General features: G+C 38.6%; 1 protein-coding gene across 1 annotated transcript; it reads left to right on the top strand.

Annotated features, from left to right (window-relative positions):
• The first annotated feature begins 41,949 nt into the window (after positions 1–41,949).
• On the top strand, positions 41,950–49,160 carry LOC109237532 (5'-adenylylsulfate reductase-like 5). The gene is made up of 4 exons (XM_019403847.1): positions 41,950–42,361; positions 47,307–47,488; positions 47,799–47,923; positions 48,295–49,160. The coding sequence occupies exons 1-4, from the start codon at positions 42,203–42,205 to the stop codon at positions 48,708–48,710; spliced, it is 882 nt and encodes a 293-aa protein (XP_019259392.1). The 5' UTR covers positions 41,950–42,202; the 3' UTR covers positions 48,711–49,160.
• Positions 49,161–61,129: the final 11,969 nt, after the last annotated feature.

The following is a 61,129-nucleotide window of genomic DNA, read 5'->3' as shown; positions in this document are numbered from 1 at the left end:
ACGCAGAATATTATTATATTAAATTGAAGATTGGTATATTAATATGGTATACTAAATTTATATATTAATAAAATCAATAATTATCCTCAATATCTAGTTTGATAAAGTGATAGAAATTAATTTAAAAATTCGCTATATATTACAATTATTAGTAAAATTCCATATATACTGAATATAACATCGCAAACACTAATATGCAAATACTAAAAGTATAAAATTTTTTCTTTCGCACATTTTACAAAACTTATTTACATATTTTTTAAAGCTAGAATTGCATATAATTGCCAATGTTAGCCTATCTTTAAGAATTAAATTACGTTTATATAATAAAATTGATTCCCAAGTATTTTTAATTTGATATTCTTATGTACTGTTAACTTATTTAAGTGCTTTAATTTGTTTTTGCAGAACATATTTTACTATTTTATAATAAAAAAAAGGGAAAAATGGCTATTTAATAGCTTAGCCCCTATTTCCATTTCAATTTAGCCCAAATTAACCTTCCTCTAATTAACACCAATTTCAATCTTCAATCGGACCAGGCCCAATTTCTAATTTACCCGACCCCTACCCGTTAATAAACCCGCCCGACTCCCTTTTTGATATCCAGGCCACTTGATTCATTTTGATGCATACGGGCCATAAATTACCCCTTTCCTTTTTAATGTCCCAAACACCCTAACCCTAATCAACTTTTCACCTTATCAGCCGACCTTATGAACTCACTTTCCTCTCTCAACTCTCTCGAACATCCTGGAACCCTAATCGTCTCCGCACCATCTTCCAACCTGGAAACCCACCGGAAACCCATGGCTTTTCCGCCATGAGAGATCTTATATTCACCTCTATAGCTCCTATTCGTGCTCGATACTTTAGAGATTCGAGGCCAGACCTCGAAGGGTCTTCACTCAGACCTCGCCGACTCGAGGTTTTCACGCCATCTTCGGCTTTGCTCCGGCGTTATCTGGTCTTCTGAGCCTGATCTAAACTTCTCGTGACTCAGATCAGTGACTTTCCAAAAGCCTTCTCATTCTAGGGTTCTTCTGAAACCCCTAAACCTTTCGAGGTTTTTCTTTCACGATTCTTTTTAGATCGTTTGTGTATCTTATGCACTTTGAGTTTCAAATGGATTTCCCCTAATTTTTTCTTTTGAAAATTATCTCAAAACCATCTTTTTTCGATTTAAGGGATGTTCTAGAAAAAGTGATTTAAGTGTTTTATGATTTTTCTTCTTTAGTTATTTCGTATTGTTCTCTTACTGTGTTTATCCTAATCATGTTCTCGCATGCATTTATTGTGTTCTTCGTTCTTTCTTTTACATGTCTCTTGTATGTTCTATACTTGAGTTTTACACTCCGATCTTGAAATGTTCTTTTTACTGTGTTCTATATGCTCCACGCTTTGTGTTTCTTTCTTACCATGTTTTTCCATATTTATGTTCTCATGTGCTTTCTACTATTGTTTCTGGTATTTCTATCTACTATGTCCTGCTTTTATACTACACCTTTCACTGTGTTCTTGATATTTTCCTTCTTACTGAATCCTTGTTTAGGTCTCTTGTGAGAAAAAAAAAACTTTTCTTTAAGCATGTTCTTCTACTCTTTCTACTTGTGTTTACATGTTTCTTATAGTTTCTTGAAGAAACTTCCTGACTGGGTTTCGACTACTTGCCTCCTCATCCCGTTATTGATTCTAGGTGGGAAAAACCCTAGAATTGGGGATTCGGCCGAGGTTTGATTATGTGAAGTAGGGTTTTGTTTTAGAACCCTGTAACTCTTCAGATGACTTTGATCTCTGAGCTGAGTTTGGACATCTTTTGTACAATTCTGAACTTTTTGCTCAAACCTCCTACATCTGAGTTTCTACTGATTATTACAATGGCTCGACAAGTTTCTTTCGATGTTTGAACGTGTCGTGCTTGATTTATTGATGAATCCTTTCTCAAAAAGGTTTTTCAAATAGTGATTGACTCAGGAATTAACGTTTTAATAGGTCTAATTGATTATTTGCTGATTTTCCTAGTTAAAACCTTTTCCATCTTTCTGACTTGGTTCATCATACCCCAAATTCTCAGGGCCTTGTGTGATTTCTATGGCTGTTTGATTGATCTTCTTTCCTTAAATTGTACAACAGTGTATTCAGAGACTTGTCCTTAAATAACCTTATATGTATTTACCTCAATTGCACTGCTTTACACAAGTGTTTGATTAATTTCTTTCCTTAATTGTTTATACCCGTTTGAATTTGAATCCCTTAATTAAAGGAGTCTTAGTGAATTGATTTACAATCGATTCTTCAATTTTTTTCTTCCTTATTTTCTCATGACTTCCACACTATAAATACACGACCCTCTTTTTCACAAAACACACGATTGATAACACACCTCAAACTACACAATTTTCACCAATCTCTTCTGAACTCTCACTTAAAAGTATTCGTCTTCCTGTTTGCACTTGTGGCTTTTACAAGACTACTGCTTTTCTACTTGTTTTCTTTGAAACTGTATGTTCTAATTTAAGTTTCAGCATACCCCAATGTGTTTACGTTACAGTTTTCTTTTTATCCTATGTCTTACTTTATTTTTTCTTCTGTGGAGTTTTGATATTTAGTTTAGTATATGCCTATTTTACTGCTGTTCTGTTCTTTCTGAATTCTTTGCTCCCATACACCGCATTACCCCTATGTGTTTGTTGAGTGGTGAGCTTAGGCATGGCAATATGAGTTGTTGTCCTGAACTGAGTTCTAAACCTTAACCTCTAAACAAGGCTGGAGGGTGTGCTAGCATCTCCCATTACTGAGTATGCCCATCAGCCTGTTCTCCTTATGTTCTTGCAAATTCCCACTCCTCTATACCTTTATGTGTGCTGATTTTAAGATTATTCCCTTTTTCCTCTCCCCTTTCAGATTTCCCCTTCTGCACTTACACTCTCTCCTAGTTCCTAAGTTCTGCCCCTCTCTTGTGAGCCTTGCCTTGGGACCTTGAGTTCCCTCTGAATTTGGACACCTGAGGGCTGGCCCTTCCACACTGCATTATTGTCCTGGTTTGGTAATGTATTTGGGGTGTAACCACTGCCCGGAGTCCATGAGGCTCTTAGGGAACTCTGACACACCCCAAATGAGAGAAAGGCTTTTGAAATCTGATCTTTGGAGATGGTTTACTTCATACTTCAGACAGGAAGTCTGAATCAGGCTCTCCTTGGTTGTAATTTTCAATTTCTGATGTATTTTTCTTTATTCTCTTTGGGCTGTAGTAAACTTTGTAATCAACTTTCGGGGATGTTTAGTGAAAAGGGAAGGGTAACTATGCATGAAAAGGGTAGATAACTTGCCTATAGGAATCTCTAATGTCAGTATTTCTCATGTAGTTACCATGCCTATAAGACTTATGCACTTTCATATAGTTACCATGCCTATAAGACTTCTGCACTTTCATATAGTTACCATGCCTATAAGACTTATGCACTTTCATATAGTTACCATGCCTATAAGACATGCATTTTCATGTAGTTACCATGCCTATAAGATTTCTGCATCTCATTTAGCTATCATGTCTGTAGGAAACTCTGCATTCTCATTTAGATACCATGACTATAGGGATTATGCACTTTCATGTAGATATTATGTCTATAGCTTCTGCACATGCACGTAGAGAATATGCCTATAGGTCTTTTCTGATTCTTGCATACCCGCTTTTCACTAGGCAAACTTATCTATAGGACCTAATAACCAAAAATGTAATCAGATACGCAACGCTTAGATATCATGTGTAGAATTTATGCATTCTTCTATGTCTATAACAATGTTTTGAGTTGGCAAACACATAGAAAGCATGCCTATAGGGGTTCTAATTCAAATCTAAACCGCCTCATTCGTTTATAAGTTTAAAACTGGCATTACCAATGGCAGAACCTATGCTCGTTTTTTTACTGGCAACTTTCTTTTTACCTAAATCAATCTGCAATCAGTTTTTCTTCTTTTGTTTCTGAAATCAGTAGATATTATGCCTATGGGTTTCGTCTATCACTTCGGCAAGCCTTAGGATAAACTTGTAAACTGAACCAGATTTTATTAACTACAACCAGCAGGCGGGCCTGATTCGTGCCTCTTATCTAAACTATGTAATAACTCAGTCTGCCACCAATTCCTTTTAAGTTTTATTTAGAACTTAAACAGTACGTGTAAGACATGCTAAACTATGTGTTTTCTCTGGTTTAAGGAGGTTTGTCTGAGCCTTATTATTTGCTTATATGCTCTCCCCCAAACTTGCTATATGTGTTTTGATTGTTGCCTTTTTATTTTAACCTTTTGAAACCACAAATAAGCCAATGTCCCCTCCCTTTAGGATTAGGAATCCCAAATACCTCCGCGATTGATAGATTTGGGGCGGGTAATAGCATGCAATAAGTAAACGAGACTATTCCGCGCTTCAGTACCTTAACGGGGTGGGAAAGGGTAGATATGGATATGATGACCACGCGATAACACCACGTGTATAAGTGATTACCGGGTGTTGTGTGGGGTGATCCATATTATTTATAAACCTAGGACCCCCCTCTCTTTTACCTGTTTATTTCATTATTTATTTTCAAATTTCTCAAACTAATTTTTTCTCAAAAATCAACTTTTCTTTCGTTTCTTTTCACTCCATCTATTTGCAACCTTTATGTGAAAATCCCCTCTTATTTGAAGCCTTATTTGTCTATATGTTATGTGTACCTTAACCCAATTCAGGAGGTAGAAGTGTTTGATGTATGAGTAATCGACTTCATATGGCCTTTCGTCAGCTCATATGGCAACAAGTACATACTCGTCGTTGTGGATTACGTGTCCAAATGGGTGGAGGCTGCAGCGCTCCCTACAATTGATGCAAAAGGGGTAATTGGGTTTTTGAGAAAGAACATATTCACCCGATTTGGCACTCCATGAGAAATAATCAGTGACTGGGGCACTCACTTTTGTAATCGAGCCTTCGCGAAGTTGTTGGAGAAGAATGATGTACGCCACAAGGTGGCCACCCCATATCATCCACAAATGAGTGGGCAAGTGGAAGTTTCCAACAGAGAGATAAAGAATGTGTTGACTAAGACTGTGAATGCTACTAGAACGGATTGGGCGAGAAAGTTAGATGATGCACTTTGGGCTTATCGAATCGCCTTCAAAACCCCAATCGGTATGTCGCCATACAAGTTGGTGTTTAGGAAGGCGTGTCACTTACTGGTGGAGTTGGAGCATAGAGCTTTGTGGGCGTTGAGGCAGTTGAATCTCGATATTGAAGCTGCGGGAACAAGTAGAGTCACAGAGTTGCACGAGCTTGATGAATTCAGATATCACGCTTTTGAGAGCACCAGATTATACAAGGAGTGAATGAAGATGATACATGATAAAAATATTATTGAGCGGAGTTTTAAACCTGGAGATAAGGTATTGCTATACAACTCAAGATCGAGGTTATTTCTGGGCAAATTAAAGTCAAGATGGTCAGGGCCATTTCGTGTAGTTGAAATTCATCCCACTGGTGCCGTAGAGATAGTTGTAGAAAATGACTCTCGCACGTTCAGAGTCAATGGACACAGATTAAAATATTATGTGGGCATGGATGAAATAAAGGTAGTGTCAGTAATTCATTTGATCGAGCCTCTGATGTTGCGTACCTTAAATGCGCTTACCTGCATCGTGCCATGACGCTAAATCAGGCGCTTCATAGGAGGCAATCCATTGAACTGTTGTATTCGTCGAGCCATGACATTAACTAAGGCTCTCGTTGGGAGGCAACCCAATTAGTAGTTGATTTTAGTGTAGTTAGGATTTTTTCTTTTGTTTTTAGGTACTAACAAGTTTGCAGGCGAGTTTGGGCGAGTTATAAGAACACCAGGCGTTGAACGGATCAACCCGGAGATAGGTAAAATGTGGAACAAGAAAAAATTCTGAGGCCAGGTCCGCGGCCGCGCTCAAACCGCGGTTGGACCGTGCAAATTGAATCCCACATTGCCTCGCGATTGTTGCAGCGTGCGCGGCCACGGTTGGACCGCGCAAATATCCACTTGTACTGCCTCACGTGCGCGGCCGTGCTTCGATCGCGGACCGACCGCACACTGGGCGTTGTCGTTAGGCGTAGTTATAGTTAATGTTTTATTTTATTTTATTTATTTTTCTTCTTTTCTTATATGCTAATTATTAATAATTCCCCCCCCCCCTTCCTCTTATCCCTAACCCTTTAACCCAAAGACCCGTTTCTCTTATCTCCCCCGCACCCCCCTTCTTTTACAAATCCAAGCAACCAAAATAAAAAAAAGGCTCTAGAACTAAACAAACCCCAACCCCACCGTCCCCCATTCTCTTCTCTTCTCTCTTCTAACTTCACTTCCTCTCACACACCATACTCACAAGATCTTCAGGTATGTACCATGGCTTCTATTTTCCTTTTTAGTGTGCCAATTTTTTTGTTTTTCTTGTATTCTTCTCTTTTCAATTGTATGGTAGTAGAAGTCATTGTGGCTCTTGTCATTGTTTTGTGTTGCTAGTGTAGTTGTTGGCATGTGAGGTTAGTGGATTTTGTTGGGTAGGAATGGACATTTCTAAGTGTGTGGTAGAATTGAAGTATAATTGGGTGTTTGGGAACTTTTGGGTGAATTGTGCACATCACGTGTTTTTTTAATTGCCACAGTCAGTCGTGAATGTAGTATGTGACCAATTGTGCGGATGAAGTCTGAGTAATCGCCTCTGGGTTGCTTCTCTTGTTTTTTGCTGCTGATGATCTTTATTTCAGGTAGTATGACGCCCTCTAAGAAACGCAGAACAGTCGGTGCTTCCTCCAGTGGTCAAGCTGGAACATCCAGGCCACGCGCTTCAACTAATGTTCACCAGTATGATAGTACCAAGTTCGTCTCCAGTGCGGCTCAGGACCGTTTTGGTCATAAAGCATCAAAGAAGCCCATACCGGAGAGGGGAGTTGATCTAGGGTCCCTCCAATATGACTGTCCCAACATGTACAATGAATTGGTCCGGCGCAGGCTGGATATTTTCTTTGAAGAACCGGACGAAGCTAATTTTATGGTCGTGCGGGAGTTTTACGCGAACCTTCCGGAACATGTGAATGATGTTTGCACGGTGCGAAAGAAACATGTGGACGCCTTTATCAAGGCCATTCAGAGAGCTTACCGGTTGCCAATGTTCGGAGAAGACCCTGAGGTAGAGGATTACTATGAAGCACATGGCAGACGATTCGCCGCGTGGGATTTGTTCTTTGAGGCAATATGTGTGCCCAACAAGGAAGTCGTGTGGATTATACCAGGGAAGAAGTTTCATTCGGATGCACTCACCTTTGAAGGGAAGTGTTGGTTGTATATCATCAATAGCCGCCTGCTCCCTTCATCCAACACCACTGAAGTGAATGGTCCCAGAGCTGCATTGATCTGGTGCTTCATAAATGGCCACGATTTTGATGTGGCCAAGGTTATTCACAAAAAGATGTTCATAGGCGGTCCAGTGCGGCGGTGTGGGTTCTTCTTTCCTTCCCTGGTCACTCGATTATGTTGGGCAGCACGGGTGCCGGAGAACTTGAGCGTCAATGGAAGAGGGAAGAAAGAAACAAAGTTTTGGGCGGATAAAGTGACCATTGGGAAGGACCCTGTGTTGATACCCAATTTTTCCCTCACATATTTCAAATACGCATATATACTTTCAAAATAGTGTATGAGCATCATCAAGTATTTTTCCTAATTTTTCTATAATTTTAAAAGATTTTTTAATCAATTTATTCCCATATTTTATTGTATAATTAATCATTAATTGCATCAAAAATTATCTTTATAATGATCTTATCATCTAATCTCATCATTTATACCCGGATTAGGTTTCAAATATTTTAACATATTTATCATAAATATATTTGCATGTTAAAGGCTAAAATTGCACATTTTGCAATAATAGCCCACATATACTTATAATTACTTTATTTATGCAAAAAATAACTTTTTATATTTTTAAAGCGTTGAATAATTGTTACTAGCCATTTTTATGCACAAATGATATTTTTGTTATTCAATTATTATTTTTATAAATTATTTGTTTAATAAATTGGGTATTTAAAATCTGGCCCCAATTTTAATTGAATTTTCATACCTAACCCAATTACCCCAGCCCAACCACTCAAAATCCTAGCCCTGTCCGCCCCAACTCAAACCAAATAACCCCCCTAACCCAATACCCGTTCTATACTCGACCCAAACCCCTTCCTTCAATCCCGACCGTTGATCTCTTAAGATCAACAGCCCACATTCATCACACCCCTTTTAATTTACCTACCCTAACCCTAACTCCACATTCCCTCCAAACCGCCATCCTCAAATTCTCTCCTCTCCTCCTCTTCTGAAATCCTAGCGCCGTCACTCCTAATCTCTTTCGATTCCTACTAGGTATGGAATCAATCGGGGATTTCCTTACCTTATTGGCTATCTCCTACTACTGGCTACTCGACTATGGTATTGTTTAGTAGCTTGCCTAACATGGCAAGCTAATCTCTCTATTTTCGAACCAAATCTAGTTCGAACATTCCCCTTCTCTCATCTGTGTTCATTTTTCCTCTCTCTATGTATGAATCTCTGAGATTTCTATATTCCTTATTTACCCTAAAGTTAGGGTTTAGATCTTTCTAAAGATGTATTTAATTTTTTTCTTATTTTTTGTTAAAAATCTTGTTTATGTTTCCGCAAGTCTATCTATGAATATTCTTTGAGATTTTTAGTTAACAGTTTTCTTCCTAATTTACTTTGCCCTAAAATTAGGGCACAAATCTTTTAAGATCTGTTCTGGTTCTATTTTGGTTGAATATCTTCTTTAATGTTCCATATACCTGTCTATGTGCATTCTATTGTGATTCTCGTGAATTCCCTGACTAATTTTGCTCGCCCAAAATTAGGGCTCAGATCTTTTCAGATCTGTAATGGTTCCTTAATTTTGAGTATTCTCTCTTTAAGGTTTTCGTGTATCTATGTGCATCTGTGTTATTCCTTTAGTTGTTTCTGACTGATTTACTTACCCTACAAATTAGGATTTCTTATTTCGCTTCTCTTACTGATTCTATCTATGGATACTTGCCTTAGTTGTTCCCAGACCTGTTTGATTACTGTTATTTCTGACTTGCCATAATAATATTATGAGTTTTCCTTAAATGATTTGATTGATTATTTCCATGTTTGCGTACCCTAGTCTAAGGCTATATAAACCACTCTCCTTTCCCCTTCAAGACTGACTGGATATCAATATACTCTCACTGAAAACTAAGGTTTTGGCTCTGTATTCACTTTGCTCTTTCGTTTTATTCTGGTCTTGGCCGGCTGATAGCCAAGGCCATGTAATTCTGGGCTCTCGACTATTGTGGTGTTATTCTTGTTTTCTTGCCTAATTGGTTAGTGACTATCCTTTTGTCATTTCATTCCTATGTACCATGAACTATGTTTATGATCCAACATGTTTAAAGTTTACCTTTTGAGCATGATTCTGCTAATTTCATGTTTATATGAGTCTCCTTAGTCCTCTAATTATTACTGTTAGCTCTAAGACTGGTTGTTTTGAATAATATGAATCCTCTTAGGTGATTAGCTTAATACCTTCTAACTTGTTTCATGTATGCTGCTTGGCTAGTTCTGAAATTGTGATGAACTTAGCATCTTTAGGATAATGCTAGTATGTTCATCAGTTAATCAGTCCTGAGTCTTTACAAACTTGTATTGTTATTAAACCTTTCTCTGTCATTCATGTGCCCCGATAACTTGCCTTCTAATGTGTTTTTCATTCATTTGGGTTCATATGATTATCTAACTGTTTGCCTTAATACATTGTCTAAATGGTTTCTGTGATTGAACAAAGCTGTGCTAAAATGTTAGCATGTATGCTTATCCTAATTAGGCCTTTCAGACTTCAACTCAATAGATACTATGCATGAACAACTTTGCAAATCTGCCAATTTGTCTTTAATGCAATTCTGCCTATATATTCTGTGTTTTAAACTCTGTCATGATGGCTTTTCTAAAATCAAACATGTCTTAAAATTTATCTTTTACCATTGTCTCCTTTTATATGCTGCTACTTTTAAACTCCTTTCGTTGGTCCTTTAGGTTCTATCCTTCATCTCTCCAGTGTGAGCACTGCTCGGGGTCCATGTGAGGCTCTTGTGAACTCTGACACACTAGGGTTTGCTTCCTAACCTCCTTTGAATTATTTCTGCGCATTTGGTCCTCTAGTGTGAGCATTGCCCTGGGTCCTTGAAGACCTTGGGAACTTTGACACACTACAGATCTGGGTACTATGTGTGATCATTCTGTACCTGTGAAAGTGAGCCTTGGAGCTGCTGTGGTTTGAAGGCCTGGGTTGCCCCAGTGTATTTGGGCTTCTTATAGGCTCTATATAAGTCATGCCTATAGGATTATATTAACTGATCCGGAGTTCGATTATCATTGTCAATCACTTAGACAACATGCCTATATGATTGAACAATAATTCTGGACTTATGATTGTGATTTACTGTTATTCATTAATGCATGAAACGCCCAAATATTGCACTGAATTAAAATTAGTAGGCAAATATGTGTAGGCCCTAACACTCGTATTAAGAACTGACTCTACATATTACTGCTCGCCTGTTCATCCCATAGATATCCTGCTCGTAGGACTCCAAGATTAATAAAGCCTGCTAGATCAGTTGCGTGCATTTGCTGTTTACATGCGGAGGTTAACGTGAGCCCATATCTGTCTTTATTTGAAAAGTCCTTGTTTTGTTTGTTGCCTAGTATTTTACAATTTTGAGAACCTTAGGCCTAGTCTAGGACCTTCCTAAATAGAGCTCCCAATGCCTCCATGACCTTAGATAAGGGACGGGTAGTGCACGCATAGGACACGAGTTAGAATCAACTAGAGCGCTTTAGGTAAAACAAACTCAAAGATAGTAATCGGGTAGCAAGAGATGATAGTCTGTGCTCGCTGGATAATATGAGTAACACCCTCCTCTTGGGGGAGTTACGAAGTATTATTTATGTTGCACGGGGTGATCCTATAGGCTAAAAAATTTAGGACCCCCCCCTCCCCCCGTCTTTGTTAAAAAGTTTACTTGCTTCCTTAGACTAATTCGCATAATTTAAGTTCAGCCGAGACCCATTGTTGTGGACCTCGAGGGGTGCCTAACACCTTCCTCTCAAGGTAATTTGAGCCCTTACCCGATCTCTGGTGATGCAAACTGGTATAATCTGAGTTATTCTCTATAGGTGCCCTAACGCACCTTAATCCGTTAGGTGGAGACTCTAACAACCGATTCCTTTCCCTACTCTCTCAAAAGGAGTTTTTAAAATGTCGAAACCCGATTTTGCGAGAAAAAGAGAGCCCGACAGCATGGCGACTCTACTGGGGATTATCTTTAGGCTCTTACCATAAACGAACTTCATTTTTGTGAATTAGTCTTCCCTGATAAGCATATCTTTGTTATTATTTTCCCGCTCCCATTACTTCCCTTTTTATTGCTACATGTACATCCATTTCCCCTATTTCCCTCTTATATGAATCCATATACAACTCTTGTCTAATGTGATTACAACGTGTGTTTCCCCTTATTTCCTAATCATTTTCATTCGTTCCAAACTTTTTTTATACCATGCCTTTCCCCAATCCTTATCCCGTTATTTGCTTTATTCTCTCATTACGCAAACTAACTTCTTCCTTGTTTTCCTTTCTTTTATGTCTTTACGTTCCATTCAATACTGCATTTACTGCTTCCAATGTGAACATACTTGACAATGTGTTATTTTGTCTTTGCATAAAGCATGCCCAGCATCATATTCCACTCGTGCGTATTAATATCATAGCGGCACTTGATGAGTGTCCGCACTCTTCCTAAAATCACCCTTTAAATTTGGAATGGCTTATTTGCGGTAAAACTAGTCGATCAGCGGTGCAATCGACGGTTCCGTGCCTTTCCCTCTCAAGTTGTTCGCTTGAGGGTACCCATCTAGATTCTTCTAGAAACCCCGTTCTAAAATAAGTTGTATGCATCATGTCTAAACCTAGTATGAGTTAGAACGTTGTCCGCGCAATAACTCATTAAGACAAACCTTGTCCAAAGTCAGCCGAGTTTTTCATAATCCCAAGGGACGTAATCACAATCTGTGCATCATTTGGAGAAAAACATGCCAATATGTTGATCATTAGCATGAAATTAGCTGAATCTGGAAGGAGAAAGGGCTAACTTTATCTATTTTGCAGAAATGAGGCACGAGGTCCCCAGGTTCGGCATGGTTCAAAATATCCCGCCTTTGTTACTGGATTGGTGGGAAAATCTCACACCAAGTGACAAAACCACGTGAAAAGAGTTCTTGGTAATTTACCTTCTCTGCTAGACATTCAACCGAAAAATATACTGATCGAGGCCGCTTATGTTCTGGGATGAAAAGAGGGCAGTTTTCCATTTTGGGGATATAGAGATGACTCCCCTCCTAGAGGAAATAGGGGGCTTTGCTGAACTTCCTTGGGATAGCCCTGGTCTATTGGTACTTGAGAATTGCACTTCCCGAGGGTTTCTAAAAATGATGGGTTTTAGAAAGAATGATGAGTTAGCCTGCTTAAAGAAGTCTTACGTATCATTCGACTTCCTCTACGCACGTTACGAACATAGCAAATCCTACCGCCTTTACCATGATGAGTTCGCTATTACTTCGTTGGGTTGGACCTACCTTCGGGTTTTCGTGTTCATTGTCTATTTTCTTGGGATGTTGGTATTCCCAATGCAAGGAGAAAGGATTTATACCTGTTTAGCTATGTTTACTAAGGCTCTAATGGAAGGAATTGAGGGACAGACTTACAGAATGATCATGGTAGATATATACCGAGCTTTGGACCGCTGTAAGAAGGGATTCAGACATTTCGAGGGTTCTAACTTGTTACTACAAATATGGTTGTTGGAACATTTTCAAAGAGGACAATACTATTAGGAATTTCCGCGGCGACCATGGAATGACCACATAGCTTTTCACCATCCAAAAAGAATGACTTTCATCCTAGATAAATTTGCACAACAGGAAAATGCTGTGGATTGGGTGAACTTCTTTAGCAATTTGACCGACGACAAGATTCATTGGATGTTTGAATGGTTCCCTACTAGCGAATTTATCATCAGGTCAAGAGATGTTCCTCATTTAGTGCTGATCGGGTTGAGGGGTATCTATCCTTATGCTCCTATTAGGGTCATGAGACAGGCTGGAAGGAAACAAGTCATACCCCGAGTCTCCAAGATGGTTTAATACAAAGCAGATTTCCAAGGTGATGCTATTCCATTCAAGCACGAGGCGCAGCACATGTGGCATCTAAAGGTCATGGTGAAGAAGGATACTATCGAGCCAGATTTATACCATGCTGGCCATGTGTATTTTTACCCGTCATGGTTGGTCAATGACATAGAAGGAGAAGTCAAACCAGGGGTTGATTTGGGAAATAGGGTCATAGGCGACGCTGCCGAGGCCCAAGTCAAATATAGGAGGTTACGCAAAAAGATTCTTGAATCTGAGGCCAGACATTTGGAACAGCACAAAGCGGACATGGAAGCAATCAATGAATGGAGAGAAGTCACCACCAAATCAACGGAGAGGTTGGAGTATTTATAGCAGGGATTATGGAGCTGGAAGTAAGGTTGTTTGGTGGGCCGGTCTGGGACCGGGACCGGACCGGGCCCGCGGTCCTAACGGGCTAAACGGTCCCGGCGGGCCGGTCCTGGTGGGCCGGTCCCTGAATGGGTAGGAAGCCCGTGACGGACCGGTCTCGTACACGAGGCCCACGAGACCGTGACCGCTAAGCCCGGACCGGCAGGCGGTCCTGGGCCGGTTCAACCGGGCCTAACGGTCCTAACGGGCTCCAACGGCTATTTTTTTAAAAATTTTTTTTTTTTTTAAAAAATAGCCAACGGTCAGATTTTAAAATCTAGCCGTTGGCCTTTAATTTTCAACCGTTTGGAACTTTAAAAAATAGCCATTTGGCCCCCAAACTTTATTTTAACCCCAAACTTTATATAATTACACTTTTCCCCAATTCTCAACTATAAATACCCCCTCATTGGTGGTAAGGGAAAAGCAAAAATTGATGAAAGTAGTCTCCAACCTACTACCCTTCCCCCGGCTCCCCGACCCAGACCTGTTATCCGTCCTGCTGCTCCTATTATTCTTGATAGTGATAACCCTTGTTTTCAATTTTCCGATAGTGAATTTTGCCATAATATTGCACAAGGTGAACAATTAAATGAAGAAGTTATGAATGCTCTTTATCCTAATCAAACTATCTTAGAAAATGATGAGGAAAATGAGGATGTAGATGAAACCCAACCGGATTTAGATGATTCACCTACTAGTCCTGTTAATAACCCAACTGATGCCCCGCCCGACCCACCTGTACAAACCCCTACTTTTAATAGACAACCTTCTAAACGCCTAGAAACATCAATAGTTTGGAATTTTTTTACTCAAGTAAGAGAACAAAATAAGGCTAGGTGTAAAACTTGTGGGAAATTGCTGGCGCATAAATATACTGGAGACCGTAGCGGTACGGGTAGTTTGGCTAGGCACATACAAACACACCCTAGAGATAAAGTTAAATATTTACAAATGAAAGCGCAGCAAGAGGGGACAAGTGTAGATACTGCGGTTAACCCTAGTACAGGTTCAAATCTAGTTCAACCAGGAATTAACACTGTGACCGGTGGTATTTTATATTACGATCCTAATAAAGATCGTGAAGAATTAGCAAAGATGGTTACCGTTATGTGCTTACCATATACTTTTCCTTCTAACCCTAATTTTGTGCATTATATTAGAAAAGTTTTTAATCCTACTTATAAAGGCTGGCCTCGCGCAACAGTTAAGAGCGATATTTATAAATATAAACATGAATATGAACAATATTTGCGGTATTTATTTACTCATATAACTAATCGGATTTCTATTACTACTGATATTGGTAGAAGTAATAATGACTGTGATTATCTAACTGTTACAAGTCATTGGATAGACGAGGAGTGGATAATGCAAAAACGCATTATTGCGTATAGAATAATTAATTCACGTCACACAGGTAAGTTTATTGCTAACACTGTTGCAGATATTTGTAGATATTTTTGCATTAGAGATAAAATAATGGCAATTTCTATGGATAATGCTTCTAGTAACACTAGTGCTATAGGCATACTTACAACAACACTAAATCCTGCATTTAGTAATTGTTTCCATGTGAGATGTATTTGTCATATTTACCATTTAATCGTCGGTGATGGTATGAGAATTTTAAATTTAGAAATTGAAAAGGTTTAGAATGGGGCTTCTTAATTTGGCTTTTTTATTCAAAACCGTAGAAGTAGACTTAGAGAGTAATTTTTAAAAATGTTGATGAATTTGGCCTTAGAAAAGAAAGGTTCCTAAACTTGTCCAAACTAGATGGAATTATATGTACGAAAGTTTAGTAGTTTGCATATGATATAGAAACCCAATTAATGCAACGTTTAATGCTCGTGTTGGTGGTGAGGATGATGATGAAATCCTTACAAATCAAGATTGGACGAATGTCAAAATTCTTATAGATTTTTTAGAACATTTTCAAAATTGCTACACAAATGCATTTTCTGGACAATATTATCCTACTATTTCAAATTGTTTTAGTTTATATTGCAGCACTATGTGATTTGTTTGTTGAATTTTCGAGGGTGGGGAAATTTATCAACTTGCTATAAATGCAATGAAAGAAAAGTTTAAAAAATATTTTTTCCCTATCCCCCCTATTTATGGTGTTGCTGCATTGTTAAATCCTACAATGAAATTAGGAGGTCCTCACTTTTGGTACAACAAATATTTATAAGGCTTTAGATCTTTCAGTTGAGGAATTTTCTACACTTGCAGAGGCAAAAAGCCTCAATTAAAATAAATGCACAAACATTTAAATGCTTACCAACTTGTGTTAGATCATGCTAGGCCAAATGTTCCAACCCTTACTTCGTCTAGTTCACAATCATCTAAAAGAGCTGCGGGCCTACAAGCACTTAAATCTTGGACGGAGTTTAGGGGTTCTCAAGGTGATAATTTTGATGAGACTTCATATCTAAATGAGCTTCAAGTTTATTTGTCGCAGGGACTTTGAAAGGAGAATCCAGACGGCACCTTTGATCTTTTGGAATGGTGGAAGACAAGGGAAAAATATTTTCCGGTTCTTGCAAGGATGGCTCGGGATATTTTATCTATTCAAGCTTCAACAGTTGCATCAGAGAGCGCTTTCAGTCAAAGCAAACTTCAAATAGGTGATCATAGAGCGTCTATGAGGGAGAGCTTGGAAAATCAGTACTATTCAGAGATTGGATCCGCTCGGACAGAAGAAACTTTGGACTTGCAGAATCACAACCGGAGATAGACGAAGCTTATGAAGAAATGATAGCGGAACTTGCGGAGGATGCTGCTTCGCCCCGGAAGCGGTGATGAACAAGCTTCTTTTCCGCCACCACCAACGGAACCTCCTCCGAACCTTAAAGGATTTATGAGATTTTGTTAGAGATACAATGTAGATTATGGTGTAACTTGTACTTTGGCATATCTTCTTGTTTTTTTTTTCCTTTTAATGGTGGTATTAAGTACCTTGTTGTGCTCATTCCATTGGGGGGAAGAAGACTAAAAAGATATGCCAATTTTTGGTAATAAAAATTATAAAACATACCCTTAGCCTTGAATATCTCTTCGCCATATTTTTTTGTCTTTAACTTGCAATTAATTTATAAGCTATAATATATATACATAAACATACAATATATAATACAACAAATTATATAATGGAATATATATACTAACATACAATAATATACTACAAGAAATACATAAGGGAATATATATACATAACATACATAATATACTATAACAAATTATAATAATGGATATATATACATAACATACAATATATACTACAGAAAATATAATAAGGGAATTATATACATAACATACAATATATAGTATACTATATATATTATATTTACATGAAGAAGTAGTACTATATATACTACAAAACAAGATTTTTCAAAATGAGGGCCCCACCCCCAATGACCACCAACGGTCATATTAATTGCACAAATAGCCATTTTTTTTCAAATTTACAAAACTAACCTTCTCTAACACTATAAGTACCCCCTCCCTCTTCTTCATTTCAATACTCAATACTCATTTCTCAATCTAAATTTCTCTCAATCTCTCAATCTCCAATTTTCAAGACTTCAAGTCTCAATCTCAATTTTCAAGTTAAATCATGCCTCGTTCGGAAAGAGTGCGCTTATTTGTGTCGCAATACTATGAAGTGCTTGAAGAAAATGAAGAAGGCCAAATATTAAAGTGCAAGAACTGTGGAAGAGTCTTAAATTTTCGTTCAGGATGTACCACAGGCATTTTAAGGAGGCATATAAAGTATTGTGTTGAGGGTATTTATCCGCAAATTCGTCTTTAAGATTTTTCAATAATTTGTGTTATTTTAAAATTATTAGACGTATTTATGCTTCATGTTGTACTTTGTTATTAATTTATTGTGCATGCCAATTTAGTTTTACTATTGATTTGTTATTTTACATTTTCGTCAAACACTTTAATAATTAGATTTCTATATTATATATACCACATATATTTATATAGCCATGCATAAGAGCAATTTATATATATACATACACATATGGTTTACAAGAAATTGCCCTAAATAAAAAAAATTAAAAAAAAAAGCCCGAAAATAAAAAAAGCCCGTTAGGCCCGCTAAGCCCACGAGCCCGGCCCATTTAGCCCAGGACCATATGGGCTTAGGCCCGTCACGGGCTGGTCCTACCCGTTGAGCCCACGAAGCCCGGGACCGCGAAGCCCGGGACCGCCAGAGCCCGGGACCGCTAAGCCCAGGCCCGTTTAGCCCGGCCCGTTTAGCCCATTTAGGCTCGGGCCCGGGACCACATACAGCCTTAGCTGGAAGGGAAGATGAGAAACAGGATTACAGGCTATCAAAATATGGATGGAAACGAAAGAGGTCTCCTAGCAAGGGCGTATCTGTTGTTGGTCATGCGCGACCTGTGGAACTTGATCGATGGAGCCAAGAAGGCCAAGCATGGAGAAGGTCCTTCTGGGACCAAATAGATTAGAAATTAGGTTTCACTTGCTTTCTAGACTTGTTTTAGGCCTTGGTTATAATAAGGTGCATGCCATTAGTAACTCTTTATTATTGTCGTTTTATTAAAGATTCGGCTTATTTTTCATATTAATGAAATGATGCAGTTATTGGCATCAGTTTTTCTCCAAATCTATATGTCGCTTAGGCCTACCTCAGGCACAATGAGGTCCCCAAGTTAGGACGCGAATTTATAATTCCGCAATATGTGTTTAAATACTGCAAACAATCTTTTAATACACCTCACTAACTTGTTTACCTTTTTGTTTTTCTTCTTTTCTTTATTTGTTTATTCCCATCCCCTAAGGTTGGTTCGTGCATACTGGCATCATCAGCATATCATACCAGATCAAGAGGTCCTCCACCTCCTCCTCCTCCAAGCGATCTTAAAAGGAAGGGAAAGGCCAGAATGGATGATACAATCAATATCAGGAAAGACAATGCCACTCATGAAGACAATACTGAAACTTCTGATGGTCGAAGCACTCCAGCACCAAATGACTTGGTTTTGCGACTGGAACAAAAGATATTGGAGTTACAAGGGGAGCTTGAGCAGGTCCGGAACTTGGCAAATCCCTCCCTTACCCTGAACGTCCCCGACATCAACCAACATAACACCAAAAACCCAGAACCTCCTCAAAACATAACAAACCAACGTCCACAAAATCCTCCCGCACCCCATCAGTACGCAACACCTTCCCAAAACCTAATCCTCCACCAGTACCAACTCCTCCTCAACACCAACATCTTCCGACTCAGTACCCGCAAACCACTACTTACCATACTCGTCAAAATACCCCACAAACTATTCCCGATCCGCAAAATTCAACCAATGATCACCACTACACTCAAATTCCCGGCATCCACCAAAACAATCCCATATACATAGAAACCTTACCCCACTCCACTCAACCAACCTCATACACACCAGAATCTGCCGAGAAGGACCTACTCATAAAGAATATGGCAGAGGAGCTCAAGAAGCTCACAAGTCGAGTCCAGGGTGTTGAAGGAGGCAAAAGAATTGAAGGTTTGAACTATGAGGATCTATGTATTCAGCCAGATGTAGAATTGTCGGAGGGTTACAAACCTCCTAAGTTTGAGATATTTGACGGAACAGGTGACCCGAAGGTACATTTGAGGACATACTGTGACAAACTCGTGGTAGTTGGGAAGGATGAAAGGATTCGCAAGAAGCTAATCATTAGGAGTCTTACTGGAGACGCCCTATCTTGGTACATCGGTCAAAATCCCAAGAAGTGGATTAATTGGGTAAGCATGGCATCAGACTTCATGGACCGATTCAGGTTCAATATAGAAAATTCACCGGGCATCTTCTACATACAGAACCTCAAGAAGAAACCAACGGAAACTTTCCGCGAGTATGCTACTCGATGGAGGTCAGAAGCTGCAAAGGTTAGGCCAGCATTGGAAGAAGAGTAAATGAACAAATTCTTCGCCAGGGCCCAAGATCCACAATACTATGAGAGGTTAATGGTCATCGAGAATCACAAATTCTCCGACATCATCAAACTCGGGAAAAGGATTGAAGAAGGGATCAAGAGCGGAATGGTAACCAATTTTGAGGCGTTGCAGGCTACGAACAAAGCATTACAGTCAGGGGGTATATCAAAAAAGAAAGAAATAGGGGAAGTGATGGTAGCCCAAGGTCCAAAATCTCCACCCACATACCAAACGCCTCCATCCACATACCAACCTCCACCTCCCAGATATCCCCAACCCGCTACTGCCTACCATACTTATAACACCCAGCCAGCCTATTATCATTCACCTCCAGCTCACCAAAACTACCAAAAACTCAGACCCAATTTCGATCGCAGACCACCCAGACAATACACCCCTATTGTTGAACCCATCGACCAACTACATGAAAGACCGAAGGCTGCCGGATATGGTACCCCCATTCCCGCTGTTGCCATAGAAAACTCCTCCCAATGGGTCAACCCAAACAAAACATATGCATACCATTCCGGCATGAAGGAACATTCCATTGATGAATGCCGCACTCTAAAAGACAAGATTCATACACTGATTGATACCAAGGTCATACAAGCAAAGGAAGTCACACCCAATGTTCGCAACAACCCTCTCCTGGACCATAGTGGTGAAGGAGTAAATGTGATAGAAACTGATGAAGAATGGGATCCTGAAGGGTCAATTGGGCTTATTCGGGAAGGTGACGACCCTAAGAAACTTGCAGTCACACTCACTCCTATTGTGGTACAGATACAGCCATCGGTCGAAGTTGAGGTAGTCGCATCAGCTCTGTTTGAAATCGAAGTGACAGCACCTGCAACTACACCTACTCCATTTGAAGTAGAAGTAGCCACACCTTTCATTGTGACGGTAGCATCCACACCACCCTTCAATTCCAATGTCGTACCTTGGGTTATGTTGCCGAAGCTAGGAGAAAAGGGAAAGCAAAAAAGGAAGAGTCTGGTGCTGTACAAGGGATGACCAGAACTGGAAGAATCTATACACCTGAAAATTTGGGAGGAACAAGCAAGGAAGCTGCCGCCAAACAACCCATCATTGAAACTGGTCCAGACGATCTCTGGAGGAAAGTACAGGCAAGAGAATACTCTGTTGTTGATCATCTGAACAAAACTCCCACCCAGATATCCATCCTGTCGCTGCTACAAAATTCTGAGGTGCATAGGAATGCTCTGATGAAAGTGTTGAATGAAGCGTATGTGCCTAACAATACCACTAGCAGAGAAATGTTTAACATGGCGGGGCAAGTGTTGGAGAGCCACAAGATCACTTTTCACGAAGACGAGTTGTCGCTTGGGGGATTGAGCCACAACAGGGCACTTCACATCACAGTGCAATGCGAGGATAAATTCATTGCCAAGGTTTTGATAGACGGAGGGTCCAGCCTCAACATCTGTCTGCTGACAATTCTAAAGAGGTTGGGCAAGGGATTGCATGAAATACGAGTAGGAACTATGAATGTGAAGGCGTTCGATAGGTCACAAAGAGCCACGATTGGGGAAACCAATTTATGTTTGCAGATGGGTCCTACTTGGTTCAATGTCGAATTTCAGGTGCTAGACATATCCGCCTCCTATAATCTACTATTGGATGACCTTGGATACATGCCTCTGGGGCCGTCGCATCCACTTTGCACCAAGCTATAAAATTTGAATGGAATCATCAACAGGTAATCATTCATGGAGATGGGAGCAATCCCATCTACACCAATCAAACCGTTTCGATCGTAGAGAACAGAAGGAAGTTGGGTGGAGAAACTTATCACCGCATTGAGCATGTCAATGCAATTGAGAAAGATAAATGGTGGAGCAGCAAAATAGAGAGCATACTGGCATGGTCAGGGTATGAACCCGACAAAGGGCTCGGGAAGAAACTCCAGGGCATTACCAAACCAATACAGCTGAAACATCATGGTACAACTTTTGGGCTTGGATATTCGTATACATGGCAAGAATATGATGATTGATCGCCACCATGGCGTGGTCCCTATTACCCTCTTGAGCAGCCAGTGCTGCATCTGAGTCAAACCTTTCATCAGGCCGATACAATATGAGGATCCAAAGAAGAAGAAGCATTGGCTGGGCTAAGGAATCTGTTCATAGAAGACGAAGATATGGATTGCAATGTGATAGTTGAGGAGGAGGAGGAAGAAGACTTATCATTCAGGCGGTGGAGAGGGGAGAATTTCTCAGGAATTGGACCGCCACACCATCCAGGGCCAGACGAGTCCCGGGGTAGCATGGCTACTGATGTTATTTGAAAAACAAGTTGTTTGAGCATTTTGTTTTGAAGAACATCTTTCTTTCAGTATTTTGTTTTGGAAAACATTGTTTTGAAGTCATCTAGACGATATTTTGTTTAACGTTTCAGCATTTATCAAATAATTTGATGTTTTATTATCGTTATCTTTCATATTTTTCTTCTACAGCATTACTATTTCTTACCTTGATGAACCAACTACTGTGACATGTAATGAGACAACGCAACATAAGGATAGTGACTCGGAAGAAGAAGATGTGATACCTGAGGAAGTTATCAGAGAAGTTGAAAATTTTGAGAATAAGCCTAAGTCCAACCTAGACGAAACCGAGATAGTCAATTTGGGAGATTCTGAAACCATCAAAGAAATTCGCATAAGTATTCACCTGTCACCGTCAGAGAAGAAAGAATACACTTGTTTCCTGAAAGAATATGAGGATATTTTTGCGTGGTCATGTGATGACATGACCGGTCTGAGCACATCCATAGTGGCTCAAAAATTGCCTACCAATCCAATGTGTCCGCCAGTGAAGCAGAAACTCAGAAAGTTCAAACCAGACATGAGCCTAAAAATCAATGAGGAAGACACTAAGCAGATCAAAGCCAAAGTCCTCAGGGTAGTTGAGTACCCAACCTGGTTAGCCAACATTGTACCGGTTCCAAAGAAAGATGGGAAAGTCAAGGTGTGTGTTGACTATCTAGATTTAAACAGAGTAAGTCCCAAGGACGATTTTCCACAACCAAATATACATATTCTGGTCGACAATTGCGCCAAGCATGAACTCCAATCCTTTGTAGATTGCTTCACGGGTTATCATCAGATTTGGATGGACGAAGAAGACGTAGAGAAAACGGCTTTCATTATGCCTTGGGGAGTGTATTGCTACAAAATGATGCCATTCGGTCTGAAGAATGCTGGGGCCACCTATATGAGGGCCATGACGACCATCTTCCATGATATGATACACAAGGAAATAGAGGTATATATTGACTATGTCATCATCAAATCTAAGAAAGCCACATATCACATAGCAGACTTGAGGAAGTTCTTTGACCGGCTACGGAAGTACAATTTAAAACTGAACCCCGCAAAATGTGCATTCGGGGTTCCCGCCAGAAAATTGTTGGGATTCATCGTCAGCCGCCGAGGAATCGAGCTGGACCCGTCAAAGGTCAAAGCTATCCAAGAATTATCACCACCGAAGAGCAAGAAGGACGTGATGAGTTTCTTGGGATGGCTCGATTACATCAGCCGCTTCATAGCACGTTCCACAGTATTATGTGAACCAATTTTCAAAATGCTGAAGAAGGATGCTGCCACCAGTTGGACCGAGGATTGTTAGAAGGCTTTTGACAAAATCAAGGAATACATGTCCACACCGCCAGTCCTAGTCCTGCCAGAGCCTGGTAGACCATTGCTAATATACCTCTCTGTATTAGATGGGGCTTTCGGTTGTGTTTTGGGACAACACAACGAGACAGGAAGAAAGAAGCAAGCCATCTATTTCTTGAGTAAGAAGTTCACCCCTTATGAAGCACGGTACACTCTATTGGAACGCACTTGCTATGCTCTGACATGGATAGCCCAGAAATTGAGGCACTACTTCTGTGCCTATACCACATACCTCATATCAAGGATGGATCCTTTGAAGTACATCTTTCAGAAGCCTATGCCTACCAGAAAGCTGGCCAAGTGGCAAATATTGCTGAGTGAGATCGATATTATCTATGTAACTCAGAAGGCAGTCAAAGGACAAGCGTTGGTAGACCATCTTGCCGAAAATCCTGTAGGAGGAGAATACAAACCACTAAAAAACGTATTTTCCTGATGAAGAAGTGTCATTCATAGGACATTGCTGAAGCCTACTACGATTGGAGAATGTTTTTCGACAGAGATGCAAATTTCAAGGGAATCGGTATCGGAGCCGTCTTGGTATCGAAAACCAGTCAACACTACCCGGTGTCCGCAAAACTCAGGTTTGCATGCACCAATAATATGGCTGAGTATGAAGCCTGCATATTAGGGCTCAATTTGGCTATCGACATGAATGTTCAGGAACTCCTAGTAATCGGTGACTCAGACCTGCTGGTGCATTAGGTACAAGGAGAGTGGGCTACGAAAAACACCAAGATACTGCCATATCTACATCACGTACAATAGATAATGAAGAGGTTCACAAAGATAGAGTTCCGGCATGTCCCCAGAATCCAGAATGAATTTGCAAACGCATTGGCCACCCTATCCTCAATGATACAACATCCAGACAAGAATTTCCTCGATCCCATTCTGGTGAGAATCCACAATCAGCCGGCATACTGTGCTCATGTCGAAGAAGAAACAGATGGAAATCCATGGTTCCACGACATCAGGGAATATTTGGCGAAATGAGAGTACCCAAAGCAGGCATACCATACTCAGAAACGCACACTACAGAGGCTGTCCAATCATTTCTTCCAAAGCGGAGGAATTTTGTACAGAAGAACACCTGATCTAGGACTATTAAGGTGTGTTGACACCAAAGAAGCTTCCAAATTGCTCGAGGAAATACATGCCGGAACCTGTGGCCCACATATTAACAGTTTTGTTCTAACCAAGAAGATACTCAGGGCCGGATACTTTTGGATGACTATGGAAACAGATTGCATCCAGTATGTCCAGAAATGCCACCAATGCCAGATACATGCAGATATGATACGGGTGCCGCCAAACGAACTTAATGCAACAAGTGCACCTTGGCATTTTGCTGCCTGGGGAATGGATGTCATTGGTCCAATCCAACCCACTACTTCAAATGGGTATAGTTTCATTTTGTGGCCATCGATTACTTCACTAAGTGGGTTGAAGTTGTGCCCTACAAAGAGGTAACCAAGAAAGTCGTCGCAGATTTTGTCAAGGATCGTATTGTTTGTCAATTCGGGGTTCCCGAGTCCATCATCACTGACAATGTCGCCAATCTCAACAGTGATCTGATGAAAGCCATGTGTGAAACTTTCAAAATCAGGCACAAAAAATCCACAGCATACAGGCCTCAAATGAACGGAGTTGTGGAGGCTGCCAACAAGAATATCAAGAAGATACTAAGGAAAATGGTAGAAAATCACAAGCAATGGCACGAGAAGTTACCATTTGCTTTACTGGGATACCGTACCACAGTCAACGGATCAACCGGAGCAACTCCCTATTTGTTGGTTTATGGTACCGAAGCTGTCATTCCCGCCGAGGTAGAAATTCCTTCTTTAAGGATCATACAAGAAGCCGAACTCAGTGATGTAGAATGGATAAGGAGCCGCTATGAGCAATTAGCCCTCATAGATGGAAGAAGGATGAATGCAGTGTGTCATGGTCAGCTTTATCAGAATAGAATGTCCAGAACTTCCAACAAAAAGGTCAAACCAAGACAGTTCACACCGGGGCAGCTGGTGTTGAAGCGGATCTTTCCACATCAAGATGAAGCCAAAGGGAAAATTTCACCTAACTGGCAAGGTCCTTACATGGTTCACGGAGTATTGACAAGAGGAGCACTCATACTCGCAGAAATGGATGGAGAAATCTGGCCAAAGCCTATCAATTCAGATGCAGTCAAAAGATACTATGTGTAAACTATTTTCTTCATATGATGTAATTGAACTACGCTTGACCTTATTCCCGTTTAAGAGGGTATATGTAGGAAGCCCTGTGGGTTCGGTCACAATTCAATAAAATTTCCATTTTCCCCACAATAAAAAACTGGGGCAGAATTTTGAGGAAGACCCTCAAAATTCCGAAGCAAGTTCAGCCAACAGCATTACATGCGGAATAGCCAGAAATTCGTCTAGATAACTGGGGCAGAATTTTGAGGAGAGCCCTCAAAATTCTATGTCAAGAAGGTCTCAATGTCTCTAATAATGTCACAGTTACTAGTTCATCTGATCGATTTTTTTTGAAAAAAATCGAATGGTGACTCGAACAGGACTCTAGTGCGGAGAGGAGCAAAGCAAGCATACAAAGGCACGGACCAACCTTCCCCGCAAAACTCACGATTTTTCTTTGGATGCAAGAACAAGGAATAACCACAAGTACGCACACCTTAAAATCATTACCTTCATAACAACCAGACTGCCAAGCGCAAATATATCTCCAACTAAGAAATATTTTGCTCCTACTTGCTATTTGTCCACTTGCATGAGACTAAGCCCTGTCTTGATTCCTGCATGACGCTAAGCCCTGCCTCCCTGTTTGCATAAGGCTAAGCATTTCTTTCCACTTGTATGAGACTAAGCATTGTCTCGAATCTTGCATGAGGCTAAGCCCTGCCTCCCCATTTGCATAAGGCTAAGCATTGCCTTCCACTTGCATGAGACTAACCACTGTCTCGAATCTTGCATAAGGCTAAGCCCTGCCTCCTCATTTGCATAAGGCTAAGCATTGCCTTCCACTTGCATAAGACTAAGCCATGTCTCGATTCCTGCATGAGGCTAAGCCCTGCCTCCCTGTTTGCCTAAGGCTAAGCATTTCCTTCCACTTGCATGAGACTAAGCACTGTCTCGAATCTTGCATGAGGCTAAGCCCTGCCTCCTCATTTGCATAAGGCTAAGCATTGCCTTCCCCCTGCATGAGACTAAGCCCTGTCTCCCTTTCCTGCATGAGGCTAAGCCCTGCCTCCCCAACTGCATAAGGCTAAGCTCTGCCTTTCCTTGTCTAATGCCGAATGCTACGCTGATTGAAATCTAGTACTATCTCGCTTTTCCCAGGGCTAAGCTCTGTCCCAATCTATGCAAGACTAAGCTCTGTCTTGTTTCGCTTATATGATCCATCATCATGACTCTTCATTTCATGGGCTGAAACATCGCCATACTATCCAAAGGCGTCATAGTCCGAAGGCATATAGCCTGAAGACACCATATCATGGCTTGAGGATCTCTCAATATTGCACATCATTATTCAAAGGCGTCATGGTTCAGAGGCACCATTTTCATGGCCCGAGAACATCATTTCATGGCATGCAGACCCCTTATCCCATGATTCATGGCCCGGGACGTCATGGTCTAAGGACATCATCATCACCGTCCAAATACAACCTTCATGGTCCAAAGGAAATTCGCATCATGTTTGAATTCTTGCAATAATCCATATATATATTTGCACGCATTGTGTTTTAAGTTTTGCAGGTAATCCTGGAAGTAACTGTTCTTCAAACAGGAGCAATCTTCGCTCCAATTTCCGTTTGCAGCGTTCACATTCCGCAAATGTTTTAAACATAACCAACCACCATCAATTACCGCTTCTTACTCTATGGCTATTCAGATACTTGATCTATAACACATCCGTTACATTTTAGATACACATTCATAACTCCGCATAAATCCATCCGATACTATCCTTCCCGAAAGAACCCTTTCTAAAACACACGACTATTCCTATAACAATTCCATCGGTTTCATTCACCGTTGGGTCTAGAACTACACGCGGCCTGATTCCTGTAAAACCGGGGATATGTAGGCAGCTCAAAAACCAGACTGCGGCCTATATTTTTCAAATCACTCCATTCGGTCAAAATCGGTCACCATTTCTTTACCCGACAACTCTTTCATCCTTCCCGGGTAAAGAGGGGAAGCTGTTGATACCCAATTTTTCTCTCACATATTTGCATATATACTTTCAAAATAGTGCATGAGCATCATCAAGTATTTTTCCTAATTTTTTCATAATTTTTAAAGATTTTTTAATCAATTTATTCCCATATTTTATTGTATAAATAATCATTAATTGCATCACAAATTATCTTTATAATGGTCTTATCATCTAATTTCATCATTTACACCCGGATTAGGTTTTAAATATTTTAACATATTTATCATAAATACTTTTGCATTTTAAAGGCTAAAATTACACATTTTGCAATAATAGCCCACATATACTTATAATTACTTTATTTATGCAAAAAATAACTTTTTATATTTTTATAGCGTTGAATAATTGTTACTAACCATTTTTATGCACAAATGATATTTTTTTATTCATTTATTATTTTTATAAATTATTTGTTTAATAAATTGGGTATTTAAAATCTGGCCCCAATTTTTATTGAATTTTCGGACCTAACCCAATTACCCCAGCCCAACCACGCAAAATCCTAGCCTAGTCCGCCCCAGCCCAAACCAAATAACCCCCTAACCCAATACCCGTTCTATACCCGACCCAAACCCCTTCCTTCAATCCCGGCCGTTGATCTCTTAAGATCAACGGTCCACATTCATCACACCCCTTTTAATTTACCTACCCTAACCCTAACTCCCCATTCCCTCCAAACCCCCGTTCTCAAATTCTCTCCTCTCCTCCTCTTCTGAAACTCTAGCGTCGTCGCTCCTAATCTCTTTCGATTCCAACCAGATACGGAATCAATTGGGGATTTCCTTACCTTATTGGCTATCTCCTACTGTTGGCTACTAGATTATGGTATTGTTTAGTAGCTTGCCTAACATGGTAAGCTAATTCTCTATTTTCGGACCAAATCTGGTTCACACCTTCCCCTTCTCTCATCTGTGTTCACTTTTCCTCTCTCTATGTACGAATCTCTGAGATTTTCTATATTCTTTATTTACCCTAAAGATAGGGTTTAGATATTTCTAAAGATCTATTTAAATTTTTTCTTATTTTTTGTTAAAAATCTTGTTTATGTTTCCGCATGTCTATCTATGAATTTTCTTTGAGATTTTTGGTTAACAGTTTTCTGCCTAATTTACTTTGCCCTAAAATTAGGGCACATATCTTTTAAGATCTGTTCTGGTTCTATTTTTGGTTGAATATCTTTTTTAATGTTCCGTATACCTGTCTATGTGCATTCTATTGTGATTCTCCTGAATTCCTTAACTAATTTTGCTCGCCCAAAATTAGGGCTCAGATCTTTTCAGATCTGTAATGGTTCCTTGATTTTGAGTATTCTCTCTTTAAGGTTTTCGTGTATCTATGTGCATCTGTATTATTCCTTTAGTTGTTTATGACTGATTTACTTACCCTACAAATTAGGGTTTCTTATTTCGCTTCTCTTACTGATTCTGTCTATGGCTACTTGCCTTAGTTGTTCCCAGACCTGTTTGATTACTGTTATTTCTGACTTGCCTTAATAATATTCTGAGTTTTCCTTAAATGATTTGATTGATTATTTCCATGTTTGCGTACCCTAGTCTAAGGCTATATAAACCCCTCTCCTTTCCCCTTTAAGACTGACTGGAAATCAATATACTCTCACTGAAAACTTAGGTTTTGGCTTTGTATTCTCTTTGCTCTCTCGTTTTATTCTAGTATTGGCCGGCTGAAAGCCAAGGCCAAGTAATTCTGGGCTCTCGACTATTGTGGTGTTATTCTTATTTTTTTGCCTAACGGTGAGTGACTATCCTTTTGTCATTTCATTCCTATGTATCCATAAACTATGTTTATGATCCAGCATGTTTAAAGTTTACCGTTTGAGCATGATTCTGCTAATTTCATGTTTATATGAGTCTCCTTAGTCCTCTAATTAATACTGTTAGCTCTAAGACTGGTTGTTTTGAATAATATGAACCCTCTTAGGTGATTAGCTTAATACCTTCTAACTTGTTTCATGTATGCTGTTTTGCTAGTTCTGAAATTGTGCTGAACTTAGCATCTTTAGGATAATGCTAGTATGTTCATCAGTTAATCAGTCCCGAGTCTTTACAAACTTGTATTGTTATTAAACCTTTCTCTGTCATTCATGTGCCCTGATAACTTGCCTTCTAATGTGTTTTTCATTCATTTGGGTTCATATGATTATCTAACTGTTTGCCTTAATACATTGTCTAAATGGTTTCTGTGATTGAACAAAGCTGTGCTAAAATGTTATCATGTATGCTTATCCTAATTAGGCCTTTCAGACTTCAACTCAATAGATACTATGCATGAACAACTTTGCAAATCTTGCCAATTTGTCTTCTTAATGCAATTCCGCCTATATATTCTGTGTTTTAAACTCTGTCATGATGGCTTTTCTAAAATCAAACATGTCTTAAAATTTATCTTTTACCATTGTCTCCTTTTATATGCTGCTACTTTTAAACTCCTATTCGTAGGTCCTTTAGGTTCTATCCTTCATCTCCCCAGTGTGAACACTGCTCGGGGTCCATGTGAGGCTCTTGTGAACTCTGACACACTAGGGTTTGGTTCCTACCCGTCCCTCAGCCTACATTATAACCAATTAAAGTCCTACTTGATCCTAGACTGAATAAGCTCGAATAGTAGAGTACTACACTACGGGCAAGCTTATGGTGCATCATTTGGGGCATATGAAGGTTATTTCTGAGAGCGAGTGAACTTTTTCTATCTTGAGTTCCTAATTGTTCTTAAATTTTATTGTGTGTGGAACTACTCTCTTTTGTTTTGTGAGGGCACTTGATTCATGAAGGAATGGTAAATCTTGACCTCTGTGTAAGAGTAAGTGAGTAAGTTAGGGATATTGCGCGGCCCGTGGGAGTCAACTCTTGAGGTGAAGACGTTACACTATTGTGCTCAATCTATGTGAAATATTCTTGGTGTTACGAGTTAGAGAAGTTGCTTAGTGAAGTAGGCCTCTGTAGAGTATGGTTTGATTGCTCGGGGACGAGCAATGGTTTAAGTGTGGGGTGTTGATAGTAGGCTATAATTATGTAGTTTAGCTACCATTTACGCTCCAACTTAGCAATACTTTAGTGATATATGAATGTTAAATGATAACAAATTGCTCTAATTAAGAACTTTGTGCTTTGTAGGAGCAATTCCTGGCTATGAGGACATTAAAGAGTGTTTTGGAGTTAATCTGGAGCAAGGAAGCCCAATCGGAGGTGAGCTCGCGCAAAAGAAGAAAGAAAACTGAAGGCAGAAATATCCTCCAGGTGCGCGGTCCATCCACGGCCGCTCACTGGCCGCGCTCATCAGGCAGAACAAAAGGCAATATGCGCGGCCCATCCGCGGTCCATCCGCAGCCGCGCACGTCCCTCCGAGGATTTTTATTTCAGGGGTGAACTAGTAAGTTCAGAGGCGACTCTCCTTGACCTATATGAAGCCCAACTCACCCAAAAAGAGGGTATCTTGGTTTTTAGAAGAATTCTGAAGGCAAGAACAGGCAAGAAGCGAGACGGAAGATTCGGCATAGAGTTTTTATCTTTCTTTCTCTTGTTTTTATCATTGATGATGAATTCTATTGTGATGATTGTGAAAACGAATATGCATAGCTAAACTCCTAATCTAGGGTTTTGATGGAACCTATTGGAGGATGATTTTCTGGTTATGTTAATATAGATTTGCCATAGTATTCTCTCTATTTGTTCAACTATATTGTGATTGTTGTTGATTGAAGGGCCCTCAATCGACTGTGCCTATTTAGTATGTATTACTCGGGAGAAAGTGCATGTTTAGGTAGTTGTTGAACAACACCACTCCTAACGTATATGAGGGATCAATACGAAGGGTTTAAAGGTGGTATTAGGGATAACGAAACCTTGGGTGCGATCTAAGTGAGCTATATTTAAGGCTAGCTAGCGTAATTCGGGAGAAATGTCTAGTATATTGTTATAATTACTTGGGAGAGAGTTATGACAGGCTGAATGCTCATGATCCAGAGAGAAGACTTAGGCAAATTTATAGCAAACGTAGCGGAAAAGATTATGACAATAGGGGAAATCAGAACCTTAGATCATTCTCATTCTTGTCTACAACTCATCCATAGTTAGTTCTCAATTATTGCATTGTTATTACATAGTATTTAGTAGTAAACATCCACTCTTTTGCTTAAATATGTACGAAGATTGAATACATGAATTTGTGTAAATCCAATAGTTGTGATTGATAGGTTAATTCCCTGTGGGATTTGACTCCGGACTTATTAACCGGAATATATTTGCAGCAACTGCTTAGTCCTTTTTATAAGGCATAGTTGGGCGTGATCAGTTATCATTATATTCCACATAATTTAGGACTAGTTAAGTCCGATGGAGTTGACTCACCACCTTCCAAATGCAGGGTCCGACCAAGAGGTGGTGGCAGATTTGTGAGTTGGATCGACCATCAGGATCACCTCCTCTTACATTGACTTAATTTTCCAGAGTCTTCATAGAGTAGTTTGTGCCATACACCAGGAGAGAGGAGCTAAGGAGATAGTTTGAGTACCTAAAGTAGGGTCAGATGTCATTTACTGAGTATGATATGTGGTTTAGGGAGCTATCTTGACATGATACTACGTTGATACCCACCGAGGAGGAGAAGGTGAGGTTATTCGTTGAGGGTCTTCACTACAGTATTCGCCTTTCTATGGTTAGAGAGATCGAGATTGAGACTACTTTTCACTAGGTTATTTGGAGATAATGAGTCGTGTTGAGCGCATCCGCAGTGAGGCCAGGGAGATTATGCATGGTAGGGACAAGAGGTCCTGATATTCAGGTAGCTTCGGTGGTGCCTCGACTGGAGGCCAAGGTCGATCTGGGAAAGACCATTCTAGCAAGCTAGATGATTAGTGGTTCACGGGGTTCGAATCAGTCCTCACAGTTATTTCCAGTCAGAGGTTGCCATGAGTGTGGAGATTTAGGGCATGTCAGGAAATATTTCCTCCGTCTTCACAGAGGTCTAGTGCAGTAGGAAGGTCAGACTATGATTTTTGCACCTTTTGCTACACTATCCGCTCAACTAGTTTGGGTAGAGGTTATTCAGGACATGGTCTTCCTAGAGGGGGAGCTCACTCTAGTGGAGGTTAGGCCATGTTATGCGTCTCCAGGGAGGACCAAGGTTGTTGCTTCCAATGCAGTGATTACAGGTATTATTTGTGTGCCACAAGGATGTTTCAGTATTGTTTGATCCTGGTTCTAATTATTCATACATGTCATCTTACTTTTCTTCTTGTCTGGATATGCCTCATGGTTCCTGTGATGCTTCTGTGCATGTGTCTACACCTGTTGGCGATTCTATTATGGTGGATCGAGTTTATCCATCATATGTGGTCACTATTTGAGGTTTCGAGACGAGGGTAGACTTCCTATTATTTGATATGGCAGATTTTGATGTGATCTTGGGTATGGATTGGCTATCTTTGTACCATGTTATTATTGATAGCCACACTAAGACCATGACATTGACTATGCCGGGGTTGCCGAGGTTGGAGTTGAAAGGTTCTTTGGGTTGTACTCTCAGTAGAGTGATCTCATTCTTGAAGGCTCAATGGATGGTTGAGAAAGGATGCTTAGCGTATCTAGCTTTTGTCAGAGATATTAGTGATGATACTCATACTTTTGAGTCAGTTCCAATATTGAGGTAGTTTCCATATGTGTTTCCAACAGACCTACCGAGCATGCCACCTGATAGGGAAATTGATTTGGTACCGGGAATGCTACCTATCTCTATTCCTTCGTATGGTCCCAGCAGAGTTGAAGGAATTGAAGGAACTATTGCAAGAGTTGTTGGATAAGGGGTTCATTAGGCTTAGTATTTCACCTTGGGGTGCGCTGTTGTTGTTTGTTAAAGAGAAAGATGGGTCTATGAGAATGTGTATTGACTATCGATAGTTGAACAAGGTGACCGTCAAGAACAAATATCCATTATCGCGCATTGATGACTTATTTGATTAGTTTTAGGGTGCCAGGGTATTCTTGAAGATTGACTTGAGGTTGGTGTATCACCAGTTGAAGATCAAGGCTTCGGACATTCCTAAGACTACTTTTTCGACTCGTTATGGGGATTATGAGTTTTTGGTGATGTCGTTTGGGTTGACTATTGCCCCAGCAGCCTTCATGAAATTGATGAATAATGTGTTGTATCTATTTAGATTCTTTTACATAGTGTTCATTGATGATATATTGGTGTATTACCGTAGTAGGGAGGAGCATGAGCAGTATTTGAGGATCGTGCTCCAGATATTGAGGGAGAAGAAACTATATGCTAAGTTATCCAAGTGCAAGTTTTGGTTAGACTCAGTGGCATTCTTGGATCATGTGGAATCTAGTGATGGGATCAAGGTGGACCCGAAGAACATTGAGGCAATTCAGAGTTGGTCCAGACCTTCTACCGCTATAAAGATCAAGAGCTTCTTTTGCTGGTTACTACCATCACTTCGTAGAGGATTTTCATCTATTGCAGATTCATTGACCAAGATGACTCAGAATGGTGCTCCGTTCAGGTGGTCGGATGATTGTAAGGAGAGTTTTCAGAAGCTCAAGACAACTTTGACTATAGCTCCAGTGTTTATTTTGCCTTCAGGATTAGGGTCATATACGGTTTATTGTGATGCTTCGTGGATTGACATTGGGTGTGTGTTGATGCAGAATGGTAGGGTAATTGCCTATGCATCGTGCCAGTTGAAGCCCCATGAGGAGAACTATCTAGTGCATGATTTGGAGTTAGCATCTATTGTTACACGCTCAAGATTTGGAGGCATTACTTATATGGTGTGTCTTTTGAAGTGTATACGGATCACCTGAGTCTCTAGCATATGCTTAAACAAAAAGATTTAAATTTGAGGTAGCGGAGATGGTTGGAGCTGTTGAAGGGTTATGATATCACCATTCTTTATTATCTGGGAAAGGTTAATGTAGCCCTATAGCCTCTCGAAGGTAAGTACAGATGTCTCCGTACCGATCCGCTAGACTCTACTAGGTCTGCTCATGACTTGTGAGCCCTATGCAACCCAGTGCTCTAATACCAACTTGTCACGATCCAAACTCCCGCCGGAGCCATGATGGTGCGTGACATCATTTGCTAGGCAAGCCAACACTAAATATGAGAAAATAAACTTCAATAATGATAAGATTTAGTCTCAAAAGTGAAATAGTATAAATAGCTGAAGTTAAAATGTCAATACAAATGAATCTATCCCAAAATCTAGTGTCACCGAGTGCATGAGCTCTATAGAATACTAAATACAAAGTCTGAATAAAATACAATACTGTCTGAAAGATTGAGCAGCAAGCACATAAGATAAAAGAGGGGACTTCAAGGCCTGCGAACGGAATAAGAGTGTTAGCTCGAAATCTTCCAGCTAATCCGGATCTGGCTCACGGTCAACTACCATGACCAACAACACCTGAATATGCACATGAAGTGCAGAGTATAATATGAGTATAACCGACTATGTACTCAATAAGTAGCAAGCCTGACCTCGGGCTGAAAGCAGTGACAAGCTTGGCAAGGTCCGATGCTCACTTTCAATAGCCAACAATAGCAATAACAACGGAATAATAGTATATAAAGAAAAGCAGCTCAAATAATAATAGGCTCAGCTTAGCGCAACATGAGAAGAAATAGGCATACTTTTAAGATATAACAGCCAAGGCATCAACTTTCACAGAATTCACCTAGATATGTATTTAACAAGATAAAACTGTAATATCGAGCTCTAAACATCAAGTAGAGACATCAAATACCAATTAGCATGAGGAATAATACATCTCTATGCATGCATATCAGTTATACATGCCAAATCAACAAAGAATCATAGTTTAAATATCAAGTATACATAATCTCAGCACGTTCATAGTACATGGCACAAAGTACCCCTCAATCATACTCTTAGTACGCTCATGGTGCCTGACTCAAAGCCTATGGACCTCTCACACACACATACACACACTTAGCATTGTATGGGTGCCTTACACAAGTCTCTACCCAAGCACATATATGACTCATGTGCCTGCGCCCATGCTTAATACCTGACTCTGGAAGGGCAGGTCCTTGCCCAAGCGATAATCAGATCTAAGTCAATGATTAGTATCACTTTGCCGAACATGGGGTCTGGCGCAGACGTCACCTCAATATCAATACCACTCAGCCCAACATGGGGCTTGGCACATGCATCACCTCGCTATCAATATTAAATTGGCTTTATGACCAAGATCAGTCATCAATCTGCTCAAGTCTCTGTATGCCAGATATAATATCATGACTGAATAGTATGACTACGGCAAAGGCAAATAGATCAACATAGAAAAAATAACCCTATCATGTCTCAAATAAATTAGCAAATAGCCTAGACATAATTCCTAGCATAAATAATAACTCACATAGTCATACAAATGGAGAAAACATGATATTAAAAGATGCATGATAGCAAAACACAGCATATAATAGCGTAAGATCTACCCGGATCATGAATAACCATGGTGCACGCATATACACCCGTCCCTTGCATATACTTCACCCCTAACATATAAAAATATCACAATCAATGGGAAAATTACCCTCAAACCAAACTTAGGCAAGATACTAACCTCATCCGGGCTAGTTTTCAACCTCGAATCGCGTCAAAACCTCGATTTAGCCCTCCAATCGCGCAAGTCCAAGCCAAAAATCATTCAAGAAAGTCAAAAATACCATATAAAGCGATCCCAATCCATAACCTTCGATCTTTCATGAAATTCCCAAAAGTCAATAAAAGTCAACTCGGGCTCACATTCCCGAAATTCGAAGCCAATACCAAAATTCGATGATCCATAACCTGCCTAGTCCAAATGTATAATTAGTTTCCAAAAATGAGCCCAAATTGATGCTCAAATCCCCAAAATACACTTCCATAAAGTGTAGGCAACCCCCAAATTTCCTTAAAAAATTCCAAGTTTTAGTGTAGATATCCATGGGTAATCACTATAGAAAATCAAATCCAAGTGAAAACTACTTACCTCTGTAGTAGTAAAATTACTCTTCAAAACCTCCTCTTCTCGAAATCTAGGGCTCAAAATATGAAATAATGAGTAAAATTTTAAAAAATGGCAACTTAAATGCACTTCCCAACAGTACCTTACGCAATCACGGTAGTACCTTCGCGATCCGTAGGTCAAACTGCTTCCAGCTCCAGCTATGTGTTGCGAATGCGAAGCCTCCTACGCGAGCGCGAAGGTCCACACCCACGCGAACACGATAGCCAAAAACCCATGACAACATAGCACTGCGAACGTGACAACTTCAACACGAATGCGATGAACAAATCACCAGTCAACCAAAACCTTCTATGCGGACGCGACACACTGATCGCAAAATGAAGAACATTAGAGCACTAGAAGATCAGCTATGCCAAACTCAACCGAAATGATCCGAAACTCACCTGAGTCCCACGAGACCCCATCTAATCAGACCAACAAGTCCTAATACATCTCCAAACCCTATCAATGGCTCCAAACACTGTAATTAACACCAAAACCCAGAATCGTCGATCAAGATGAATCTCTTAAGTTTATAAACTTCCAACTTCAAACCAAGCATTCGATGCAAGCCTAATAATTCCAAAATGAACCTGAACTTTGCACATAAGTTCTAAATGAAGAAATAAACCTATTCTAATTCCCCGAATAACAATCTGACCTTGACAGAGGTAGATCTAGGATTCCGAAAAGATGGGTGCACCATTGCTTTTAAGATAAATATTAAGTTTGATGACATAAATTTTTACAGTAAAATAACTTAGGGAGAAAAAAATAATTAGTTTCATTATTACAAAAAAGAAAACATCATCAATTTACAGATATACTCGACGAGTTTTTATACTTTGAAAACGATCTATAATAGCATCATTGCTTACAGTCGCAAATATCTTACGCTCTATATTGCAAACTAAACAACCATTCAAAAATTTTTCACTAATGCTATTACATAGATCACTTTTTATGAGCTTCACTGAGGAGAATGTTCTTTCCACGCTTGCAGTAGCAACAAGTAGAATCAAAGTAAGCTTCGCAAGGAAATAAACATAACACCAAGTTTGATCCAATTTTGTCTTTGCCATCACTGTAGCAAGATCCTTAATTCCCTTCATGTTGACAAACTTGTTGTCACACGTTCGAGCATAGACAATGAAACTATAAAACTGAAAACTAAGATCCGAAGCTTGTTGTCATCAAACTCACTGGGATAATACTCGGTCAACTTTATTATTCTGTCTTTGTAAAAATTAGCAAATGAATTAACCGGATTCAAGCAAGCCATACCAAGAAGTAAGTCACTAGTCGCTACATCAAAACAACTATTTAGCTCATGAAGTAGCAAATCGATAACTGCATAAAATACTTTCACACGAAAGTGATGTGCATAAGAAACTTTAGATTTCTTACGCTTCGACCTTGGATAGTCTCCATTCATTTTGGGAATCATAATATCATGTTTACCACAGAATGAGTAAACCTCATTCATCAAAGACTCCAATTCACTTTCTCTCATCGTTTGAAATCTAGTCTTTATAAGGTCAAGTAAGCTCATAGCATTGACGATGTCTTGATCTCTCTTTTGTAAAGCTTTGTTCAATTCATTTGTAAGAAGCAACATCTTGACCATCAAGTGCAACAAAAATACAAATTCAAATTCATGAATATTGCCCAAAAGATTTTCTCTCAAGAGAATGAGAACTATTTTGTTGCATATCTTTAAACACATTAATAATCGAAGAAAATATAATCATAAAACTTTTCAAGGTCTTAAAATGGGATCCCCATCGAGTATCACCTGGTTGTTGGAGTCCACATTCTTGATTCAATCCTTGCCCAGTAAGTATTTCTCCATATTTAAATAATTCTTCCAGATTTTCTACTTGGTATTGTCGAAGTAATTTCCTGCGATTAAAAGATACTCCAATAGTATTCAGTGCATTAGTGACAAAATCAAAAATATTATTCACATCCGAATGCTTTTTAAAAAGAACTACAAGTCTCAATTGCAACTGATGGGCAAAATAATGAATGCGTAACTTGGATGAACTGATGGGCAAGACAAGACTTCAGGCCATTTATTCTTAATTCCTTGCATATTACTAGCTCTGCCATAACCTTGTTCATGTAACTTGGATAAACTTAACGAGTGAACCAAAAACAAATCATTAATTATTTTCTGTAATGATAGTGCAGATGTATCATTCACGTGGACAATACCCAAAAAACGCTCTATCACCTCCCAACTTTTTGTTAAAATCGTATAACTAGTGCCATTTGCTCTTTATGTGAGATGCCATTTGATTCATCAACTAATATCTCAAAGAAATTACCATCTAAGTCTTTAATGATAGCTTTAATTATTTCTTTAGCACAAGCATCCACAATATCCTTTTGAATTACTGGACAAATCATCATATCATTTTTGGAGCTTTATGTAATATTACCTTTCTCACATCCGAATTCTTATCCCCATGAAATTCTAAAAGTTCAAGGAAAAGACCTTTACATTCGGAATCTTCACTCCCATCATGACCACGAAAGTGAATAGAAGAAAAAAGAAACAAGACGTTTGGTTTTCAAGTTTGCAACTACCTACATTTTTGACTTCTCTGAAGGTAATGAACTCAATAAGCAAACTAAGATTCAAATTGCTACTACATCTTCATTTACGGTGTTAACATCACCAACACTAACATATTTAATGAAACACCCCACCATTTATACTTTGTTGTAGAGTCGAACGAGTAGAAGCAACAGAATAGCACAAAGTGCAAATACGAATTCATTTTTCAAATCACAAAATGAAAGATCCTTCATTGTGTAATCAAATCTTGATGGCCTTTTTCCAACCTAATTACCTCGAGTTGGGTATTTCATGATATCTCACTTTCATATTTCATGAATTTGACAAAGCGGAAACACTTGATTTCAAAGTTGGTTTATGTAAAATTCTGTGTTAGTTGAGTTACATAAAATCTCTCATGTTTAAACTACAGATGCTAACTAAGAGAACAGAGGGAGAAACAAATCAAGCCAATCAAGAAAATCATGCAACAGATTGAAACAAAAGAAGAACCAAAGAATTCTTTTCAAAACTTGTAAATAAACTGAAATAAAGCCTTACCACTTACGAGGAAAATCTTCTAAATGCTTTGAATCTAACAATTTTGTTCACTTTTATCAACGCACGAGACAAGAACAATAATATATAAGAATTAGCTGACTAGGGTTTTATGATTTTGACTTTTGAGTTAGGGAATAATATTATATTTGGGATGGGAAAATCGAGTAAACTCCAGGGTGTGAGAACTGAGAGTTGGCAATTGATTGATGTAGTGATTTAAAGAATAAAAAGAAAAGTTATGTTAGTAGAAATAGAAAGAAAAGAAATATTTAAGAAAAAAATTAAATAAAAAAATTGGTAGGGGATTCGATGCCCTTAAGATATTGGAAATAAGGGGCAAAAACAAGTGACCCACCTCGCCTCTTTTGACCATGGGTTCCATCAAATATGTATATGTATTTTTGTCAAATTATGTATATCATATATATACTTTAACCCGAAGACCACACGTTCACGTTAACCATATTTTATACAGTAGATCTGCCCCTGGACCTCGATAGCTCCAAAGTCAACTGTCGGTCAAATTTACGAACTTTCCAAACCTTTAAATTTTTAACTTTCGACAATTAGGGCCAAATCAACCTAGGAACCTCCAAATCTAATCCGAACATATGCATAAGTCCAAAATTGCCATACAAACCTATTGGGACCATCAAAATACGAACCCGAGATTGTTTTTTCAAAAGTCAAACCTTGGTAAACTCTTCCAACTTAAAGCTTTCAAATTGAAAATTTGATTGTCTCGACCCTCCTAGATGTTGATGAGACAACGAGCGTGAATACACTTTTTTTAAGGCGCGTGGGAGGACAGAAAAATAAAAAAATTAGCTTCCAACTGGGGTATTTTTCTAATATTAATCGCCACATTATCAAATATGACGATTTATTTGTTCCAATTGTATTTTTCGTTGTTTCTTGTTAATATAAATTGCATATTTTTTTTCCAATTGTACTTTTTTTGAAAAACAATGAATATTTGTTCAACTATGTATTTCGTATCTTCTTTTTCCCCCAGTCCAAATCTACAAAAGTTAGTTGAAACTCCATATATTCTAGCCAATCAAAAAGAATATTTAGCTAAAGTAATAAAGTTCAAATGGTATATTTTCTACAAAAAAGAAAAAAGTACTATGTATTTTTATTTTTATTTTCATGCAATAACTATTTATTTAAACCATGCATTTGTTCGAGTCAAATTCGCAAATATTTGGTCAGAATTTTACTATTCTTAGCTCAAATTTTTATTAAGCCAATCATATGAAGTTAAAACAACGTGTTTTTTTGAGATGCAATGATAATATGTTCTAACTATGTATTCCTTCTTTTTCTGACCAAATATGTAAAAGTAACTCAATTAAAATATCATTATCTTTAGCCAAATAAAAAAATATAGTCAAAATAACGTTGTTTTAAATTTATTTTATACAGATTTTGGCAGAAAAATAATTTAAGTGGTTGGTGGACATAAAACGATAAAAATATATATTTTGTAGTAAAAAATGTCACATGGACAAAAAAATCCATGTGGCAGCGCGTGTGTCACACTCCCATGGATTGTGAGCATCTAGGGGTTCGAGGCTATGAAGTTGTCAAGTTTAGGGGTTATTAAAGACCACTTAAAATTTAAGGTTGAACTAAATAAAAGTTATCAAGTTGAGGGAGGTTGGAACTATTCTGCCTAATGTTTCGTATCGTATTGTATTATATTGTACTGTATCGTTTGATGAATACAATGTTTGAATAGATTGTATCGTTTGTCATCGTTTCATGATATCAAGTACCAACAATATGAAGAATAAATTTGCAATATCATAAAGAAAAATTATCACACGGGATAAAATTATTATATAAAGAAATAGGGTAAAAGATAAAATAAAATGATTTAGTTATAATGAAGGGCGAAATGAGAGTAAAAGACAAGGTAACGACACGATCACACCAGATTGGTCGTTACATAAAGTGATATTTTTTGTTGTTACGTAATAACGGATTTAAGGATACGATACAATAAAATTTAAGTAACAATTAAAACAAATATTGTATTTAGCGTAACAATACGATACGATACCATACGAACATCCCAACAAATAAATAAAATGGAAACCCGAAAACATCATATCCATAAAAAATACAGTCCATATTCGAGCTGTAATAATCTAATTAGTTCAGTTAAATTAATAATAAAAGTTAACATCCATGATCCGCCTAGCAAGTCAGAATTGAGAAATGTGTCATGGAGGTCCCTTCTGCTACTATTTATTATGGATGGATAGGAAATATAGAATCCATAGGCAAAGAACGACTTATAGATACCCCATATAGTTTTATCAATAGATATAAAGAGAGAAACATCCTTTTTTTCTGAAGAGAGAGAAAGAGATAGGTTTGACGAAGAAATCAAAGGCCTATTTGTGTTGTTATCTTCCTTTTCCTTTGTGGAATTTTTGTATTTGAAGCTGTTGAAAAATGGAGGAATTGAGGAAAAGGGTCTGTGGAATAGTATTGTTCTTCTGCATTTGTTGTTTCATATCTTTTTCACCATGCGATGCGTCAGCACCTCCTCCATTTCTGCTAGCTCTTCGTTCTCAATGTCCTCTCTCTTTTTCTTTCCAATCCCCTCTTCAGGTCAGCTTTTCATTTCTTGCTGGTTTATATTTTCTTGGTATTTTTCTGTTGCAAATTTCTTGTGTGTGTATTTGGTGTTTCTTTCTGCCTTTTCCCTTTTATGCAATTTTTGGTTCTCTGTCGATTTTCGCAATTATGTGGGTTTTCTCTTGTTTTCTGCGTTGATTTCTGGGTAATAACTCATAAAGCTAGAAACTTTTTAACTTAACAAACTGGGAAATATAGATTTAAGAAATTCTGAATTTTATTTATGATAACAGATTTTTTTCTCTTGAAAGTTATTTTGGAATTTTTTTTCAAGTCACTTGATACTTAATATGGTTATTTCTTTATGAAATTCAAAATTTTGTTTATGAAATTTTGTTTTTTAAAAGCGTTTCTGTGGTGAGCATATTTGCCTATGTTTTGTTCATTTGTCTCTGCACTCAGGCACTTATCTTGGAAGATATATGTAGATACTAAGCCTTTCTAGATAGTAGGTGTTGCTAAAATCTTACAGATACATATGATCTCAACAAATGGTTAAAAAATCTAAGAGGATTGTATTTCTAATTGCTAGTAATATCTTTGATTTCAAAAGTATGGTCAGGAAGTTTGAAAAGTTGGTGTTTGTAAATCTGTTTTAGTTTTTGGATGGAGACTATCAACAGTTTGGCGGTGATCGTTGTAGCTTTGTTGGAGTTCGTCACTTGAGCTCTAGTGCAACTGTGTCTTGCGCTACGTCAATGATGATAGAACTTAGAATGGTTTCATGGGTGGTGTGATGGGGAATATCATTAGAATTTGATAACACCAGTTTGTTATTCAACATCTGGAAGCTTGAATCTCATACTAGATTTAAAGCATCCAGCATCGACCATTCGCTAGGATAATGCTGTTCCAGATATAGAAAAGTGCTCTCATCATCTGTTCCAACATCTTGATTTCTCTTTGACCGTCAACCTCTATAAATCTCCGGGGCACTCTCTTTTAATGAATATTTCTGCATACAACATGCGTGTTCTCTTGGTGCTGATATTTGAAAAGCCAGATGTTTAATTGAGGTTTTTTACCCTAGTATTATACTGTATCTTTGCCAAACTGAATTAAAATGACATACCATAAAGTTGATACTAATTTTTTATTTTGACAAATATATAAGAAGTAGCTGGTAAGAATGTCAGAGTCTCGTTTCACATCTCAATGGAACTGTTCTTTGAGAAGTTTTCCCAACCCCTCTGCTGTTCCTGTGGTCACACTTTTAGCCCACTTGCTGTCCCTTAACTTATTGGTGGTAGTCTTCTTCTTTTCAATTCTTCGTGAATAATCAGGTAGGTTGGATTAATCACTTGTTTGTCTTGCACCGACATCTGAAAAAAAGTTCTGACATTCCCTGTAAGCATGAAGTTTGACACTATAGGCTATCAATGCAATGATAAAACTCTGAGCTTCAACCATTTAACTTGTTCAGAAAAATTTGCACATACTTGGGTTTCTCTATCTAGTAACTATTTGATCCCTGGGGAAAACGTTAATTTTATTGTTGTTTTATACGCATGAGTTTTACTTTTTCTTGCGGTCTCCTGATTATTTGTTGTAAATTTATGCTACTTTTACATGGCTTCTCTCTGTTGTGATTCTTGTTTTTCTCTTCTTTAATGTGGTGCTTATGCTTCTCGGAGCCGAGGGTCTATTGGAAACAACCTCTCTATCTCCACAAGGTAGGGGTAAGGCTGCGTACACACTACCCTCCCCAGACCCACTATGTGGGATTATACTGGGTTTGTTGTTGTTGTTGTTGTAGTCTAGTATAGAGCTAATAATGTCTTTCAATCTATGTTCATCATGTACATTTTACACCAGCTAGCTAAGTAATAAGACATTTTTTATTTTAAATGTCTAAAGCCATACCTCTACCCTCAAAGCGCTCTGGTTCCTTTCCTCCCATAGTTCAAGCACAAGCTGGTACAGTCCTCCATGTCTTCCTCAACCCCTCTTGGATTCTGCATCCATTCCAGCACCTAAGGACCTGTTTAATTCTCTTTGGCACCATCCAATTCATCCCAAAATTGTTCACAATAGCTCCCACTATTGTCTAGCTGTAGGACTATGCAGAAAAAGATGGACCTGCTGCATATCTGGATGTCTCTCATCCGTAGATTATGCTGAGTTAGAACTTAAGTGTGTTATCACCCAACCAAAGCCAGCCACCTTGTAAGGGGCTTTAGTCTCACAATCGTCTTTCTTGGCCAGTGGGGAAGATGACAATTTACAGTTAAAAGAATTTGATAGTACTACACTGTAAAATTTACATCCCTTGGTGCAGTTTATTTTAAAGGATCAGCTTTAGCAGGAAAATATTTGTTGTCCCAACTCCAGCAATAACTTAGCTAATCTTTCAACTTCCTAGTCATAGCAGCTCTTCTAAAACATATTTTCCTCTCATTTCCTGATCTTCTTTGTGCTATTGTGGCCTCAGTATCTGCAGCAAAACTGTAAAGATCCAGAGTAAGACCTACCCTTGCATCCTGCAATAACTTAATTTTCCTGCTATCACCAACATTCAATCGCCTCATGCTGAAGAAATTCCGGCATAATTTCTGATATGCTTCCATCGTCCAACACCATTACCTTTCTGTGGACCCATTCGTTGAATTTCCCATATTTTGTTTGCGTAACCCTTCGCCTTAGCACCTGTTTGTCTTTTTATGTCTCTAAAGCCACTTTGGTTTTGAATTCCTAGGTTGTTCGGTCAGGTTCCCCTGCCTTCTTGCTTTGCAAATGTGTGTCTTACTTCACCAAATGGAAAGATAGGTTCCCTACCCAAAAAAAAAGCTTCTCCTGAGCCTGTCTAACTGGTAAATTACCTTAGAAGGGATTGGGAAGAGTAACTTCATGTAGGTCCGCAGAGAATGTAATTCGTTGTTAATCTGCACTAGCCTTCTTCCTAGAGACAAAAAGCAGCCTTAATGTCTCAAGGCGGACTGTAAACAGATGAAACAAAGTTATGCGATCTGAGGTTAAGCTATTATTTAGTACTAAGATAAGATCATTGCTTGCTGCAAGTGAGAGTGACCTAGAGCCTGTCTGATCTCTGCTTCTCTGGCTGCCTTCTTCGTTCATAAAGCCCCTTCAGCCCCGTATCTGCTTAAAAATGAAAAAAGGTTCGGTGTTTGACTTGAATTTTCATATAGAGGAGCCCTCGCCAAAGGAAGCAACAAGAATTTCTTAGAATTCTTCCCTGATCCTTTTTCTTATTTTTATGGGTTTTAACAAGAAAGCTGATAAAACTACATCACATTCTGTGCAGCCATTTGGCTCTATTCCCTTCCGGTAAGGAACATTTAATATTTGATTCTTCAGTGCTGAAAATAATCCACGTTTGTTTGCAGTTGTACACTGCTCTTGATTATGATGAATATAACAATTCACATCAAGTAAGTTGGTGAAAGGGAGCCTTGGAGCAACGATAAAACGGTGTTATTAAAGGCGAAAAGCGCAAAAAACTCGAAGGTCCATTCGGGCTTTTAGTGCAAAGTGCAAATAAAGCGTGGACTTTAATGAAGAAAGGCGCAAACGGAGAAAAAATACAAATATGTATGTGTAATTCAAGACTAATACTTACAAGCATGAATAACAAACATATGGACAAAGAAATTGGAAAAAAAATACGATAAAGTGAAATATCAGTTGTTTAGTATCGCCTCTTCATACGCTTGTTGGCATGGAAAAATACGCCTTAGAATATTGATGACGACACTGAAGCGCCCGTTAAGCAAAGTGAAGCGGTCAACATGTTTTGCGTCTATTTAGGGCTTAAGCACGCTTTAAGCGCGCCTTTGACAACACTACGATAAAGTTGTCTCCATGTGACCTGTAGGTCACGGGTTCGAGCCGTGGAATCAGCCAAGAATCAGTATAGGCTGCCTACATCACACCCCTTGGGGTGCAGCGGTTCCGGAGATCCTGCGTGATGCGAGATTCTTCATGCACCGGGCTGCCATTTTTACATCTAGTAAGTTGATGTGGCTCGCCTTCAGTCTAAATTCTCGATTTGCATTCTTTAAATTTCCAAAGATAATTGGCGCAGTCAATGTGTATTGCACAAGTGAGGTGATAATTTTAATCAGGTAAAAATGACAGATAAATACTCGCGTATTTTAAGGTTGAAATACCTTGAATTTACATAGACTTTTCACACATAGCGCGCATGAAATTTATGGACAACATTTTCTCTCTTGCAGCCCCTTGATGCGCAGAGTAGAATAATTGATGCATCTAAATGTACTGATCAGAAAGGAAAAAGAAAAAAGAACATCTTAGGGTGTGTTTGGTATGAAGGAAAACATTTTCTGGAAATTGTTTTTCAATTTTCCATGTTTGGTTGGCTTAAATGTTTTGGAAAACATTAACCTCATGAACTTATTTTTCTCGAATTGGAGGAAAATATTTTCCATGTCAAGAAAAATGGAAAACATTTTTCAAAACTCTTTTTCAATCTTCTCCACCCTATTTCCCATCCCCACCAACCCTCTCACATGAAACATGGGAATTTGGGGGAATAGGGGTGAGGAGAATAGCATAAAAAATTATTTTCCTAAAAATTATTTTCTACTCTCTAACCAAACACTAGAATTTTTTTTTTGGAAAAAAGTTTTTCACTCACCAACCAAATAAGAGAATAAGTGATAAAACCACTCATTTTCCAGGCTATGGAAAACATTTTCCCTCGTACCAAACACACCCTTAGTGTGCTTGCAACTGATTCTCTTAAGTTGTCACATTCTTTGAATTGATTCATTGTCTTCATTGGAGTTATTATTATTGGATTTCAATGTAGAAAATGAGCCTATGGTTATCTTGCTCAACTTTGGATGTTAGCCTTAATGTTTCAATGGTTCTCATTTGAGTTTTCCTCTAGTACAGTGATTAAAACCTGCTCCTTTCATGTCTTTGTCGCTTTCAGGTTAGTGGAGACTTCATCAACAGAGCCCTGACCTCCAGGAAACGGAGTACATATACTTCAGTTTTGTTCTATGCTTCCTGGTGCCCGTTCTCAAGGAGAATTCATTTCATGTTTGAAGCATTAAGTTTTATGTACCCTCAAATTGAACACCTAGCCGTTGAGCAATCTTCAGCCATGCCGAGGTGAGAGAATGCTCCTCTTTGTCAATAAGAAAGCGTGCTGTCATAATTGCTGTCTTTGCTTCTGATATGATGGGAATCTTATGGTTTTACTGCTAAATCTGCTGGGGCTAGTGTGTCTGGAGAAGCATTTATTTTTTCTAAAGGCGAGGAACGAAGTTTCCTCTTTTTCAATAACATGAAATATTCAACACAGGCCAACTCAGAGAAACACTTAAGTTTTCCAAGAACAAAATCATTCATTTATGGATAGTGGTACATATTTGCAATTTCTTTTATTAACTAAACTGCTTTTTTATGATCCATGTTGCAGCTTGTTCTCAAGATATGGCATACATAGCGTGCCTGCGATACTAATTTTTAACCAAACATCAAGGATGTGGTTTCATGATTCCAAAGATCTTGATTCACTTTCAAAATTTTACCGGAGAACTACAGGTACTTGTCTTAAATAAGCAAAAATTAGTATCGGGTTTTTGGGCCAAATTGGGGTTAGTTATAGTTAAGGCTTATCCGTATACGTCATACACGCTTGAATCTAGGTAGAATAAAATTTCCTCATATTTAGGAGAAGTGGTAGGATTTGCTGAGTGAAAATATATTCCCTCTCTCAACTAATTGCCAGAAAACTTTATAAAGGAGTAAGTAATTTTGGCATGTAGATATGATTCTGGGAACCAATGTATGTTCTCCATGATATAGATTAAGTGGAATTTTGGGGGTCTATGTCTATTGAAGTATGAACTATAGCTGCTTCTTTTGACCTGCCTACCACGTCTAACTTCCTCTTCTGGTTGTCTTGAATGCAGGACTTAAACCAATTCAGTATGTTGATGTTGATCAATCTGGTGTATTAAGGAAAAATGCAAGATTTGCAACGGAGTCCAAGCTCTCCCTGCCGCTCAATGAAATGTTAAGTCGAGAACCTTACTTGTCATTTGCTGTAGCATTCCTTTGTTTAAGGGTAATATGGATTGTTGCCCAAAGACTCATGTACCATATCAAAGCTTTTTGGACGAGGTACAGACCCAATCCGAGTTTAGACATCTTCGGTGAAACTGGCCAAATCTTGAGGCGGATTGTTCAGGCGATAGATATGAAGGGGCTTTGGACAAAGCTAAGACAATGCAAGATCAGGAACTTGCACCATGGTGCAAGGAGTGCACGCGTGTGGGCTTCATCTTTGGCTTCTGTCTCCCTCGGTGAATCATCAACTTCTAGATAGTCGCGCTTAGAAAAATCTCTGACTGTGTATATAGTTGCTGTGAGGAGGGGTTGGAATTCTCAGGTTACTAAAAAGAAAACCTCCCCAGTTTGAAGTAAAGCGAAGGGAGATAGAGAAGCCAAAAGGAGACCTGGACGTCTAATGGAAATCTATATATAGATCATGCTGGTCTTCCCCTTTAATTTGTGTCCTGTTGGTGTTTGTCAGTAAGAGTATGCGTCCTTTGTAGAGTTTCTGCTGTTTAACTTATGGACCGAGGCATCCTTTGCACTTGAGTGCACAATGGAACTAATTGTTGTTGTTGTAACTTGTAAGTCCATGAAATGGGATTTGTGGGATTGGAACGGGAAATATAGAAGAAAAATGGAGAGCACCTAACGTGGCATTGGAGATTTCTCCTGTAAAATAAACAGCAAAAAATGGTTTGATCCCAAACCCTTGTGTAGTGAAGACTCATGATATAGATTAGTTTGTCGTTGGCTACTTCATGTGTTAAACCGAATAATAGAAACATAAAAAATCTTAGGAGACTGTGAACAGATGTCTTTAATTTCAAAGTAATATTATCTCAATTTCTTAGAATTTTGAATAGATAAAGCCAACTGAATAATATAAAAGGGTTGAGTTGGAGAAAAAAGAGATTCTATCACTGAAGCTAAAATAGATCATGGAAGTCTAAGATTTAAATCCCAACATCGGAAAGAAAAAAGATTAAGGTGATTTTTAGAGAAAAAAAATATGCATTTCATATTTTAGTCAATGTTTTTTGTTTCTCCATCTGGTGGTGGATATTAGCATTGGACCCAATTAACTCGAATTCGCGTTGCAGAAGGCCAAATAGTGAGGGACACATTCTCGGATGAATGACACAAACAGGATATTTTTGTACAACTATTATTTTTTTACCTCCACAATAGAAGTTTTGGGAAAAAAATCTCTCTGCGCTAGAATTTTAATGCATGTTGGGCAAAATTTTCCTTAACATCATATGGTGATTATCATTATTTTACCATAAATTCTGACGGATCACCAGAATTTTCATTATTGTAGATGAAAAATCTGGTGATCGCTAGAATTTCTTATGCTTCAAAGTTCTGGCGATCAACGTGCTTAAAATTCTGGCGTGAAGCTATTTCCCAAAACGTTGCTTAACGAGGTCTAACATATAAAATATAATGTAAAAAAAAAGTCTATCCAGCATAATTTCTTGAACAATTATTATTAAGATTTTTTTCAATTTCAAGACTCAAACTCGAAATATTTAAAAATAGAGAGATCCTACTGGTATTTTAATTAATATATCTAAAAGCTAGCCTAGATATTATCGTTTCAAAGAAAAATGTAAGAGAAATGAAAAAGAAATATAAAAGTGTAATAAAGCAATAAAAGTAGAAGAACAATATTGTAGAGAAAGAGAGAGTAATTCTTATTGAATTTTGGAATGATTTACAATGGGGTAAGACCCGCATTCCAACCAAGCCAAGCAGCTATAGATCTTGAGCGTCTTGTAAGGGCATCTGCCCCTCTATTTATAGGGGGGAAAATGACTTAGCCACAAAGTAAAACTCTCTAAAAGATAGACATTCGCGCTAATTACATTCTATTCATAACACTCCCCCTTGAATGTCTACCCAATAAGTAATGTGCCTCGTTAAAACCTTAACTAAAATAAAACCCAATGGAAAAAAAATCTAGTAAAGGAAAAAGAGTACACATATCTAACAATACGCCTTTTGATTGCCTCGTTAAAACCCTTGCAAGGAAAACCCAGTGGGACAAAACCTTGTAAGGGAAAAAAAGTGCAACGCGTATTAAACTCCCCCTGATGAGAGCATCATTTCACATCCTTGAGCCTTCGCATCCCAATCTTGTGTACTAGCTTCTTAAAGGTTGACGTTGGTAGAGATTTTGTGAACAAATCAGCCATATTGTCACTTGAACGAATTTGTTGCACATTAATATCACCATACTTTTGAAGATCATGTGTGAAAAATAACTTTGGTGAAATATACTTTGTCCTATCTCCTTTTATGAATCCTCCCTTCAATTGGGCTATGCATGCATTGTCTTCATACAAAATCATGGGTAGTTTGTCACATTTCAAACCACATTTGTCTCGAATAAGATGTATTATAGACCTCAACCACACACATTCTCGACTTGCTTCATGAATAGCAATTATTTCAGCATGATTAGATGAAGTAGCCATAATTGATTGCTTAGTCAATCGCCGAGATATGGCAGTGCCTCCACAGGTAAACACATAACCTGTTTGAGATCGAGCCTTGTGTGGGTCAGATAAATACCCAGCATTAGCATAACCAACAAGATCGGACTGCAATTATTGGCATAAAATAAGCCCATATCGGTAGTCCCTTTTAGATACCGCAATATGTGTTTGATTCCATTCCAATGTCTCCTTATGGGAGCAGAGCTATATCTTGCTAAGACATTAACTGAAAAAGTTATGTCAGGCCTTGTAGTATTAGCAAGATACATTAGTGCACCAATTGTACTATTAGTGCACCAATTGCACTAAGACATGGTACTTCAGGACCAAGTAGCTCTTCATTCTCTTCTTGAGGTCGGAATGGATCCTTATTCACATCAAGTGATCGAACAACCATCGGAGTACTTAATGGATGTGCTACATCCATGTAAAACCGTTTCAATACCTTTTCTATGTAGGTAGATTAATGAACAAAAATTCCGTTTGCCAAATGTTCAATTTGCAAACCAAGATATAATTTTGTCTTTCCGTGATCTTTCATCTCGAATTCCTTCTTTAAACAATCAATTGCCTTTTGGAGTTCTATAGGAGTTCCAATAAGGTTTATGTCATCAACATATACGGCAAGTACAATAAATTCCGATGTTGTTTTCTTTATAAAAACACATGGACAAATGGCATCATTTAAATAACCTTCCTTTACTAAATACTCACTAAGACGATTATACCACATTCGTCCTTATTGCTTTAGACCATACAAAGATCTTTGTAATTTGATTGAAAATATTTCCCGGTACTTTGAATTATGTGCGTTAGGCATTTTAAATCCCTCGGGAATTTTCATGTATATCTCATTATAAAGTGAGTCATAAAGGTAGGCGGTAACCACATCCATTAAATGCATGTCAAGCTTTACATGGACAACAAAACTAATGAGATAACGGAACGTTATAGCATCCATAACGGGTGTATATGTCTCTTCATAATCGACACCATGCTTTTGTGAAAATCCTTGTGCAACAAGGCGTGCCTTATATCTTTGTACCTTATTTTTCTCATTCCTCATGCGTACAAAGACCCATTTATAGCCAACGGGCTTAACACCATTAGGTGTTTGGACTACAGGCCCAAAAACTTCACGTTTTGCAAGTGAATTCAACTCTGATTGGATTGCTTCTTGCCATTTTGGCCAATCACGTCTTTGTCGACATTCTCCAACAGATTGAGGTTCAAGATCCTCACTATCTTGCATAATGCTAGATGCAACATTATATGCAAAGACATAATCCACCACTATATCCAATCGATTCAAATTTGTCTCAATATCGATTGGATTTATTGATAGTTTCTTATTTTCTTGAGTCTCAGGCTTAGTGATTTCCTCATGAATCTTAGGATTGGTTAAATCGTGGATTTCTTCATGAGTCTCTTTCGTAGTGTCATCTTGATCTTTTGTTTTCCTTTTTCTAGGATTTCGATCCTTATAACCTAATGGTTTGCCACGTTTTAGGCGTGTTTTTGACTCATTAGCTATGATACTAGAAGATTGTCCAATAGGGACATCAATACGGATTGGAACATTCTCTGCAGGGATAAGTGACTTTGTTATCCTTTTCAGATCCGTAAATGCGTCTGGCATTTGATTTGCTATTCTCTGCAAATGGATAATCTTTTGCACCTCTTTTTCACAAATAGAGGCACGTGGATCAAGATGAGATTATGATGGATTTTTTCACAAAATTTTCCGTTTGGTTTCACCAATTTCTCCCCCTAATTTGGGGAAAAGTGTCTCATCGAATCGACAGTCTGCAAATCGTGTAGTGAACAAATCCCCCGTTAATGTTTGGAGGTAGCGAATAATGGAGGGCGGTTCAAACCCAACATATATTCCTAACCTTCTTTGGGGACCTAGTTTGGTACGATATGGCGGTGCTACAGGCACATATACTGCGCATCTAAAAATTCTCAAATGGGATATATTAGGTTCATGACCCAAAACTAATTGCAACTGGGAATATTTATGATAATTTGTCGGTCTGAGACGAACTAGCATTGCTGCATGCAAAATGGCGTGATCCCAAACAGAAGTGGGCAACCTCGTTTTCATGAGTAACGGTCTTGCTATAATTTGCAGACGTTTAATTAAAGACTCTGCAAGGCCATTTTGAGTGTGAACATGAGCTACAACATGTTCCACTTTTATCCCAATTGATAAGCAATAATCATTATGTTAGGTATGAAAACTCAGCAGCATTATCAAGTCTAATAGACTTAATTGGATTATCGGGGAATTGCGCCCGTAATCGAATTATTTGTGCCATTAATTTTGCAAACGCGAGGTTGCAAGATGACAATAGGCACACATGAGACCATCTAGAAGATGCATCTATTAAGGCCATAAAATATCTAAACGACCCACTAGGTGGGTGAATAGGTCCACAAATGTCCCCTTGTATACGTTCCAAAAATGCAGGGGACTCAATCCCAACCTTTGTTGGTGATGGTCTAATAATTAACTTGCCTTGATAACAAGAAGTGCAATAAAATTCATTATTTAAAAGAATCTTTAATTTTTTTAATGGATGCCCATTTGAGTTTTCTATAATCCATCTCATCATAATTGATCCAGGGTGTCCCAATCGATCATGCCAAAGTACAAAAGTATTGGAATCAGTAACCTTTTGGTTTACAATAGAATGTGCCTCAATTGCACTAATTCTTGTCCAATACAGGCCATAAAGATGAGAATTTTTCAATAACCCTTTTCTGGCCAGAGACATTCTTGGTAATGATCAGATATTCAAGATTATTCTCATCTATTTTCTCAATATGATATCCATTTCGGCGGATATCTTTAAAACTCAACAAGTTCCTCTTGGACTTGGAGGAGAACATTGCATTCTCTATGATAAGTATTGTTCCCTTAGACAGAGTTATAGTAGCTCTTCCAGAGCCTTCAATTAAATTACTACTACCAGAAGTTATAGTAACATCTGCCTTACACATACTTAAATGAGAGAAATATTTCTTCTCTTTGAATATAGTATGTGTCGTGCATGAATCAATTAAACAAATATTTTTACAATTGAACTTTGATCCAAGTTTTCTTTGAGAGATATCCATATTTGCTTCACATGGTTTGACATACAAAAGAAATATACAAATAAACAATCAGAGAAAAAGGAGAAGAAACAAAGTTAAGTCTATAATTGCTCGCAAATGAACAAAAGAAATATACATGCATGACATGCGATCAATATATGATCTTAGATTCATAAATCATGAGAGATTAAATAAAATGGTAATCCTAACGTAAGGAGCAATTATGATTTCTCTGTATCACACAAAGGTAATAGTATTCTCATTCTTCTAATGTAAAATAACAATTATTTACAAAAAATACAAAAAGAAGGTTTCAGTACTATATATTCCAATAACAAAGGCATATTGAAAGTCGTTCCCCGCTCTAATGTTCAGGAAAAAAATCAATCTCACTTAGTTCAACTCCAGTAACTATATTTTGTTTTCATATCACAACGTTACTTTAATAAAGAATATGTTAATCTTTGAAAGCTAAGCAAGCTAAAACATTGTTTAAAACAAATACTAGAACTATATTTAATCAAAACGAACAAACACTATTTCATAAAACAAATAATACTAATTGATACTAATGACTACCACTCATGTAAAGAACTATAATTACATGATGTTTATTCACTAGCTACTACGAATAGACGAAAATAAAAATCAAACTACTCAATCATCTTTAACCACAGATCCATCACCAATAATGTGGTCTATTTTTCCATCAGGGTGCTCAAAGAAGTCTGCCACATCTAAGTAGGTGATGTCAAATTCATTGTCATAGACAAAGTTAGCTTCAGGGCCTTTATTCTTTAGATATGCTTGATAAAGCTCAACCAAATGTCTTGGTGTACGATAAATATTTGCCCAATGCCCTTTTCCACGCTTAGCATAATGGGAATACACCTCATCCACTTCAGGCAATGGTGTAGACCCAGTGGGTCGATTTTCGTGATTTCTCATGAGCAAGTCATTGTTTCGTTCAGCCACAAAGAGAAGAGAAATCAACTCAGAGTACTTCTTGAAACCTTTCTCTCTGTACTGTTGTTGTAGGACCATATTGGAGGCATAAAACGTTGTAAACGTTTTTTCAAGCATATCATAGTCAGTGATAGTATCTCCACAGAGTTTTGATTTAGAAGTAATTTTGAACATCGCAGAATTATATTCAGAAACAGACTTAAAGTCTTGGAGCCTTAGATGAGGCCAATCATATAGTGCTTGTGGAAGAGTGACAAACTTTAATTTGTCATATCTTTCCTTTAAGCCATTTCACAAAATAAGTGGATCTTTGACTGTGAGATATTCTATTTTCAACCCTTCATCAAGGTGATGGCGTAAGAAAATCAAGGCCTTAGCACAGTCTTGGGTGGATGCTTTAGTTTTGTATTTAATGGCGTCTCCAAGACCCTTTGCATCTAAATGGATTTCAGCATCCAACACCCATGTCATATAGTTCTTGCCCGAAATTTCAAGGGCAACAAACTTTCTTTTCATAATATCAGTCATAATTAAAAGAGTAGAAAAGTTATACCTTAGTCTTCTCAAAGAGCTTCTTGAGATGGTGGAGTCTCGTGCTGATAACGTGTGATGAAACAATAAAAGTAGAAAAACAATATTGCAGAGAAAGAGAGATCAATTCTTATTGAATTTTGGAATGATTTACAATGGGGTAAGTGATCACGCCTAACTATGCCTTATAAAAAGGACTAAGCGGTCGTTGCAAAAATAATCCGGTTTAAAAGTCCGGAGTCGAATCCCACAGAGAACTAAGGTTTCGCCATAATTGCTCAATATCGCTAAGAAGACAAGCTCGAATAAATTTCTAAGTTATATAGATTAAGATCCTTATATCTAACTAATTTACTAAGAAACTAAAGTAGTAAATTAACAACTAAAGATACTAAGGGCTGGAGATTAAATTTAGGAGGTCTAGAGTTATGATTTCCCCAAATGTTGGAAGCCTTCCCTCTATGTTCCCTACAATTTTGCCTATGTATTCTCTACTGATCGTGAGCACTTTAGGTGTTGTAGTTCTCTCTCGAGAAACAACAACAATTTACTAGACATATTCTCTCGAACTACGCTAGTTGGATTTATCTAACCGCTCATTATGACCACGTCAAGGCTTTGTAATTTCTAAATCTTTCTTTAAACCCGTTGTATTGATTTCTCACATACATCAGGAGTGACGTTGTTCAACAACCACCTAAATATGTATCATTTCTCAAGAAACACATAATAAATAGGCACAGGCAATCGATGGCCATTCAATCAACTGAAATAAGCACGTAGTTGAACAAATAGACAAATTCAAAGGTTAAATTATATTAAAACATAAAAAGAATTCAACCTCCAAGAGGTTCCATTAAAATTCTAGATAATAAATTAGTTACTCATAATAGTATGTAAAACTACAATACTAAAAGTCATAATCAACAGTGAAAAAAAGGAAGAGGAAGGAAAAACTTGTGGTTAAATCTTCCTCCTTGCTCCTAGTGTATTCTTGCCTCCTTGGGTGTTATCTTACCCTAAGGTAGTGTCTCCCCCTTCAAAGTGATGTTTTAGGATGTATTTATATGACCTAGGTTTGATGAGAGGCGGAAGTTTACAATCCAACTTCAGATAGGAGAGCTGGAGGGCGCGTCAACTTTCGTGCAGCGCGCGAACTTGGACGCGGACTCAGTTTTTGCAATTTTCCAGTTCGCGAAGTGATCCGTTCCTTCTCTTCGCTTCGCTATTTTCTGCCTTCACTTTTCTCCCTTTTTGCATCCGTTTTTGTGCCACGCACAAAATTGGACGAGCTCCCAATTCATTCCATCCCTTCTTTTTGTGTCGAATTGTCATCTTTTGATCATTTATCATCCAAACTCATTCCTACACATAAGAAACACATAATGGGTATATTTCACTTCGAAAACCACGTAAACTCCCGCGACTCACACAAGAATTAATATGCAAATATACTAAAAAATATGCACTTTTCATCATTTATCACCACCCCACACTTAAACTCTTGCTCGTCCTCGAGCAACTTAAAATTAAGCGCATTGGCAAGAAATACCTTTCAAAACATACTCAAGCATCACACCAATGACAATGGTTTATATCAACGCTTAGAGCTCAACATATGCACTCTTCATACATTTTCTCAAGTTTTAAACTCATGCCAAGATTATTTAAAATATTTGTGTGACTCTTCTAACATCCTGTCCTCAAAATTTGACTCTAATGCATTCCACATTATGACTCGCTCCTTGTGGCTACTCAAAAATCAAGGTCTCTACCAATCCTTTGAAAATCATGTGCCCTCACCAACAAAACACATAGAGAATCAGTCCACACACTCAATTTAAGTTCAAGTATAGTTAAAGGACTCAAATATAGAAAGAATTCGCTCAATCTCACAAAGAAACTCTTATGCCACACAAATTAGTATCATAGGCTTGCCTGTAGTGTAAATATCTACTAATTTAAGCTCGTAAGGATCAAGTAGGACTTTATAGGTCGTAATGTAGGCTAAGGGACGGACAAGATATATTTGAGAAAATAGTGACTAACCCTCCTAAGCACTTTAATACACTACACTTCACTTTTAAGCATACCTTCTGTCATGACCAATTCGATCTCTTGCCATGAAACCATGCACATTTATGCCCTTCTTCATTAAGCACATCAACATATTACTAGTCTAGACAAAGATATGGAGGTGTTATTCATTTTTTTTCTTTCACAAACCTTAATTTGGTATTTTCTGGCTAGTATTTTTTTTGTTTTGTCACGACCCAAAATCCACTAAGGGTCGTGGTGGCGCCGGACACATCTGTCAGGCAAGACTAAATTATCAATTAAATTCTCTTTTAATACCTTTAAAAATCTAGGATTTTTCCTTCCATTTTTCATAATTAAAACAATCTCTACTTCAATTCAAATTAAGTAATAACTATTAGTACACATCTTTCAAAAATCATCCCAGAACCCGGTGTCACGAGTGCATGAGCATCTATTGATAGGGAAAATAAAATACAACATCTGTCCGAAATACAGTGGACAGGGAATAAATATAAAAAAAATGTTGAAAGGAACTACACTAGTTGCGGGTCGCCTTGAACAATGCAGCTCACCTAGTCCCAGAATCATCCGCGCTGCTACGCCCAGTAGGCCGCTAGAGGTATATATACCTGTGCAACAAAAATGCACAGAAGTGTAGTATGAGTACGTAATCAACGTGCACTCAATGAGTATCCTGCCTAATCTCGAAGAAAGTAGAGACGAGATGGACAACTTCGACACTCACTAGAGGTCAATTAACACATTCTAGAAATGCGAGTAAAATCATGGATTTATATAGTAGTTTTAATTCGCGAAGCCAGAGAGCAGGTAAACACCTTCAACAGATAATCAAGGGCTTCCAAGGTTTATTCTTTATTATCTTATTAGATATCAAGCCACGAAGGGTAAATTTCACATCTAAAAATCCTCAAGCGACAAATAACATGCGCAAATCACACCGAGGCGACGACCCGATCCAACAGGAATGTAAACTGTGCACTACCAAGGGTCGAACGGCCCGAACCATAGATGCATCTATTTAATCTGCCGAGGCGTTCGACCCGTTCCATAAATAAACACATACCCTGCTCGCGAATCATGCATGCGACGCAGGTACACATAGAGATACATGCTCAATCAGTGAATTAGGAACTTATCGGGGATATTTATCCAATTAAGACAATTTCTCTTTTTAACAGTTCAGGAAAATGATGTAAATTTCCTTTTAAATTTATTTACTAATCCAAGGTGATTTATGCAATTCAAGCTATCAATAGGTTCATAAATAGTCCAAGTATAACATGCTTATGGGTCCTAACTACCCGGACAATAGCATAACAGTAGCTACGCACGGACTCTCGTCACCTCGTGCGTACATAGCCCCCACAAACAGGAGCACATAATCAATTATTACACCTATGGGGACATTTCCCTCTTACAAGGTTAGAAAGGAGACTCACATCGCTCCGAAGACTCATAACCGGCATTCTACATTCCTCCGAAAACTTGCACCAACGTACAATGCTCAAAACTAGCCATTGATTATACAAATCCATTAATATATGCTAAATTAAACTTTACAACCCAATTTGTAACAATTCCTAACCCCGAACGAAAAGTTGACAAAAATGCCCTTGGGCCCACGTGCCCGAAATCCGAAATTTCTTGAAGATAAAGTTTACCCACGAACTCACGAACTCAAATATATGATTTTCTCTTACTTCCATACTCAAAATCGTGGTCAAAATTCAAGAACACTAATTTTCTAGGTTTTCCCTCAAACCCCAAGTTTTCTACAATTTTCATGCCCAAATCCATGTATAAACATTGTATTTAACCCAAAGCTAGCATTAATTACTTACCTCATGACAAGTGACGAAAATGGCGCCTCAAAGCTACTCCCCATCGACTCTAATGGAAGAAAAATGGGGTTGAAATGAACTCAACCCCGAATTTTAAAAACCTCACTGCCCCAGTCATTTTCGCACCTGCGGACACTAGACCGCTTTTGCGGTTCCGCAGGTGCGGTCAACAGCCGCTTCTGCAATCCGCCCTGGCCGCCCCCTTTTCGCTTCTGCGATTTCCACTTCCGCAGATGCGGTCCCGCTTCTGTGGAACCTTGACCGCATCTGCGGTCCACCAACCTTCGAACAAATCCGCTTCTGCGGCTCCCTCTACCGCTTCTGCGGTCCCATTTCCGCAGAAGCGGGAATACCAGCAACCAGCAAACCTCAGCCTTCCCAAAAATCCATTTTCGATCCGTTAACCACCCGGAATCCACCCAAGGCCCCTGGGACCTCAACCAAGCCTACCAACCAATCCCAAAACACATTACGGACCTGCTCGAGGCCTCAAATCATATCAAACAACGCTAAAATCATGAATTACACCCCGATTCAAGCTTTATGAACTTTAGAACTTCAAACTTCTATTTTCGGTGTTTAGACCTATCAAATCATGCCCGATTGACCTCAAATTTTGCGCACAAGTCATATTTGACATTACGAACCTATTCCAACTTCCGGAATCGGATTTCGACCCCGATATCAAAAAGTCCACTTCCGGTCAAACTTCTCAAAAACTTTCAAATTTCTATCTTTAGCCAAATGGCTCCAAAATGACCTACGGGCCTCCGAATTCACTTCCGATCGCGCCCCCAACTCCAGAATCACCATACGGAACTATTCACAGTCTCGGAATCCCAAACGGACATTGATAACACTGAAGTGCACTTCAAACCAAACTTATGAAATTTCTTCCAAAATGCCAACTTCCACAATAGGCGCCAAAACACTCCCAGGTTATCCAAAACCCAATCCGGGCATACGCCCAAGTCCGAAATCATCATACGAACCTGCTGGAACCTTCAGATCCCGATTCCGAGGTCGTTTACTCAAAATTCCAATCCTAGTTCATTCTTTCAACTTTAAGCTTCCAAAATAAGAATTCTCCTTCCAATTTAACTCTGGACTTCCCGAAATTCAATTCCGACCACACGTACAAGTCACAATACCTGAAATGAAGCTGCTCATAGCCTCAGACTGCTGAATGACGCGCTAGGGCTCAAAACGATTGGTCGGGTCGTTACATTCTCTCCCACTTAAACATACGTTCGTCCTCGAACATGCTGAGAATTACACTGATGTAGTCTGAAATCACTGTTTAACTTCTCATGCACCTTCCCGTGCTACCACAACTTAGTTGAGCACATTAGCTCGATAAATTCTGAAGATATTCCCTTTTATTCAACAAATAAGCCTTAGAGCCCAATTCCAACATCCAGAATTTCTATGCCAGGCTTGTTTCCAACATACGATCACCATATCAATCACTACACGATGTACTCAAACGCGACTGCATAACTTTGTTGATTTAACACTTTGCATCACTTACTCATAGGACCACAATAACCCTTCTGATCGAATTAATCGAAATTCCACGGATCCGATGCTCCCATTGCACCTCATGACCTACATGGGTCTTGCTCTAACTTTTTACCACACCGACACGACCGGGAAGGACGTAGTGTCGGAACCGTAACTTACAACTA

The sequence above is a fragment of the Nicotiana attenuata genome, unplaced genomic scaffold (assembly GCF_001879085.1).
Source record: "Nicotiana attenuata strain UT unplaced genomic scaffold, NIATTr2, whole genome shotgun sequence".
NCBI classification, from domain to species: domain Eukaryota; kingdom Viridiplantae; phylum Streptophyta; class Magnoliopsida; order Solanales; family Solanaceae; genus Nicotiana; species Nicotiana attenuata.
This window is presented reverse-complemented; position numbering and strand designations above follow the sequence as displayed.

Excerpts from the sequence above, each read along its gene's own strand:
- LOC109237532 (XM_019403847.1), top strand. The coding sequence starts at position 42,203 with ATGGAGGAATTGAGGAAAAGGGTCTGTGGAATAGTATTGTTCTTCTGC. Across the intron at positions 42,362-47,306 it reads CTTTCCAATCCCCTCTTCAG|GTTAGTGGAGACTTCATCAA; the intron begins GTCAGCTTTTCA and ends TGTCGCTTTCAG. Across the intron at positions 47,924-48,294 it reads ATTTTACCGGAGAACTACAG|GACTTAAACCAATTCAGTAT; the intron begins GTACTTGTCTTA and ends TCTTGAATGCAG.